Source organism: Nomascus leucogenys, chromosome 13 (assembly GCF_006542625.1).
Source record: "Nomascus leucogenys isolate Asia chromosome 13, Asia_NLE_v1, whole genome shotgun sequence".
Taxonomy (NCBI): Eukaryota; Metazoa; Chordata; class Mammalia; order Primates; family Hylobatidae; genus Nomascus; species Nomascus leucogenys.
Genome location: NC_044393.1, coordinates 14,807,476 through 14,873,341, shown reverse-complemented (window position 1 = coordinate 14,873,341; position 65,866 = coordinate 14,807,476). Strand labels below are relative to the sequence as shown.

At 46.5% G+C, this 65,866-nt stretch overlaps 3 protein-coding genes and 3 non-coding genes across 11 annotated transcripts in view; 5 read left to right on the top strand and 1 right to left on the bottom strand.

Annotated features, from left to right (window-relative positions):
- The window catches only part of DDX27 (DEAD-box helicase 27), a 26,394-nt gene extending 9,417 nt beyond the window's left edge, over window positions 1-16,977 (top strand). The window contains exons 8-21 of the mRNA XM_030826704.1: window positions 1,334-1,507; window positions 2,814-2,964; window positions 5,890-5,989; window positions 6,152-6,293; window positions 7,520-7,673; window positions 8,732-8,813; window positions 8,919-9,096; window positions 11,554-11,660; window positions 11,841-11,943; window positions 14,816-14,910; window positions 15,006-15,129; window positions 15,519-15,606; window positions 16,547-16,621; window positions 16,734-16,977. Coding sequence (XP_030682564.1) covers window positions 1,334-1,507; window positions 2,814-2,964; window positions 5,890-5,989; window positions 6,152-6,293; window positions 7,520-7,673; window positions 8,732-8,813; window positions 8,919-9,096; window positions 11,554-11,660; window positions 11,841-11,943; window positions 14,816-14,910; window positions 15,006-15,129; window positions 15,519-15,606; window positions 16,547-16,621; window positions 16,734-16,752 — 1,592 coding nt within the window. The 3' untranslated portion in view covers window positions 16,753-16,977. The remainder of the gene's footprint in view (window positions 1-1,333; window positions 1,508-2,813; window positions 2,965-5,889; window positions 5,990-6,151; window positions 6,294-7,519; window positions 7,674-8,731; window positions 8,814-8,918; window positions 9,097-11,553; window positions 11,661-11,840; window positions 11,944-14,815; window positions 14,911-15,005; window positions 15,130-15,518; window positions 15,607-16,546; window positions 16,622-16,733) is intronic.
- Window positions 16,978-18,779: 1,802 nt separating this feature from the next.
- ZNFX1 (zinc finger NFX1-type containing 1) lies at window positions 18,780-51,745 on the bottom strand. 3 transcript variants are annotated; one of them, XM_003252917.3, is made up of 14 exons: window positions 51,345-51,745; window positions 49,108-49,216; window positions 43,558-45,366; window positions 39,744-39,875; window positions 38,329-38,477; window positions 36,719-36,868; window positions 33,844-33,958; window positions 30,810-31,057; window positions 29,246-29,385; window positions 27,611-27,765; window positions 26,775-26,920; window positions 25,543-25,653; window positions 24,358-24,453; window positions 18,790-22,598 (listed from the first exon to the last, which is right to left on the bottom strand). In XM_003252917.3, the coding sequence occupies exons 2-14, from the start codon at window positions 49,166-49,168 to the stop codon at window positions 20,154-20,156; spliced, it is 5,757 nt and encodes a 1,918-aa protein (XP_003252965.2). In that variant the 5' UTR covers window positions 49,169-49,216; window positions 51,345-51,745; the 3' UTR covers window positions 18,790-20,153. The 3 variants fall into 3 exon arrangements, with proteins under 3 accessions (XP_030682562.1, XP_003252965.2, XP_030682563.1); XM_030826703.1 differs by having other exon boundaries at window positions 20,154-22,598; window positions 49,108-49,208; window positions 51,345-51,418; XM_030826702.1 differs by lacking the exons at window positions 49,108-49,216; window positions 51,345-51,745 and having other exon boundaries at window positions 18,780-22,598; window positions 43,558-45,812.
- On the top strand, window positions 51,490-63,208 carry LOC100602318. 4 transcript variants are annotated; one of them, XR_004033093.1, is made up of 5 exons: window positions 51,490-52,035; window positions 52,424-52,528; window positions 53,785-53,868; window positions 54,200-54,259; window positions 62,985-63,208. XR_004033093.1 is itself a non-coding variant. In XM_030826705.1 (4 exons), the coding sequence occupies exons 1-3, from the start codon at window positions 51,648-51,650 to the stop codon at window positions 53,825-53,827; spliced, it is 558 nt and encodes a 185-aa protein (XP_030682565.1). In that variant the 5' UTR covers window positions 51,635-51,647; the 3' UTR covers window positions 53,828-53,868; window positions 62,985-63,208. The 4 variants fall into 4 exon arrangements, 1 of the variants encoding a protein (XP_030682565.1); XR_004033092.1 differs by having other exon boundaries at window positions 51,635-52,057; XR_004033094.1 differs by lacking the exon at window positions 54,200-54,259.
- LOC115838138 lies at window positions 52,260-52,348 on the top strand. Its single transcript, XR_004033181.1, has one exon. It is a non-coding gene; the product is annotated as a small nucleolar SNORD12/SNORD106 (small nucleolar RNA).
- LOC115838139 lies at window positions 53,619-53,709 on the top strand. Its single transcript, XR_004033182.1, has one exon. It is a non-coding gene; the product is annotated as a small nucleolar SNORD12/SNORD106 (small nucleolar RNA).
- On the top strand, window positions 53,978-54,069 carry LOC115838140. The gene has a single exon (XR_004033183.1). It is a non-coding gene; the product is annotated as a small nucleolar SNORD12/SNORD106 (small nucleolar RNA).
- Window positions 63,209-65,866: the final 2,658 nt, after the last annotated feature.

Sequence of the window (65,866 nt, the reverse complement as noted above, 5' to 3'; positions counted from 1 at the left end):
GAGATGGAGTCTCACTCTGTCACCCAGGCTGGAGTGCAGTGGCGCAATCTCGGCTTACTGCAACCTCTGCCTCCTGTGTTCAAGTGATTCTCCTGCCTCAGCCTCCCCCGTAGCTGGGTTTACAGGTGCCCGCCACCACACCTGGCTGATTTTTCTATTTTTAGTAGAGACAGGGTTTCACCATGTTGGCCAGGCTGGTCTCGAATTCCTGACCTCAAGTGATACACCTGCCTCAGCCTCTCAGAGTGCTGGGATTACAGGTGTGAGCCACCATTCCTGGCCTACTGAAGGATTAATTTTGTAAGATAAACAGTGCATGAGAGGATGTCCGGTCTAGTAATGGGCCACAAATTTCAAAGGGTCCGATGAAGGTCATTTTCATTTAATCCTCTTGCAGTATCCCTGATCTCTGTGACCGTGGCCTCCTGGCCCTGCCATATCAGAGGAGTAAAGATTTTTTTTTTTTTTTTTTTTTTTTTTTGAGACAGAGTCTCGCTCTGTTGCCCAGGCTGGAGTGCAGTGGTGCAATCTCGGCTCACTGCAACCTCCGCCTCCCAGGTTCAAGTGCTTCTCCTGCCTCAGCCTCCTGAGTAGCTGGGATTACAGGTATGCGCCACCATGCCTGGCTAATTTTTGTATAGAGACGGGGTTTTACTATCTTGGCCAGGCTGGCCTTGAACTCCTGACCTCATGATCCACCTGCCTCAGCCTCCCAAAGTGCTGGGATTACAGGCATGAGCCACTGTGCCCGGCTGTTATTTTTTCTTTTTTTTTCGAGACAGAGTTTTGCCGTTGTCACCCAGGCTAGAGTGCAGTGGCGCAATCTCAGCTCACTGCAACCTCTGCCTTCTGGTTTCAAGTGAATCTCCTTCCTCAGCCTCCTGAGTAGCTGAGATTACACGCACCCACCACCAAGCCTGGCCAATTTTTATATATTTAGTAGAGACGGGATTTCACGATATTGGCCAGGCTGGTCTCGAACTCCTGACCTCAGGTGATTTGCCTGCCTTGGCCTCACAAAGTGCTGGGATTACAGGCTCCCACCACCATGCCCAGTTAAGTTTTTTTTGTATTTTTAGTAGAATTGGGGCTTCACTATGCTGGCCAGGCTGGTCTCGAACTCCTGACCTCAGGTGATCCGCCTGCCTCGGCATCCCAAAGTGCTGGGATTACATATGTGAGCCTGACCATGTGATTTGAAAGCAGAAAAAATATTCTATGAAAAATAAGTTCCTTTATTTCCCAGACGTAGTTTTTCTGTGCTCTGGTGAAAACCTAACCCTGGAGGGAACTGAACATCTTCTCCTTGCTTCCTTGCTGCCCCTCCCTCCAGGTAAAACTGCTGCCTTTGCCCTGCCTGTCTTGGAGCGTCTGATTTACAAACCCCGCCAGGCTCCAGTCACCCGCGTGCTGGTGCTGGTGCCCACCCGAGAGCTGGGCATCCAGGTGCACTCTGTCACCAGACAGCTGGCCCAGTTCTGCAACATCACCACCTGCCTGGCTGTGGGTGAGTTTCTGGCCAAGGGCTGCCAGCCCCTGAGAGACTGTGGTGGGGTGGAGGGTGGATGTGCCCTGCCATCTGTTGGTGTTGGTGACAGGTGCCAGGAGAGGCACTTTGTGTTGATTGAATCCACTTAAAAACTGGAAGACTTTTTTTTTTTTTTTTTTTGAGATGGAGGAGTCTCGCTCTGTTGCCCAGGCTGGAGTGCAGTGGCACAATCTTGGCTCACTGTAAGCTCCACCTGCCGGGTTCACGCCATTCTCTTGCCTCAGCCTCCCGAGTAGCTGGGACTACAGGTGCCTGCCACCACGCCCGGCTAATTTTTTTGTATTTTTTTAATAGAGACGGGGTTTCAACGTGTTAGCCAGGATGGTCTTGATCTCCTGACCTCATGATCCGCTCGCCTTGGCCTCCCAAAGTGCTGGAATTACAGGCGTGAGCCACCGCGCCCAGCCGACCTGTTTTCATAGTGCTTTAGGCGGGTGGGATTTGATTGAGACTTAACCAACCTTCACAAACGAAACCTGAAAACGATGAACTTTTTTTCTTCGTACTGAACAAATTTGGGATATAATTTCTGCTCTGTGAGAATAATGAATCAAATATTACTTTGGGCAGCGTTTTTCGATGATAGTGTTATCTAGCCTGCATTTTGCCCTCCTTGTGCAATTTGAAGTCAGAAGTGATCTTTGTCTCCCTGTAACAGAGACTTCATCACTTTCCGCAGCTGCTTCTCTTAGTCCTTGGATGTTTCAGGCATTCTCTCTTTTTTTTTTTTTTGAGAGGCAGTCTCACTCTGTTGCCCAGGCAGGAATGCAATGGCGTGATCTGGGCTCACTGCAACCTCCGCCTCCTGGGTTCAAATGATTCTTCCACTGCTTTCCGAGTAGCTGGGATTATAGGTGTGTACCACCATGCCCAGCTAATTTATGTATTTTTAATAGAGATGGGGTTTTGCCATGTTGGGTGGGCTGGTCTGGAATTCCTGACCTGAGGTGATCCACCTGCCTTGGCCTCCCAAAGTGCTGGGATTGATTACAGGCGTGAGCCACCTCGCCCAGCCCATGCATTCTCTTCTGAAGTGCTTTTGTGTCATCATCATTGTTGATTTTTGCACTTAGCACAGTTTTAATGACCTGATCTGTCTTTCCCAGTATGTTTCTGGGAAACCCATGTGCTTGGGCCTTTGTTAGTCTTACTCTCTCAGTGGTTTCCTCTGCATCTGGCCTGAGGCCTGGTGAGTGGCTGGTGCTCAGTCAACACCCATGAGCAGCTGACCTGGCTGCCTGGTGGGGCTCTCTTCTCTTTGCAGGTGGCTTGGATGTGAAGTCTCAGGAAGCAGCTCTTCGGGCAGCGCCTGACATCCTCATCGCCACCCCAGGCCGGCTCATCGATCACCTCCATAACTGCCCTTCCTTCCACCTGAGCAGCATCGAGGTGCTCATCCTGGACGAGGCTGACAGGTGCTCCACACAGCGTGGGGCCCAGGGCACTGTGGGGTTCCAAGGCCCACAACCTGGATGTGGACCTGCCACACTGCGTTATTCTTTGTGGCTCTGGGCCATGGCCTTTGGTGTGCGATACCAGATCAGCCACTTGTGCTGGGGCCTCTGCCCAGCCTTAGCCCATGTTTTCCTGTTTTTTTTTCTCTCTCTCTATTATGGTGGTTAAGTGATAAGGCTGGTCAAATGTTGGCCCTGCCACTTCCTAAGGGAGATTTGGAAACATTTAGATTCTCAAAACAAAATCTTTTCTCGTTTGTAAGTGGGAGATAAAGACACACGCACATCATAGTGTTGAGCTGAGGAGGGAGGAAATGCCAGCGCAGCTCCCACAGGGCCTCTGTAACTGCAGCGGGGACTCCCTCTCCCCCTACCTCGCCCCCCAGCTCTCTGTTCCTCTCTGTGCCATCTGCTCACCTCTTTGCTCTGGGACTGAACAGAAGGAACTCTTCCTGAACTCTGGACTGGGGCTGGAGGTGGGGCAGGGGAAGGAGCTCGCAAACAGCCCCGAAGCATGCTAAGGTTGCAGGCCCTTAATCCCTGACTCTTCACCAGATTGGGGAATGGCAGCTTCTGTTCCGAATTCTTAGCGTGTCCTTCTGTTTTCACATCCCACAGCCCGCCTATTGGCACAGCCTGTCCACACACTCCCACTTTGTGGCTTCTGCATTTGCCGTTTCCTCAGCCTGAAGCCATCTCCTGCCCCTTCAGGTTTCTGTTCCAGTTGTCACCTTGTTAGTGGGGCCTTTGCTGGCCACCCTGTGATGGTCCTGCCCTGAGTTGCCCCTCCCGTCCTGCCTGCATTGTCACTGAGGAGGAGTGCCGAGTCTCCCCTCTCTCCCTAGGATGCAGTATTCATGACGGGGCTACTGCTGTACCCCCATGCATAGGGGCGTGTCTAGTATATAGCAGGTGCTCAGTAAATACTTGTTGAATAACCGATTGGCTGACTCCCATTCTGAGGCCCATTCCAAAAGACCCATTCCTGAGGCCTAAAGGATGAAAAAGAGATCATTTTAAGCCAAGGGGATGTAATCTGGTTTAGGTTTTAAGGGGGAGGAAAACTATTCAAGTATGTATCTCAAAAGACCAAAAAAGGTGGAGGAAGTGTTTGAGATTTGGAAGATCAGGAGACAGTTCTGTGTGATACTTGGACCTAGACCGTAGCCTGCACTGGGGAGAGAAATGCTGTAAGGGGTTGGGCTTGCTGAAAACATGGAATCCAAGGAATCTCACAGATTACTATTATGTATAAAGAGAAAAAGGATCCTTTACAGTGGAGTGATCTGGCAGACACTATAGCCAAGTGACCAACCTCACATCCACAGTTCTGGAACAAACTGGCCAACAGTATCTCATGATGGAACATGAATGCAGGGCACAGCTGTGCCCAGCAGTGCTGTCCCCATGAGGATTTCTCTGAATCCAGTTACTGGGAAATAATTATTCGAATCCAGAGTGTGAGAAGGATGAGGGGCCTTTTCGTTCCTTTTTTTTTTGTCAGGGTCTCGCTTTGTCACCCAGGCTGGAGTGCCATGGTGCGAACACTAGCTCATTGCAGCCTCTACTTCCTAGACTTAGGTGATCCTCCTGTCTCAGTCCCCCAATGTCCTGTAGCTAGGACTACAGGCACATGCCACCATACCTGGCTTTTTTTATATTAAATAAATAGAGACGGGGTCTCGCTATGTTGTCAGGGCTGGTCTTGAACTCCTGGGCTTAAGAGACCCTCCTGCCTCGGCCTCCCAAAGTTTCGGGATTATAGGCATGAGCCACCTTGCCTGGCCCCAGCTCATTTTTGCATTTTTTGTGGAGATGAGGTTTTGCTATACTGCCCAGGCTGAGGGGGCTTTTCTAGATGCAGGAAGACTAGAGACGTGGCAGCCAGTTGCAAGGCAGGAACTTTGGTTCTTGCACTAAAACAAAAGGTAACTATAAAATAAAACTTGGCCTGGCATAGTGGCTCATGCCTATAACCCCAGCACTTTGGGAGGCCAAGGCAGGCGGATCACCTGAGGTTGGGAGTTCAAGACCAGCCTGACCAACATGGAGAAACCCCATCTCCACTAAAAATACAAAATTAGCCGGGCGCGGTGGCTTACGCCTGTAATCTCAGCACTTTGGGAGGCCAAGGCGGGCGGATTACGAGGTCAGGAGATCGAGACCATCCTGGCTAACATAGTGAAATGCCGTACAAAAAAATTAGCCGGGCGTGGTGGTGGGCGCCTGTGGTCCCAGCTACTCCAGAGGCTGAGGCAGGAGAATGGCGTGAACCCGGGAGGCAGAGCTTGCAGTGAGCGGAGATCGCGCCACTGCACTCCATCCTGGGCGACAGAGCAAGACTCCGTTTCAAAAAAAAAAAAAAATTACAAAATTAGGTGGGCGTGGTGGTGCATGCCTGTAATCCCAGCTATTCAGGAGGCTGAGGCAGGAGAATCCCTTGAACCCAGGAGGCAGAGTTTGCGCCATTGCACTCTAGCCTGGGCAACAAGAGTGAAACTCCGTTTCCAAAAAAAAAAAAACACACTTGGAACTTGGAGGCAGCTGAAGGAATTTGAACATGGCCTGTACTTTAGATATTCACCCACTCGAAAGTCTTGGGTGTGTTAATGAAGTTGTGTTTCTGTAAGAGAAGGTCCTAGTGCTTAGGAGTTGTGTGCTGAAATATTTGGGGTAAGGTGTCATGACATCTGTGACTGACTTGCCACAAAAAGACAAAGCAAATGTGGCAAAATGATAATTCTTGGTGAAAAGATAAAATAACAAAATAGATGAGTCCTAAATATAACCAATGACAACAAACAGCAGCTGGTATGCAATCCTGTGTCCCTCACTGTGACCGAAGAGCACTCTCTCCATTTTTGCCATGTCTTTCTCTGCTCCAAGGATGCTGGATGAGTACTTTGAGGAGCAGATGAAGGAGATCATCCGAATGTGTTCCCACCACCGCCAGACCATGCTCTTCTCGGCCACCATGACAGACGAGGTGGGCTGAGGAACTTCTCTGTGGAGGGTGGCAGGTGTACGCAGAGGGGGCCGTGCGGCGGACCCTGGCTGGGCTTGAGGGGGATTGTCTGGGGTGAGCACTGCTGCTTCCTTCCCCACCACCTCGCAGAGAGCTGAGCAAACCTGGCTTTGTGCTTGGCAGGTGAAAGATCTGGCTTCTGTCTCCTTGAAGAATCCTGTCCGGATATTTGTGAACAGCAACACAGATGTGGCTCCCTTCCTGCGGCAGGAGTTCATCCGGATCCGGCCTAATCGGGAAGGAGACCGGGAAGCCATCGTGGCAGGTGGCAGCCCAGGGCAAGCCTGGGTTGGGTGGGCTGGTCAGCTTCCTTGAGCTCGTGGTATCCATGCTGAAGTGCTTGGTTTTTCCCCTGCGCCTCTGCTGTCCAGTCTTCCCCAGCACAGAGGCTGCACTGCACTAACGATGATCCGCTGCCTCACTTCTCCATGGGTCCTTCCTCCCTTTGCTTTATTGCCTCACCAATCCTCTTTGTGTCCTGTTCAACTCCCAACCACTTGGCGTCAGCTGCGGTTGTACCCGTCAGTCCAGACCACTGTCCTCTGTCGCCTGGATCGTTGCGCAGCCTCTTGCTCGAGCTCCCCACTTCCACTCGGCCCTTTGTGATTCTCTGCATTGTAGAGCATTTACAATGATTACTTGCAGAAGACATTCGTACTTGTTACGTCCTTATTTGAACACCCTGCGGTGGCTTCCATTGGTCTTAGACTAAAATCCAAACATTTTATTCTTTTAGGATTCTTCGGGCCTGGCCTTTGCCTGCCCGGGGTCCCCAGCCATGGAGGCTTGCTCATGACTCCAGCTACATTTGCCTGCTTGCAGTTTTTTTTTTTTTTTCCTTTGAGGCAGAGTTTTGCTCTGTCGCCCAGGCTGGAATATAGTGGCACGATTTTGGCTCAATGCAGCCTTTGCCTCCTGGGTTCAAATGATTCTCATGCCTCAGCCTCCCGAGTAGCTGGGATTACAGGCACTTGCCACCGCTTCTGGCTAATTTTTGTATTTTTAGTAGAGATGGGGTTTCACCATGTTTGCCAGGCTGGTCTTGCACTCCTGGTTTCAAGTGATCTGTCCTCCTTGGTCTCCCAAAGTGCTGGGATTACGGGCATGAGCCACTACATCCGGCCACCTGCTTGCACTTCTCACTATAAGCTCGTTCCTGCCTGCGGGCCTTCATGTTTGCCATTTCCTCTGTCTAGAATCTTCCGATCTTCCCATGGATCATCTGCCTTGTCATTCAACCTAATGTCACCTCTTCAGAGAGGCCAGCCCTTAGCTGCTTCCCCCTCGTCCCTGCACTCTCTCTTACAACACTTTTCACCCCCCAGGAATTGGCTTCTCTGTATCCACCCTGGAATTTGAGTTCCACAGGACAGGGACAGTGCCTGTCTATCCAGTGCCAGGCACAGTGACCATACTTTGTGGATGAGGAGGGGGTACATGTTGAATAAGAGCCTAGAAACAGCTGCCAGCTCAGCCCTCTCTTCCTGCCAGCTTTGTTGACGAGGACCTTCACTGACCATGTGATGCTGTTCACGCAGACCAAGAAGCAGGCCCACCGCATGCACATCCTCCTGGGGCTCATGGGGCTGCAGGTGGGCGAGCTCCATGGCAACTTGTCACAGACGCAGCGGCTGGAGGCCCTCCGGTAACATTTGGGGTGGGGACTGAGGCTCCCACCATCCTTCTGGGGCAGAGCAGATAGAAGGAAGAAGAGGACCCTGAGCATTCTATTAGAGCATTAGCAGGGGACACATAGGATGATCTTGGCCTTGAACATTTTAACCTAACCACTGTGAGGTCATGTCTTAGATGCATTTAGAACTCTGACTTCATAGAGATGACCCTCATGTCCTTGGATGCTTGTCCCTAGCATGGGAGCTGTTGTGTGGGGTGACAGAGGAAGCCGGCTTAGAAAGGCAACACATGGTCTCTTCTTGGAAGCTTTCTGAGAGTGGTGAACATTCCTGGGTCCGATTGAACAAGATTTAGAGTCAAAGTTAGCAGCCATTACTTGAGCATCTACTTTGCCAGGCACTGTGCTGTGTGCTTTCCATGTGATTTCTTGTTTAATCCTCAGAGAATGGCATCAAGGTGGTTGGCAAGGAGGAACCCTTTAGAACTCTCCACCTAACCCTGTTCATCAGAGGGTGCTGAAAGGTGTTTGTTAAAGATAGGCTGATTTAAACTGAGACAATTGCCCATGCTGTTAGCAGACACAGAACTACGTTTGCTCTGTATGATGGGTTGTTGAAGGGTGGGTGTAAATATCCCATGTGCTCACATTTAGAATCTATCCCCATTTTTTTTTTTTTTTTTGAGATGGAGTCTCGCTCTGTCGCCCAGGCTGGAGTGCAGTGGCGCAATCTTGGCTTACTGCAAGCTCTGCCTCCCAGGTTCACGCCATTCTCCTGCCTCAGCCTCCCAAGTAGCTGGGACTACAGGCGCCCGCCACCATGCCTGGCTAATTTTTTGTATTTTTAGTAGAGACGGGGTTTCACCGTGTTAGCCAGGATGGTCTCGATTTCCTGACCTCGTATCCACCCACCTCGGCCTCCCAAAGTGCTGGGATTACAGGCGTGAGCCACCGTGCCCGGCCTCTATCCCCATTTTAATGCCCTATTCTGTCCTCTGCTGGCTCAGGCTCTTGTGGAGCATTATTAGGGGAGGGTGTCTGGATGAACAGCTGTTTGTGACTGTTTCTAGGCGTTTTAAGGATGAACAGATTGACATCCTCGTGGCCACTGATGTGGCAGCCCGTGGACTTGACATTGAGGGGGTCAAAACGGTGAGCAGAGCCTGTCTTCCTTGGACTTTTGGTGGAAGTCTTTTTGCCTCTTTGCACCCCCCTTCCTTTGCCAGGCCTGACTGATGTTCATTTTTGACCTTCTAGGTAATCAACTTCACAATGCCTAATACCATCAAACATTATGTCCACCGGGTGGGGCGAACAGCACGTGCTGGCAGGGCTGGGCGCTCAGTTTCTCTGGTGGGAGAAGATGAGCGGAAGATGCTGAAGGAGATTGTAAAAGCTGCCAAGGCCCCTGTGAAGGCCAGGATACTTCCCCAAGGTGAGCAGGCACCCCTGTGGCAGTGCAGAATGGCTCGGGTGGGCGGGGCAAGGACAGAGTGTAACAGCTGAGAGCAGGTACTTTGTAGTTCAGAGCCAGATTTGAATTCCAGCCCTGCTGCTTCCTTGCCGAGTGACCATGTGCAGGTTTCGCCTCACCTCTCTGAGCTTGCCTCCTGTGTGTAGAAGGGAATTATGACAGAATTGTAAACACAGTGCCCCATTTAGGTGGAAAATTGGGAAGAGAAGGTCGCTTGGGGCAAAATTCTCACTAAACTCCTCTTTCCCTTACTATTGGCAGTGGAGAAGAGAGATCAGTACTCATTCTTTTTGGGTCCTTTCATTGATTTTGTTCCTGTGATCTGTAGGGGTCCTATAAAGCACATCCTCTTTAAAGTCTTTTTTTTTTTAAAGTCTTTTTTTGTTTTGTTTTGTTCTTCAATTCCTAGGCTCAAGCAATCCACCCACCTTCTGCCTCCCAAAGTGCTGGGATTAACAGTAATAAGCCACCATGCCCAGCCTTAAAAATTTTTAAAGTTATAAAAATAATACCTATTTAGCCTGAGCATGGTAGCTCTTGCCTATAACCCAGCACTTTGGGAGGCCAAGGCAGGAGGATTGCTAGAGGCCAGGAGTTCAAGACCAACCTGAGCAATATAGTGAGACGCCTGTCTCTAAAAAAAAAAAATTAGCTGGGCGTGGTGGTATGTGCCTGTAGTCCCAGCTATTCAGGAGGCTGAGGCAGGAGATGGCTTAAATCCAGGAGGTTGAGGCTGCAGTGAGCTATGATTGCACCACTGCACTGTAGCCTGGGCAAAAGTGCAAGACCCTGTCTCTAAAAAATGAAATAAAAAGTACATATTTATTGTTGGAAATTAGTAAATAAAAAAAATGTAATTCTGTGTCAAAGAGCTCACCACTGGTAGCATTTAGGTGTATGTCCTTTCAAACCATTTTTCCTTTCTTAAATGTCCCTTTTATTTTTTTCATTTTCATTGTCTTCATTTAATCAGCGACTAGTTATTGAGTCCTGCTGGGGGCCTAGTGCTATTGATTCTGTTCTAGGTGCTGGGGATACAGCAGGGAACAAAGCAGAGCTGTGGTTCTGGGAGAAAGAGACAATAAATAAGCTAACAGTAGATGTGATTGAGAACAGCAGGAGGAGACTGCCTCATTAAGCTGTTAAGGAAAGGCCTCTGCACAGCTGGCATTGGAGCTGAGTCCTGGATGATCAGAATGAGGCAGCCATGAGAGGTCTGAGGGCAAAGTGCTGAGCTGAGAGAACAAGGGCAGAGGCTGTGAGGTAGGGACGAGCTTAGTGTGTGAGAACAAGAGAAAGGTCAGGAGGCTCAGGCGTGGTGAGCAGGGAACACAGAAGATCAGAGCGGTAGGCAGGGGCCACTCTGAGTCTGGGGGATATGAAGCAGAGAAGGCACACATTACAAACACCATTTCCTATGTCAGTAAATGCACAGCTAAATTATTTTCATCAGTTACATAGTATTAGTAGTCACCCTTATTTTATTTTATTTTATTTATTTATTTTTGAGATGGAGTCTCGCTCTGTCGCCAGGCCGGAGTGCAGTGGTGCGATCTCGGCCCATTGCAACCTCCGAGTCCTGGGTTCAAGTGACTCTCCTGCCTCAGCCTCCCAAGTAGCTGGGACTACAGGCATGTGCCACCACGCCCAGCTAATTTTTATATTTTTAGTACAGATGGGGTTTCACCATGTTGCCCAGGATGGTCTCGATCTCTTGACCTCTTGATCCACCCGCCTTGGCTTCCCAGAGTGCTGGGATTACAGGCTTGAGCCACCGCCTTATTTTATTTTTTTTAAGACAAGGTCTTGCTTTGTCGCCCAGGCTGGGGTACAGCGGTGCGATCATAGCTTACTGTTGCCTCGAACTCCTGGATTCAAGCAGTTCTTCTCCTCAGCCTCCTGAGTAGGTGGGACTACAGGTGTTTGCCACCATGATGGCTAATTTTTTTTTTTTTTTAGATGGAGTCTCACTCTTTTGCCCAGGCTGGAGTGTAGTGGTGTCATCTTGGCTTACTGCAACCTCTGCCTCGTGGGTTCAAGCGATTCTCCTGCCTCAGCCTTCTGAGTAGTAGCTGGGATTACAGGCGTGTGCCCCTACACCCAGCTGATTTTCGTATTTTTAATGGAGACGGGGTTTCACAGTGTTGGCCAAGCTGGTCTTGAACTCCCGACCTCAGATGATCCACCTGCCTTGGCCTCCCAAAGCGTGGGATTACAGGCGTGAGCCACTGGGCCCAGCGTTTTTTTTTTTTTTTTTTTTGTAGAGACAGAGTATGGCCATGTTGCCCAGGCTGGCCTCAAATTCCTGGGCTCAAGCAATCCTCCCACCTCCATCTCCCAGAGTGCTGGGTTACAGGTGTGAGCCACCATGCCTGGCCTTCCCTTATTTGTAAATCCTTTTTATTTTCTCCCATTGAGATGTCATCCTCAAATTCCGGGACAAGATTGAGAAAATGGAGAAAGATGTGTATGCAGTTCTGCAGCTAGAGGCAGAGGAAAAAGAGATGCAGCAGTCGGAAGCTCAGGTGAGGCTGCGAAGTGGGATCTTGTTCACAGGGCTGCTCAGTAAGCAAGCTGCTGCATGCCTGCTGGTGCTGCCCTTCTGAAATGTTTTTCTCATCAGAGCCCCAGGCATTTGCAGGCGGTGGCTTCCTGTGTTAGTAGATACGGGTTTCACGGCAGGCATCTTTTTGTTATCTCTACAGATCAATACAGCAAAGCGGCTCCTGGAGAAGGGGAAGGAGGCAGTGGTCCAAGAGCCCGAGAGGAGCTGGTTCCAAACCAAAGAAGAGAGGAAGAAGGAGAAAAGTAAGTCAGGGAGGTTCCACAGAAATCTAAATACAGAATTACCCCACAGGACTCAGCAGTTCCATTCCTAGTTCTATACTGTAAAGCAGCGGTCCCCAACCTTGCGGCACCAAGGACCAGTATCGTGGAAGACAGTGTTTCCACATTTGGGGTGTGGGGGGTGCATTAGATTCTCATAAGGAGTGCACACCCTAGATCCCTTGCATGCGAACTTCACAATAGGGTTCATGCTCCTGTGAGAATCTGATGCTGCTGCTGATCTGACAGGAGGCCAAGCGCAGGTGGCAATGCTTGGTTGCCCAACGCTCACCTCCGGCTGTGCAGCCTGGTTCCTAATAGGCCATGGACTGGAACCCGTATGCAGCCTGGGGGTTGGGGACCACTGTTGTAAAGGACTGTAAACGGACTCAAACAGATACTTAGATGCCAGTGTTCTTTGAATTACTGTTCATAATAGCAAAAGGGTGGAAACAAACTATGTTCATCAACAAGTGAATGGATAAAATTTGGGGTGTGTGTATATATACACACAATGGAATATTATTCAGCCATGAAGTTCTGATACATGTCATAAGGATGAACCTTGAAAATATTAAGCTGAATGAAATAGTCCAGACACAAAGTGACAAATACTGTCTGATTCCACTTACCTGAGATACCTAGCTGGGCAAATTCACAGAGGCAGAAATAGATTATAGATTACTTAGGGCTAGGGGAAGGGGGTAATAGGAAATTATTAGTGGTTGCAGAGCTTCTGTTTTCGATGATGTCAGTGAGTAGCCTCCCGGTAGGAGTTTTGGAAATAGTGGTGATGGTTGTATGATGTTGTGAATTTAAGTAATGCCACTGAATTGTATACTTAAGATTGGGTAAAATGACAACCTTTGTTTTTTGTTTTTTTTTTTTTTTTTTTTTTTGAGACAGAGTCTTGCTCTGTCACCCAGGCTGGAGTGCAGTGGCGCAATCTCGGCTCACTGCAAGCTCCGCCTCCCGGGTTCACACCATTCTCCTGCCTCAGCCTCTCCGAGTAGCTGGGACTACAGGCGCCCGCCACCATGCCCGGCTAATTTTTTGTATTTTTTAGTAGAGACGGGGTTTCACCGTGGTCTCGATCTCCTGACCTCGTGATCCGCCCGCCTCGGCCTCCCAAAGTGCTGGGATTACAAGCGTGAGCCACCACGCCCAGCTGACAACCTTTGTTTTATATGTGTATATATAACCACAGTAAAAATAATTTAAAAAAAGTCAGGAGATATTTAATACAGATATCCTCTCCATCTCCCTTTAAAAAAGACCCAAAACACTTATAAGTTCACATTGTTCTATGCCTTGCCTTTTCACTTAATTTTGAAGCTTAGAGATATGTTTTATATAGGCCCACATATGGCTGCCCTTTTCGTTTTTTGTTTTCAGATGGAGTCTTGCTCTGTCTCCCAGGCTGGAGTGCAGTGGCGCAATCTCGGCTCACTGCAAGCTCTGCCTCCTGGGTTCATCCCATTCTCCTGCCTCAGCCTCCCGAGTAGCTGGGACTACAGGTGTCTGCCACCACACCCGGCTAATTTTTTGTATTTTTAGTAGAGACGGGTTTCACCGTGTTACCCAGGATGGTCTCAATCTCCTGACCTCATGATCCGCCTGCCTTGGCCTCCCAAAGTGCTGAGATTACAGGTGTGAACCACCGCACCCGGCCTCCTTTTTGTTTTTTTTAATGGCTTCATGTTCTTCCATCATATGAGTAGATTGTTGAGGGACATTGAGGTTGTTTACAGTCATTTGCCATCCAGCCTGGGCAGCATGGCAAAACCCCATCTCTACTAAAAATCAAAAAATTAGCCAGATGTGGTGGCACATGCCTATAGTCTAACTACTTGAGAGGCTGAGGTAGGAGGATCACCTGAGCCTAGGGAGGTCAAGGTTGCAGTGAGCTAAGATTCTGCCACTGAACTGCAGCCTGGGCAGCAGAATGAGACCCCGTCTCAAAAGAAACCACCACCACCACCAACAGAAAACCTAAAAACTAATCATTTGTCATTACAAACAAGTGACATAGGGAATAACCTTGCACATATGCCCTTTTACAATTAAGCAAGTGTATATTTGGCTTGCAGGATTCATTCCTAAAAGTGGAATAGTGGGTCAGAGGATATTTGTATTTCTAGTTTTGTTAGAGGTTGCAAAATTACCCTCCTAGAGGGTATACCAGTAGTTTTAGAAATGCTGTCTATATTTGATGGGACAAAATAAGGGTGTATATAAGGTAAATTTCTGATAAAAATAGAGTTATAACTGTATTGGTGGGTAAAGTAGTGTAAGTGACCTAAATCTTCATCCTTCATAGCAGGAGGTTTGTAATGAGTATCTTAAATGGATTGAGAAATAGTCAAAAAAGCATGTTATTTAGTGAGATGGAGGAAATCAGTGGAAGAAGTGCTTGCGGCTTTTCTTTTTTTTTTTTTTTTTTTTTTTTTTTGAGGCAGAGTCTCGCTCTGTCGCCCAGGCTGGAGTGCAGTGGTGCGATCTCAGCTGACTGCAGCCTCCCCCTCCTAGGTTCAAGCAATTCTCTCACCTCAGCCTCCCGAGTAGCTGGGATTACAGGCGCACCACCATGCCCAGCTAATTTTTGTATTTTTAGTAGTCGGGGTTTCACCATGTTGGCCAGGCTGGTCCCAAACTCCTGACCTCAGGTGATCCACCCACCTCAGCATCCCAAAGTGCTGAGACTACAGGCACGAGCTACTGCACTCAGCCAAGAAGTGCTTGCCGCTTTTCATTTTAATCTGCTAACTTACCAGTTGAAAAGGTGCACTTCTTATCGTAAGCTTAAAAAAAGATAAAATCATCCCTGAAATCTTATGCTTTCTTCTCATCCCAGTTGCCAAAGCTCTGCAGGAATTTGACTTGGCCTTAAGAGGAAAGAAGAAAAGGAAGAAGTTTATGAAGGATGCCAAAAAAAAGGGGGAGATGACTGTGAGTGGCCTCCCTCTTGGAGTTTGGGCCCACTCGGTGGGGTGGGTCAGAGAGGCCTGGTGTATTCCACACTCACACCTCCCCACTCCCCCTAGGCAGAGGAAAGGTCCCAATTTGAAATCCTCAAGGCGCAGATGTTTGCTGAACGGCTGGCGAAGAGGAATCGCAGAGCCAAGCGGGCCCGAGCAATGCCCGAGGAGGAGCCAGTGAGAGGTCCTGGTAGGTGAATGGGGAGCCCAAAGGAGCTTGTAGGAAGGTTTTCCCTGAAGCCTATGCTTTGGGTCAGGGAGAAAATCTGAGGGATGATGACAATAGCCCACATTATTTGAGTAATTAGTATGTACCAATGTGTACAGCTATCCCTCCATTGGTCTAAGGGGCATAGTGACCTTGTGGTTGGTGAGAACTAGGATTTGAACGCCAGCTTTTCTGACTCCGGAGCCTAAGGCCTCACCAGCTGCTACTTGGAGGAGCTGGTGAGGACAGAATTAAGATAGTCTTTGGATGCCAGAGCATCCACTGAACTTGGAATCATTACCTTGAACTTAAGGGGATTTAGGAGCTTGGGCCAAAGACAACCATATGTAACCCATTCTCTCTGTGCACAGCCAAGAAGCAAAAGCAGGGGAAGAAATCTGTATTTGATGAAGAACTCACCAACACAAGCAAGAAGGCCCTGAAACAGTATCGAGCTGGGTAGGATTTTAAGTCATCATGGAGCCCTTGGTATTCTATTTTTTTTTTTTTTTTTTTGAGACGGAGTCTTGCTCTGTCACCCAGGGTGGAGTGCATCTCAGCTCACTGCAACCTCCACCTCCTGGGTTCAGGTGATTCTCCTGCCTCAGCCTCCCAAGAAGCTGGGACTACAGGTGCACTCCACCACGCCCAACTAATTTTTGTATTTTTAGTAGAGATGGGGTTTCACCGTTTGCCAGGATGGTCTTGATTTCTTGACCTTGTGATCCGCCTGCCTCGGCCTCCCAAAGTGCTGGGATTACAGGCGTGAGCCACTGTGCCCGGCAAGCCCTTGGTATTCTAATGGAAGCTATGAGTCTTCTCCCTCCTTCCCCATTCCCAGTTCTTGCATACCTATAGCTTTATACTATGTAAATTCAAGGGTACCTGTCTGTTCTCCACCCCCCACCCCTCTCAGGGCTACCTGAGGATCCCAAGGTGAGAACAGGAGAGGGGTGTTCAGTTAGCACTGTTCCTGCCTTGGAGGAGGTGAAATAGTACATTGTTGGGTTCGGAAATGGAGCTTTCCTTCAGGGGAGTGATAACTCTTTCATCTCAAGTTCCATCCTGCAGAACCCCAAACAGAATCCTGGCTTGCTCTTAGGAATATGTTGTCCCACACCACTTTCCCCAGCCCAAGGTTGGGGTAGGGGCAGACTAAGCTTCCCAAGTAGTCATATATACCTAAAAAGGGCCTCTTCCAACGTTGTTTTAAAGTTGGGCCCTGACTTCCAGAAACACGTTATCAGGTGGAAACACATAAAGGCTTAGAACTTAGGGCCTGAAAATGATGCATCCCAGAGATGCTACTGCTTCATGTAGGAGCTGGGTAGAGTGGGGGTGAGACAACACCCATTTGTTGAACAGTTTGCTAATTTCAGCATCTCATCTTCTCTCACAGCCCCTCCTTTGAAGAAAGGAAACAGTTGGGCTTGCCCCACCAGAGACGAGGAGGAAACTTTAAATCTAAATCCAGGTGATACTGGCTGTTTTGGAGGGGCATAGGTTTTGGGATTAGAGATAAAAACCTTTCATGGAAAAGGAGCTTCTCCATCCTCATTCTGGTCTTAACTCTGATTTTCTTACAGATACAAGAGGAGGAAGTAGCTGTTGTGGCCTGAAGAAATTCATGGGGGCAGCCCTTAAATCCCTTCCCTGTGGGAAGTCATCCTGGCTGGTCTGTCGTTTCTCCATTTGTTTAAAAAAAAAGTTTGGTGTGGTGGTATGGTATGTAGCTATTTTCCTAAGCATGTCTGTCAACCTCCCTTCTTGCTGATTAGCTTTCATATGACTATATTAAATGAAAGTATTTTTGAGAGGAAGAGAAACCAATCCAAGTGTATATCTTATTACTATCTCTTCCTCAATGGCAAAATGTGCCCACAGTCTACTAGCTTGGTATCACCACATACAGTTGGAATGCATAATCTTTATGCTTGTAGAGGAACTGGGTATGGAGTGAGGAAATTCTTGGTAGAAGTTTTCTTCTAGCCTGGGGAACATAACAAGACCCTGTCTCTTAAAAAAAAAACCAAAAAAGTTCTCTTCTGTTGATATTCTAGAACTAAGAGCTAAATGATAGCTGAAGAAGATAGCTAAATGATAACTCTTAGTTCTAAAATATCAACAGGAGAGAACTTTAGCATGAATGCCAACCATGCACCAGATGTTGTGTGTGCTGAAGAGAATCCAGTCAACTCACTGCACTCTTGTGAGGCAGGCAGAGATATCCTCATTTTCCAATAAACAGAGGCTTGGAAAGACTAACTTTCCAGAGTTGCACAGCTGGGAATTCAGGTTTTCAACCAACATCTACTTGAACCCACACCTTACCTCTTGTTGCTGTACTGTGGAAATGCTGCTAGAGAAATGGAAGCCCAAAAAGGACAGAAGGAGCCTTGATACCATAAATTAGTTACTTGCTGCAAAAACCAGTCTCTTGTCCCCCAGGCTGCAGTGCAATGACACAATCTTGGCTCACTGCAACCTCCACCTCCTGGGTTCAAGCGAGTCTCCTGCCTCAGCCTCCCGAATACCTGTGATTACAGGCGCCCACTACCATGCCTGGCTAATTTTTGTATTTTTAGGAGAGACAGGGTTTCACCATGTTGGCCAGGCTGGTCTTGAACTCCTGACCTCAGGTGATCCACCCACCTCAGCCTCCCAAAGTGCTGGGATTACAGGCATTACCTGGCCAAAAACCAGTTTTGATCCTGTAAGAACGTCGGTTCTCATCCTTTTCTGACTCAGAATGAGATGAAAGCTGTGGGGCCCCACCTGGGAAAACTGTATAGTTTGTTATAATTTCAGGGAGTATTTACCACCCTAACCCCAGCTTAAAAATTATAAGTTATCCAGTAACACATACCCTAGATACTAAAGAGTGTGTTCAAAGCTATTCATTCAGGCTGCACCTAAGTCACCAACAGAGGGTCCAGTTCAGAAAATGATGGCACAACTGTGTGATGGAGTACAGTTCAGACTACGTTCTTACTGGATTTTACATAAAGTAGGTTATTAGGCTAACAAAGCCAAGTGCAGAACTGTGTACTTTTTCCTTTTCCTTTTTTTGAAGCAGGGTCTCACTCTTGCCCAGGCTGGAGTGCAGTGGCTTCACTGCTCACTGCAACCTCGACCTCCCCAGGCTCAGGTGATCCTCCTACCTCAGCCTTTGGAGTAGCTAGGACTACAGGTGCAAGCAAACACACCTGGCTTATTTTTGTATTTTTTTTTCTGTGGAGATGGTTTCTCCCTGTTGCCCAGGCTGGTCTTGAACTCCTGGTCTCAGGCCATCTGCCCAATGTGGCCTCCCAAAGTGCTGGGATTACAGATGTGAGCCACCATGCCTGGCCTAAGGGATATGTATTGCATGTGCATAAGTTCTCTCTGGGAGGACTCAGGAAGTGAACAGAGTTTGCCTCTGGAGAAAGAAACTTCAAGTATACCCTTTTGTACAGGCTGAAACAATGTTCTTTTTACCGTGGGCAAAAATGATTCATTCACCAGCTAAATAAAAATCCTGTATCACAAAAACAAAATCACAGCCTCATTATAGACAGTGCCTTCCCTGTCCCCATCTTCACTGTCTTTGGCTGTCTGAGTTGCTTCTGAAAATTGAGGATACGCGTGGACCGTTGATTTTCTCAATCATCGTTTTTAATTGGCTTTATAAGCTAAAGTGCATAGTAAAGACAAAAAAAGGAAATGCATACATAGGAAAGGGACACTTAGAAAGGACCTGAGATACCTAAATGTCTGTTCTAAGGAACACTGGAAGGAGGGAATGCAGATGCAGGCAGCAGGCCTGGGTCTGGCTTCTGGCCTGGGTTTGAAGCCTGCAGAAGTTGCTGGCATGCTAGCCCTACCCAGGCAAAAGCTCCAAGAGGGAGTGTTGGGATGAAGGATCACACTTGGGATAGGTGCTGCTGGTACCAAATGTGATTTTAGCTCCATTCAGGGCCCAGGGGTAACCAGCAGTGCCACCAAACCTGTCAGCAGGTAAAGAAACTTCTACCATCCCAAAGTGCAGGTTACAGGAAAGGGGTCACTCCTTAATGACGACCTGGGCCTGCTGCATAAGGCCCATCTTATGCAGCATATGGGCTTTCCCATCTTCCCCACTCTCAGTGACTATGTAACTGTGTCAGGGTGAGTTGGTGCAGTCTTTGTCTTATCACATGCCTCCATCTCCTGGAGGCAGGGTGCCCAAGGAGGGCAGGAGGGCTTCTTGTGCTCCTTTAAGGGATAAGCAGTTCATAAACAACTATGGGCCTCTGTTTATTATGAGAGTTAGTCTGCAAATTAGGGCCTGGCAATTAGAATCGGTCTCCATCAATGAGCTCATACTCTGTTCCTGGGGAACAATGTAGAATAAACATTTGACCAAGTAAAGACCCAGAGATACCACTAGGTGGCCCTAGGTGGAAGCCCCAAACATGTTCCAGGGAGTCTATCCACTAATTTGCAGGAGAGAAGGGGTGAGATTTGTTAACTTTGCTCTCAGTTCTGGAGATAAAGTGCTTACTCTAGCGCAGGGGTAAATCTAGAAACAAATGTGGGTGAGCCCTAAAAGTGGATCCTTAAATAGGTGCTAAGACTAAAAAGAATGATTTTTTTTTTTTTTTTTGAGATAGGAGTCTTGCTCCTGTCACCCAGACTGGAGTGCAATGGCATGATCTCAGCTCACTGTAACCTCCGCCTCCCGGGTTTAAGCGATTCTTCTGCCTCAGCCTCCCAAGTAGCTGGGATTACAGGCGCCCGCCACAACGCCCAGCTAATTTTTGTATTTTTAGTAGAGATGGGGTTTCACTATGTTGGTCAGGCTGGTCTCGAACTCCTGACCTCGTGATCCGCCTGCCTCGGCCTCCCAAAGTACTGGGATTACAGGCGTAAGCCACTGTGCCCAGCCCAAAAAGGATGATAATAAAAAACAAACTTCAGTTCCTTCATTAGGGAGCTGGCCCCAGTCATTCAGTGGCGAGGGCAAAAGGCAGTGGTGTACCATCTTCCTACATCATCCCCTGGATCTCCTCAAAGTTCATCAGGTTGTTGGCTGTGTCAGACCAGGCAGCATGCTGGGCTCCATCCATTTCAGAAGCAAGCTGGTTGCTTCTTTCCAGAGTATGATTTGTGCCACCAATCACTTCCTTACAGTCAGGACATGTGCCCCTCTCCATGGCTCCCCCACAATCGCCAATCACATAGATATGGCCATTGCGGCACTTGAACCAGTGACCACGAGGATAACCTATGGCACTGACAATCTGCACTCGCTCTTCCTCTGAGATGCCCAGGCCAGAGCAGGGAAGGGTGGCTTTCAGAGCTTCCATCTTTTCCTGCACAAGTTGTTCATCCTCTTGGGTGAACTTACATGTTTTCTCGAGGATATTCTGGACACTATAGACCTCTACTGCTATGCTATCTTTCACCTTCTTCTCTGCTATCTTGTAGCGGGTCAAAAGGTTCACCAGGTATGTGAGCCTCTGGATTTCACTTCGGAGGTCACTTAGTTCCTGGCTAGTGAAGCTCAAGCGCTTCTTGGCCAGCCACTCATGGACCTGGTCTAGTCGAGTCCTCACTCTTTTCTGTTCTAAGACATGCATCTTTTTTAGGGAATCCCACAGGCTGGCCAGGTGGTCATAGAAGCTGATGTAATTCTCAACCAGACCCAGGTCCTTCACTGACAGATTTTTCTGGGCCAGCTTCTCCTTTAACATCAGGAAGTCTTCAGGAAGCAGGTGGTAGAGGAGGCTCTTCCTCTCCAGCAGGGCCTTAAGCCGTTCCTGGCTGGTTGCTATTTCCCCTGCTGAGCCCTGGATCTTTTCCTTGATGATTTCAATCTCTTCTAGCCGCTGTTTTATGCTAGTCCCATACCTCAGGTTTTTGCGGATGGGCACCTGGCAGATAGGGCAGACTTTCAACCTGATGGCGACTTCATCATCCTTCTGTTCATTCATGTAGCGGTCTAGGGCTTGCACCTCAAAGATGTGGCTGCAGTCTTCCAGCTGCACAAAGCGGGCATCAGGCTCATCCTCAAAGCCAAAGAATATTTGGGTGACCTCATCCATGTGGCAGATCCGGCATTTCTTGGGGCATGGCTCCCCGCAGAGACCAATGCAGGGGTGGCCACAAACTAGCAGCTTAGTACAAGGCACATAGCATGGGGGTCGGTTGCAGGGCTCAGAGCAGAGTTTGGTGCACTGGTAGTGCTGGCAGCGCCAGACACAGGGTTCCACGCAGGGACTACACAGCTCCCCACATTTCTTCTTGCACTGGCTGTGGACACAGCGGTTCTGACAGGTCCGCTGGCAGGGTGGGCACTCGCCAATGCACGGTTCCTGGCACTTGTGTGAGCAGATAAGCAGGCGCTTGCAGGGCTGCTGACAGCGTTCATGGAAACGCCCTTCGAAGCAGCTGTGGCAGGAGCCTGGGCAAGGATGCCCGCAGTCCAAGATAGTGCCACACTTTGTGGTACACTTGACTAGCAGACCACCATACAGGAGGCCTTCCACATGACCACATTTTACCTGTTGACTGTGCCCACACTTGAGTTTTACGGTGACCATTTCTGAACACAACTGCACACAGTCCTCACCACATGGGTGGCTGCATCTGTGTCCACATCTCAGAGACTTGGAGCAAGGCTCCTGGCAGCAGAAATCTGACTCAGGCACGGAACAAGGGACCATTTGTTCATGGCCGCACCGAGGAATGGTTTTGGGCACCTTCACCTGACAAGGCTGACACTCCTGGAAGCAAACAAGGGGACACCGGTGCCCTTCCTGACAGATGACCTTCTGGCATGGCTTCATGCACTGGAACTCCTTGTGTGAAGAGTCATAAGGGTGGCAGGCACGGGTGCAGACATGCCCACAGCCCAGGCGGAACTCACAGGGCAGGCTGCAGCCTCCTTCGGGTACTTTTTGGAAGTCAGAAGCTTTGGATACTAAGGTGTGGGTTTCAGGATGGTTCTGGCAGCAGAGCCGGAGCATGGGGCCTATTTGATTGTTCTCTCGAAGTGTATGAATGATCTTGCTCCACAGGGGCACCTTGGCCAGCATCTGCATGTTTCCGATGCAGTACATTCCCTTCTTGGCTCGGGACAAGGCCACACAGATGCGGTTGGATATCTGCAGAAAACCCACCTTGCCTTCTTGGTTGCTCCGCACTAGCGAGAGGAGGATGATGTCATTCTCTTCCCCTTGGTATTTGTCCACAACATGGACCCTGACGCCAGCAAATGTCTTGGCAGGCATCAGTTTGCGCAGGCAGAAGAGCTGCCCAGTATAGGTAGTGAGGATGGTGATCTGGGAAGGCAGGTATTCCTGGCACAGGAAGTACTTGCATAGCTCTACCACAAAGTGAGCCTCGTGCTGGTTCTGATGGCTTTTGCCCTCTTGGATTTCCTGTTCAGGAAAGTTGTGTTCTACAAAGAAAAGGTTGGAAGACACCCCCTGACAGGGAAAAGAAGTGACACGTTAAAAGGTTCACTCATGGCACTTGTTTTTTTCTTCCTCTCTTCAATGCACTGGCCACTTACTCTGCTCCAGAGAGAGACCTTGGAAAGTTTTTGTCCCCTCAACATCACTATCTTTAGTTCTTTAGTTAGTCACTGTATGCTTCGTTTTGGGGCCACAGCAAGTTATGAAAATAAAAGATTATGTCTCTTTCAGTTTTCAAGATACTTGTTTGATATTAATATTTAAAACAGCTGGCCAGGTACAGTGTCTCACGCCTGTAGACCAGCCTGGCCCACATGGTGAAACCCCGTCTCTACTAAAAATACAAAAATTAGCTGGGCGTGGTAGTGGGTGCCTATAATTCCAGCTATTCAGGAGGCTGAGATGGGAGAATAGTTTGAACCCAGGATTGCAGTGAGCCGAGATCGTGCCACTGCGCTCCAGCCTGGGTGACAGAGTGAGACTCCATCTCAAAAAAAAAAAAAATAAATAAAACAGCCATCCACAATCCAACCATTATAGCTGAGAGAACAAGCAGTGCTGTGAGGATGAGGATGATGATGACAGAGCAGCTAACTTACTGAGCACTCCACTGTGCTGACTGCTTTATATACATTACCTCCTTCCGTACAGTAATGGGATATTGCAGGAGCCATTATTCTTATTGTCCAGAAGAACCCGATACTCAGAATTTATTTATTTATTTTTAAAAAAGAGACAGTCTTGCTATGTTCCCCAGCCTGGTTTTGAACTTTTGGCCTCAGCTGACAATTTTTTTTTTTTTTTTTTTGAGACGGAGTTTCACTCTTGTTGCATAGGCTGAAGTACAGTGGCACGGTCTTGGCTCACTGCAACCTCCACCTCCCAGGTTCAAGCGATCCTCTTGCCTCAGCCTCCCAAGTAGCTGGGATTACAGGCGCCCACCACCATGCCCAATTAATTTTTGTAATTTTAGTAGAGACGGGGTTTCACCATGTTGGCCAGGCTAGTCTCGGACTCCTGACCTCAGGTGATCCACCCATCTTGGCCTCCCAAAGTGCTGGGATTATAGGCATGAACCATCACACCCAGCCAGGCACACGCCACCACACCTAGCTAATTTTTGTATTTTTAGTAGAGACAGGGTTTCACCATGTTGGCCAGGATGGTCTCGATCTCTTGACCTTGTGATTCGCCTGCCTCGGCCTCACAAAGTTCTGGGATTACAGGCGTGAGCCACCACGCCTGGCCAGAATTCTTATATAACTTGCTTAAGGTTACATGGCTACTAACAGACAGAGTTGGAATTAAAAAACCGTGGTCTGTATTTCAATTTCCTCCCAGTAACCAGCTTTTAAAAAGCTGGCTCTACTCCCTTCTGAAAAGCTTTTTTTTTTTTTGAGAGGGAGTTTCTCTCCGCTGCCCAGCCTGGAGTGCAGTGGCGTGGCACGATCTCAGCTCACTGCAACCTCCATCCACCTCCTGGGTTCAAGCAATTCTCCTGCCTCAGCCTTTTGAGTAGCTGGGATTACAGGTGCTTGCCACCATGCTCAGCTAATTTTTGTATTTACTAGAGACAGGGTTTCACCATGTTAGTTAGGCTGGTCTCGAACTCTGACCTCAAGTGATCTGCCCACCTCAGCTTCCAAAAATGCTGGGATTACAGGTGTGAGCCACCGCGCCCGGCCGCTGAAAAGCCTTTTCATCTTGAGGAAATTATAGCCTTTTTAGGTTGCTGACACCACCCAAGAAAGATCGGGTAAGACAGACTCACCTTAATCTTCTCATACTTAAGAACGGATGGATGATTCTCCAGATCCTGGTAAATGTGGGGGGTCAAAAGGCGGGCAATTTCAGGGCACATACGGTGCTGAAAAAACACATGCATGTCATTAGAAACATGGGCAGAGCACACACAGACAAAATTCTTTAAAGATAAGGTTGCTGTTAGAAAATTTAGGGAGGGCCAGTTGTGATGGCCCATATCTGTAATCCCATCACTTTGGGAGGCCAAGGCAGGAGGATCACTTCAGCTCAGGAATTCGAGACCAGCCTGGCAACACAGTGAGCCCTCGTCTCTATTTTTCTTTCTTTTTTTTTTTTTGAGACATGTCACCAAGGCTGGGGTGCAGTGGCACAATCTCAGCTCATTGCAACCTCTGCCTCCCAGGTTCTAGTGATTCTCCTGCCTCAGCCTTCCAAAAGTAGCTGGGACTACAGGCATGAGGCACCACGCCTGGCTAATTTTTTGTATTTTTAGCAGAGACAGTGTTTCGCCATGTTGGCGAGGCTGGTCACAAACTCCTGAACTCAGATGATCTGCCCGCCTTGGCCTCCCAAAGTGCTAGGATTACAGGTGTGACCACCACACCCGGCCTCTATTTTTCTTTTCTTTTTTTCTGAGACGGAATCTAGCTCTATTGCCAGGCTGGAGTACAGTGGCATGATCTCGGCTCACTGCATCCTCTGCCTCCCAGGTTCAAGCGATTCTCCTGCCTCAGCCTCTTGAGTAGCTGGGATTACAGGCGCCCACCACCACGCCCGGCTAATTTTTGTATTTTTAGTAGAGATGGGGTTTCACCATGTTGGCCAGACTGCTCTTGAACTCCTGACCTCAGGTGATCTGCCCGCCTTGGCCTCCCAAAGTGCTGGGATTACAGCGTAAGCCACGTCACCTGGCCTCTATTTTTCTTTAAAAAAAGAAAGGAAAGAAAATCTAGAGAGAGAGAGATTATCATTTGAAAAAATAATGAGAAGGCATAACATAAACAGCTCCTTTATCCAACAAAAACTCAACATGGTGATCTTGTGGTGTTTTAAAACAGAAAATGTAAGGCTGACAGAGTCATTTCAGTATTAAATTATTTTTATTTATATAAGACCTCTTTTGCTGGCAACTGGCAGCTTTCCAGGAGCTTTCTCCTGGTCATTTGGTAATAACAGAGGCCCAGCTTCTCACCTGGTAATTCAGACGGACAAAGGGAAGGTTTACTTTCACTAGCCGTTCAAAAAGGGACACCTCAAGGTTGAAGTTCTTGGCCAGATCATACACGTTGGCACTGGGGCGCAGCTGAGAAGAGAAACATGGCAGAGGATTATCTACTGATAAAGTCATTTAACCATCCATACTTCCATCCATCCAACCAACCATCAAATGTTTTTCAAGTGCTGACTATGTGCCAGGCACTATTCTACGTACAGTTTAAGGATTAATAATGACAAGGGTTAAGGATTAGTAGAACTAAAGGTGATATGACAGAGTGCCCCAAGGTGGGTTTTTTCTAGCTAGGCCTCTGAACAGTGACATCTGAGTAGACACTAGCATGGCAGAGGTTGCCAGTTCTTCAGTCATTTGAAAAGCAAGATCCATAATGGGGAGCAGAAAGGACACAGTGGGACACCATGAGCAAATGGGATGAAGTCAGAGAAATAAGCTGAAACCTGATCACATGACTGTGGGCCACTTTAAGAAGCTTGATATTGGCCGGGCGCGGTGGTTCACGCTTGTAATCCCAGCACTTTGGGAGGCCGAGGCGGGCGGATCACGAGGTCAGGAGCTCGAGACCACGGTGAAACCCCGTCTCTACTAAAAATACAAAAAATTAGCCAGGCGTGGTGGCGGGCGCCTGTAGTCCCAGCTACTTGGAGAGGCTGAGGCAGGAGAATGGCGTGAACCCGGGAGGCGGAGCTTGCAGTGAGCCGAGATTGCACCACTGCACTCCAGCCTGGGCGACAGAGCGAGACTCCGTCTCAAAAAAAAAAAAAAGAAGCTTGATATTTATGCAAGTGCAATGGGAAACCACTGGAGGGTTTTCAGCTGGAAAGTGACGTTATCTATCTACCTTTTTTTTTAAAATTCACTTTGGCTCCTTTACGTAGAGTGCATTAGAGGGTAGCAAAAATGGAAACAGGGACACCGAGGAGCATGCTATTATAATACAGTCCATACAAGAGGCCACGGTGGACTAGGTAAATAGCAGAGGGAATGGATGAAATAAATGATGTTGCCACTAAAATATACCTCGAATCTAATAGCACCTGCTCTTAGACTGAATGTGGGAGGTGAAGGCAAGAGGAATCACCAAAAGCTACTAATAAGCTTGAGGACTGTTGAAGCAGAGGCCAGGGTCTTCCTTTATGATCTCACCCCCACAGAGGGCCAGCTCATCTTCTGGGGGGCTCCTGTTTTACCTGCTGGTGGTCCCCAATCAGAATGAGGTGCTGGCAAGCTTTGCTCAATGTGGCAATGGTATGGGCCTCAAGGACTTCCGCAGCTTCTTCCACTATGACAATCCTTGGCTCCACCTTCTGTAGGATCTGGCGGTATTTGGCAGCACCTCAAGTGAGGAAAGTAAAGAAAGGCTCCTCTGAGCTGAGGCACAGGATCCACAGGGCCACTGGGCCTCTGGGAATCCACTTCTGTATCTTCCCTGAACCTGGATCAGCGACAACTAGTCGTTACAGTGTTCTGGGTGGTCTCCAGAACATTAAAGCCGTGTTGGTCACTGTTGGATTTTCAAACCCAGCAGGAGAAAGTGAGTGAATTTCTTTTCTTTCTTTCTTTTTTTTTTTTCTTTGAGACAAAGTTTTACTCTGTCACCCAGGCTGGAGTGCAGTGGTGCGATCTCGGCTCACTGCAACCTCTGCCTCCCATGTTCAAGTGATTCTTGTGCCCCAGCCTCCCAAGTAGCTAGGATTATAGGCGCCCACCACTACACCTGGCTAATTTTTGTATTTTTAGTACAGACGAGATTTCACCATGTTGGCCAGGCTGACTGCAAACTTATGACCTCAGGTGATCCACCTGCCTTGGCCTCCCAAAGTGCTGGGATTACAGGCATGAGTCACTGCGCCTGGCGAAAGTGAGTGAATTTCATCAAGAGTTCTCAAAATATAGGTGCTTTCAGTAGCTTTTCATGGTATTTTCCTCTAACCTACCAAAGAAGCTCCTCTTTACCTGTCCTTAGATAATGTGGCACCAGAAGTGAACTTAGATGCAACAGGTAAATTTCTCCACAGTTTCTTACCTGTGGTTGTCATTCCTACAACCTGGGCATCTTTAAGAATGTGCAGGTCTTCCTGGAGTCTCAGCTCGGCCATTCTTTCTGCTGATGTGCGGTACTGGCGTTCATAGCTGAGGATCTTCCGGCGGGTGTCAGCCTGGTACAACTGTAGCCAGAGCCTGGAGAATGGGAAGAACCAAGGAAAGAAGGCCACATGCTCTTTGAGAAGGTGGAAGAACCCCATTCAGTGTGCCCAGTGTATGAAGTGAATCTTGGACCCCTGGAGCATAGTGACAGAGAGATACATTCGGGGACCTAAGAATCCAAAATGCCCAACAAAAAGATGTGCAGAGTGGTCAGGAGCTAAGGAAAGGGGTGAGATAAAGAACAAAGGTTAACTATGGGAAGAAAATAAGAGACTTTAAAAACTTTGGGAAGAATTTCTCATAAATTCTCCCAGCTGCAGCATCCCTGCCTAATTTCCCTCCCCTCCTCTAATTCTCCATAGAGTATTTATTTATTTATTTATTTATTTTTTGAGACGGAGTCTTGCTCTGTCGCCCGGGCTGGAGTGCAGTGGCGCGATCTCGGCTCACTGCAAGCTCCGCCTCCCGGGTTCGCGCCATTCTCCTGCCTCAGCCTCTCCGAGTAGCTGGGACTACAGGCGCCCGCCACCATGCCCGGCTAGTTTTTTGTATTGTTAGTAGAGACGGGGTTTCACCGTGGTCTCGATCTCCTGACCTCGTGATCCGCCCGCCTCGGCCTCCCAAAGTGCTGGGATTACAAGCATGAGCCACCGCGCCCGGCCTAGAGTATTTATTTTATTAGTAAAACTGATGATGTCACTAATTGCTGTAAAACTTTCCAACGGCTTTCTACTACTCTTTTTTTTTTTTTTTTTCAGACGGAGTCTCGCTCTGTCACCCAGGCTGGAGTGCAGTGGCGTGATCTCGGCTCACTACAACCTCCACCTCCCAGGTTCAAGCGATTCTCCTGCCTCAGCCTCCCGAGTAGCTGGGATTATAGGTGCTGGCCACCATGCCCAGATAATTTTTTGTGTTTTTAGTAGAGACGGGGTTTCACTGTGTTAGCCAGGATGGTCTTGATCTCCTGACCTTGTGATCCGCCTGTCTGGGCCTCCCAAAGTGCTGGGATTAAAGGCGTGAGCCACCGCGCCCGGCCTCTACTACTCTTTTTTTTTTTCCTGTAGAGATGAGGTCTCACTATGTTGCCCAGGCTGGTCTTGAACCCTGGGCCTCAAGTGATCTTCTAGCCTCAGCCTCCCAAAGTGCTGGGATTACAGGTGTGAGTCATTGTGCCTGTTACCTCTCTGTTCTTTTCTTTCTGAGTTTTTATACCCACTTGTAACTTTTTATTTGTGGAATTATGTGATTAATTTGTTACCCTGGATAGACTCCATAGGCTCCATGAAGGTCATAATTAATGTGTCACCCTGGATAGACTCCATAAGCTCCATGAAAGTAGAGCAAAGTGTCTATTCTATCCCATGGCTGTATCCCTATCACTCAGCTCAGTGGTGGTGCTCAATCAATAATTAGTTAACATCACTGAAGGTCTTGGAGGTGAAGAATGTTCCAGGAACAGAAAAGGAACTCCCTGGGGAAATTACATGGGTTGGCTGGATGTGGAACACAGTACCTATAAAGCTGCCAGCGAGAACTGAGGTCCAGCTGCCAAACATCCTCGATCTCATTGGCCTCGGCTGCAGTCATGGTGTTCAGTTTGCGAAGCTCATCCTTCACTCTTTTTTTCATTTTCTTTTTCTGGTTGCGCTGGGTCTGCAGACATCAATACTAGGCAGGGTACTGTCTGAGCAGAGTCAGGCTTGGTTTTAAGCCCAAGGCAGGGGCCACAGCACATAAGAAAAAGGGCTGGCATCCCTGATTAATGTCAAGTGTCTTACATTCTCCCAACAGCTCTTCCACTGTAGAGTGGCTAAACAAGGACTCTGGAGCCAGTTTGCCTGGCTTCAAAGCCCTACTCTACCTCTTACTGTGGGACCTAAGGTAAATGACCTAACCTCTGTGTCCCTCAGTATCACCTTCTATAAAATGGGAATAATAATGGTATCTCTTTATAGGATTGTTGGCTTGTCAGGAGTAAATACATGGAAAACATTTATAGTAGTACTAGCACTAGTTATCATTAAACATCTTTGACCATAGCCTGTTTCTTGTTCCTAAAATGTATGCCATGAAAGTCATGGGGGTGGTACTTTCTTGTTGAATGCTGTACAACCAGTGCCTAGCAACTGGTGCTTCACACAGGAGTTGGCACAGTGCCTGCTAAAACGGTCCTACTGCCATCGTATCAACACAGTACCTTTAACAAGTGGTGGAAAGCACTGTTTATGAGAAAGTGCTCTCTTCTCTCGCAAGTCAGACAGATGTCACTAAATAAACATCTTCCCGCTGCTTCAAAACGAAACAAATCAACCTTTCCTGATGCCTCCTGGGAGAGATGCTGATTCCATGCTTCTAAGAATTGAGATCATGACTCTGCTCACCACATATAGTGATACTGAACTGAACTAGGAGATCAGGTGCAAAGCCAGCACTCAGGTGAAAACTGCATCCAAAGTTGCCCTTGAAAGTTCTGAAATCATTGGTAAGGTTTACAAATTCTATTTTGAGTATCTAATCCTTGATCATCATAGTTATGCATGGTAAACAGTGAGGATTACTAGGCTCCACCAAAAGGAGCAGAGGGAAGGCTACATGAAGACACCTGGGCATTCATACAATTCTAGCTTTAAGAGAAGTGTCAAATTCCAGGGTGAATGAAGGAGGAATATTCCATCCAGCCTGGAATTCTCGCTTCATTGCTTACTTTAATCCTCTAAAATCTTAGTACATGTTCACAAACTCATTTGAAATAGAGAAGACAACACTCCTGAAGGCATTAAGTACTGAGACCGTGTTTGACCTGACTCATATGTGCTACATTCTTCCACAAGTTCTACAGAAGCACTTGGCTACCTGCTTCCTGTCAGATAAGTTGGCATTTCTTGCCAGAGGCCCTCTGAAGAACTGTCGTATTTATATCCTTGGGAATTACTACACCCATCTCATACCAGGGGTAGGCTGTAATACGGGTACTTAGCTAATTGTAATGGTGAAGTGAATATACTGTATCAGAAGTGGGGGAAAACAAGTGGTCAGAACACTCTCAGGCCTGTTTCAACCCAAGGAAGTGAGTTTACCTGCCACTCTCCTGTGGCTTGCTCCTGTCCAGCTGCTGTCCCAGGGCCACAATGGTCTAGCCTCATGGCCAGAAGCATTTTAGCCAACTCCTGGTCTGCCCCACTCTCTTCCTTCTTCCGCCGCTGGGGCCTCACCACCTCTTCTTCCTCAATTACCCGGTCTGCTTGAATCAGGTCAGCTTCCTCTGCGATCTCTATCAGCGAACTCTCCTCCTCCCCTTCTTCCTCCTCATTCCCTTCTGCCTGGGCTAAGAGAGAGAAACAGGCAGGACAGAGATGAAAACTCTTTTTTTTTTTTTTGAGACGGAGTCTCGCTCTGTTGCCCGGGGTGGAGTGTGGTGGTGCGATCTTGGCTCACTGCAACCTCTGCCTCCTGGGTTCAAGTGATTCTCCAGCCTCAGCCTCCTGAGTAGCTGGGATTACAGGCACCCCCCACCACACCTGGCTAATTTTGTATTTTTAGTAGAGATGGGGTTTCACCATGTTGGTCAGGCTGGTCTCGAACTCCTAACCTTGTGATCTGCCTGCCTCGGCTTCCCAAAGTGCTGGGATTACAGGCATGAGCCACCGTGCCTGGCCAGAGATGGAAACTCTTGAAGCTAAGGGACAGAAGACGGCACCTACAAGAGCTCAGATGCATGAAGACATTATCAAGGGTTTATGTGATTTTTTTTTGAGACGGAGTTTTGTTCTTGTTGCCCAGGCTGGAGTGCAATGGTGCAATCTCGGCTCACCACAACCTCTACCTCCCGGGTTCAAGTGATTCTCCTGCCTCAGCCTCCCAAGTAGTTGGGATTACAGGCATGCACCACCATGCCCAACTAATTTTGTATTTTTAGTACAGACAGGGTTTCTCCATGTTGGTCAGGCTGGTCTCGAACTCCCCACCTCAGGTGATCTGCCCGCCTCAGCCTCCCAAAGTGCTGGGATTACAGGCGTGAGCCACCACACCCGGCCCTATGTGATTATTTTTGAGAAGAGAAACTAGAAGGAATGAGAGGAGAGTTAGGAAAGGCTTAGGTCTCCTTATATACTTTTTGTTACACGTTTTACATTTTAAAAAATCATATGAATGTATGCCTTAGAACGGTTTTGGCTGTGCGTGGGGCTTATGCCTGTATCCCAGCACTCTTGGAGACGTCAGGTGGGTGGATCACCTGACGTCAGGAGTTCTAGACCAGCCTGGCCAACATGGTGAAACCCCGTCTTTACTAAAAATACAAAAATTAGCCAAGTGTGGTGGCACATGCCTGTATTTCTAGCTACTTGGGGGGCTGAGGCAGGAGAATCGCTTGGACCCAGGAGGTGGAAGTTGCAGTGAGCTGAGATTGTGCCATTGTGCTTCAGCCTGGGCAACAGAGCAAGACTCCATCTCAAAAATAAATAAATAAGGCTGGGCGTGGTGGCTCATGCCTGTAATCCCAGCACTCTGGGAGGCTGAGGCGGGCAGATCACCTGAGGTCAGGAGCTCGAGACCAGCCTGGCCAACATGGGGAAACCCCATCTTTACTAAAAATACAAAATAAGCTGGGCGTGGTGAGTGTGCCTGTAATCCCAACTACTTGGGAGGCTGAGGCAGGAGAATTGCTCAAACCTAGGAGGCCGAGGTTGCGGTGAGCCGAAATCACGCCATTGCACTGCGGCCTGGGGGACAGAGTGAGACTGCGAGACTTGGTCTCAAAAAAAAAAAAAAAAAAAAAAAAAAAATAAATAAATAAATAAATAAAATAAATACAAAATAAATAAATAAAGGTTTTACTTATACCAAATACATATACAATGGAGGGCATACAATGTAAATATGTAATATAAAGGATAATAAAAATATATAAAATGAATACCCAGTACCTTCCACCCAATTTAAGTAGAAAACTGCCAAATTTTTTGAAGATCTTTGTTAGCCTTCCTAACCTGAATTTTACTCATTTCCTTTTTAAAAGATAATAATGTTACCACATTTATACTGTATCCAAGTAACACATTGTCTAGTATATATGTTTCCATAACTTGCCTTTTTTTTTTTTTTTTTTTTTAGACCATGTCTGTCACTTAGGCTGTAGTGCAGCATTGCAGTCATGGCTCACTGCAGCCTCAACCTCCTGAGCTCAAGCCATCCTCTTGCCTCAGCCACCTAAGTAGCTGGGACTACAGGCACGCACCACCACACCCAGCTAATTTTTTTTTTTTTTTTTTTGGTAAAGACAGGGTCTCATTATGTTGCCCAGGCTGGTCTCCAACTTCTGGACTCAAACGATCCTCCTGCCTTACACTCACAAAGTGCTGGGATTACAGGCATGGGCCACCATGCCCGGCTAACTTGCCTTTTTCATTCAGCATGTTTTTGAGATTCGTGTGTGTTACTGTATATGCTGTGATTCATTCCTTTTCACTGTTGTACAGTATTTCATTATCTGAGTTGACTTAATTGATCCATCCATTGAAGAAATGCTGATGAACATTTGAGTTTTCTGATTTTCTGCTATGATAAAGTGGTTACGTAAATTTAAATATCCCCAGCAGCAGTGCATCAGAGTTTCCATTGCTTCAAATTCTCACCAACGTGGGGTTATATCAAACTTTAATTGTTGCCAAACTGGTGCGTAAGTAATAGTTATCTCATTGTGGTTTTAATTCCTCTAGTTTTTAATGAGCACTTTTCATATATCTATTGAACGATAAGATTTCCTATTTTGTGATGTGCCTGTTAAAAGTCTTTTATCTCATTAGCTGGGCGTGGTGGCACATGCCTGTAATCCCAGCTACTTGGGAGGCTAAGGCAGGAGAGGAGAATCGCTTGAACCTGGGAGGCGGAGGTTGCAGTGAGCCACTGCACTCCAGCCTGGGCAACAAGAGTGAAACTCCATCTCAAAAAAAAAAAGTATTTTATCTCTTTTCCTTATATTAAGCTATTTGTCTTTCTCTGATTGACTCATACCTCTTTATTTATTCTGGGAATTATTTTTAAGTCTCACTGTTCTGGTATTTACTATATTCTACCTTAAGATTTGATTCTAGGAAGACATGCACTTCTTACCTGTATTCTCAGGTCCTGCTGGAGAAACACTTCGGGTGAAAGAACCGACACCAAGACCTAGCCACTCCAGCATCATGGAATGCTTCCAGTGCTGGAAGCAAATCCATTCACTATCCTAAGGAAGGAAGAATGATCATTTGTGAGGATTCTATAACAACCAATGTGAAGGCAGGGTCTCCTCAAAGAATCAAGAGCAGATGGGGGCATGGTAGCTCATGCCTGTAATCCCAGCAATTTGGAAGGCCAAGGCAGGAAGAATGCCTGAGCCCAGAAATTCAAGACCAGCCTGGGCAATACGGTGAGACCCCATGTCTTTACCAAAAAAAAAAAAAAAAAAAAAAAGACTGGGAGTGGTGGCTTGCACCTGTAATCCCAACACTTTGGGAGGCTGAGGCAGGCGGATCACCTGAGGTCACGAGTTCGAGACCAGCCTGGCCAATATGGTGAAACCCTGTCTCTATTAAAAATACAAAAATTAGCCAGGCATAGTGGTGCATGCCTGTAGTCCCAGCTACTCAGGAGGTTGAGGCAGGAGAACTGCTTGAACCCAGGAGGCAGGGGTTGCAGTGAGTGGAGATTGTGCCACTACACTGCGGCCTGGATGACAAAGCAAGACTCTGTCTCAAAAAAGCTGGGTGTGATGGCACGCGTATATAATCCCAGTTACTCAGGAGGCTGAGGTGGGAAGACTGCTTGAGCCCAGGAGGCCGAGGCCTCAGTGAGCTATGATTATGCCACTGCCCTCCAGCCTGGGCTCAAGACCCTATCTCAAAAGAAAAAAGAATCAAAAGTAATTCCCTTAAAGTTTATAGGCTGTACTATTCACAACAGCAAAGACATCTAATCAACCTAAATGCACATCAATGAAGGACTGGATAAAGAAAACGTGGTACATATACACCATAGAATACTATGCAGCCATAAAAAAGAATGAGATCACGTCCTTTGCGAGGACATGAATGGAGTTTGAGGGCATTATCTTTAGCAAACTAACACAAGAACAGAAAACCAAATACTGCATGTTCTCACTTATAAGTTAAATGATGAGAACACATGGTCACACAGAGGGGATCAACACACTGGGGCCTATCGAAGGGTGGACGGTAGGAGGAGGGAGAGGAGCAGGAAAAATAACTGATGAGTACTAGGCTTAATATCTAGGTGATGTACAGCAAACCGCCATGACACAAGTTTACCTACATAACAAACCTGCACATGTACCCCTGAACTTAAAATAAAAGTTAAAAAAAAATTTAAAAAGAAACATTATATTGTCAAAAAAAAAAAAGTTCAGAAGCTGCAAACTGGCATCTCCTTGGGCAACTGGAACATTTAACATGACTTGTATAGAATTTTAAAAATCAAAGGGCTGGGCATGGTGGCTCATGCCTATAATCCCAGCACTTTGGAAGGCCGAGGTGGGAGGGTCACCTGAGGTCAGGAGTTCAAGACCAGCCTGGCCAACGTGGTGAAACCCTGTCTCTACAAAAATTAGCCAGGCATGGCCGGGCGCGGTGGCTCAAGCCTGTAATCCCAGCACTTTGGGAGGCCGAGGTGGGCAGATCACGAGGTCAGGAGATCGAGACCATCCTGGCTAACGGTGAAACCCTGTCTCTACTGAAAATACAAAAAATTAGCCGGGCGTGTTGGCGGGTGCCTGTAGTCCCAGCTACTTGGGAGGCTGAGGCAGGAGAATGGCGTGAACCCGGGAGGCGGAGCTTGCAGAGCCGAGATCGCGCCACTGCACTCCAGCCTGGGGGACAGAGCAGGACTCCGTCTCAAAAAAAAAAAAAAAAAAAAAAAAAAAAAAATTAGCCAGGCATGATGGCAGGTGCCTGTAATCCTAGCTATTCAAGAGGCCAAGGCAGGAGAATCACTTAAACCTGGAAGGCGGAGGTTGTAGTGAGCCAAGATCGTGCCATTGCACTCCAGCCTGGGATGAGAGAGTGAGAACTCTGTCTCAAAAAAAAGAAAAAAAAAAAGGAATTTAAAAAATTTTCCAGCCTATTTTGACAAAATCAGGAGCTATGGCAGCAATGAGTCTTTATTACTGAATGGCAACAAATGGCTGGAGCTGGGTTGCTACCACATCTGTTCCAGTTTGCCACAGTCCTCTCCGCTTCTTAATATTTCAAATCTAGATTGCTTCACTTACTTGTAAGACCTGAATGACCTCTGTAAGCTTTTGGTTTGTAATCCTGTAAATCAGCAATCTAATGATAATAAAGCTACCATTTCACTGGGTTCCTAGCCCGCTACTTTACAGAGACTGTCTCAGTTATTTCTTACAGTATCTTTTGAAGGCAGGCATTATTATTATCCATGTTTGATCACTGAGGATCACACGAACCCAAGTCACATAGTCAGTCTGCATGACTACATCTATCAACTCCTAAGTTCTCTGTGCTAGTTTGCCTCTGGTTATGATTTTGTTCATTTCATTTAACAAACACTTATAGTAGTTACTAAATTAATAAGTTCACAAATACTACCTTGCTCATTTAAATAACAATCCTGTAAGAACAAAGATCTGTAAGAAATTGCCTTTTTTGCAAATCAATATTATAGATATTGGCAATTTCATATGGTTCAACTTAATGCTTATTATTATCCCCATTTTATAAAAGAGGAAACAGCCACAGAAAATTAAGTAACTTGTCCAGAGCCAAGCCCAGACTAAAACCCAGCAGGCTGGTTCCAGAGTTTTGTTCCTGACCAGCATATTCAGCTGCCTCTCATCACAAAAGGGAACTTTGCACAGTGTGGCAGCATCAGATTATCAAACAGCTGAAGTTTTGGACTGATGCTTCTCCTGGAGGCTACCTCAAAGTACTGAGGCCAGAGACATATTTGTGTCCCCCAGGATAACCCCTACCTGCACTGGTCCATTCATCAGACTTTCCCAGTGCTGGGGTGAGATGTACTTCTGCAGGTACTGTTCCCGTAGGACACCACGCATGGTGCACTCCAGGGTCTTGGCTCCTTCATGAAGCTCTTGCTCTGAGTCCTTCATCTGTGTCATGATCTGCCAAGAACAGAGGGACAGAAATGATGAGGAAATATCATCATTCCCCAAACTCAGTCCTCACCTTGAGGGAAAACAAAGCTAAGACTGGAACAGTAAGGAGGGAGAATAAATAAATAGACTAGTCAACAAACCAATTTCCCAAGGCACATTATTGTGGTTTTGAAACCAAAGAACTAGTATCAGCTGGGTGTGGTGGCTCATGCCTGTAATACCAGCACTTTGGGAGGCCAAGGCAGGTAGATCATTTGAGGTCTGGAGTTCAAGACCAGCCTGGCCAACATGGCGAAACACTGTCTCTACTAAAAATGCAAAAATTAGCCAGGCATGGTGGTGAGCACCTGTAATCCCAGTTACTTGGGAGGCTGAGGCACAAGAATTGCTTGAACCTGGGAGGCAGAGGTTGTAGTGAGCCGAGATGGTGCCACTGCACTCCAGCCTAGGTGACAGTGAGACTCTGTCTCTAAAAAAAAAAAAAAAAAAAAAAAAAAAATTCAAAATGTCAAAAAGACTCCTACCGATCAGTAAGAAAAGAAAACAAGTAATGCAGGTTGAATATCCCTTATCCAAAATGCTTGGGACTAGAAGTGTTTCAGATTTTGGAATATTTGCGTTTATACTTACTGGTTGAGCATCCCAAATCTGGAAATCCAAAATGTGAAATAATGTTGGGCAGGGCGCAGTGGCTCACACCTGTAATCCCAGTACTTTGGGAGGCCGAGGCGGGTGGACCATGAGGTCAAGAGATCGAGACCAGCCTGGCCAACATGGTGAAATCTTGTCTCTACTAAAAATACAAAAATTAGCCAGGTGTGATGGTGGGCACCTGTAATCCCAGCTACTCAGGAGGCTGAGGCAAGAGAATCACTTGAACCCAGGAGGTGGAGGTTGCAGTGAGCCGAGATTGTGCCACTGCACTCCAGCCTGGGCGACTGAGCGAGACCCTGTCTCAAAAAAAAAAAAAAAAAAAAAGAAATAAGGTTGGCACTCAGAAAGTTTTGGATTTTGGATTTTCTGATTTGAGATGCTCAACCTACGCAAGAGAAAAACAAACAGGCCAAGAATACTGTGGCAGAGACTTCAAGCCTCACAATATCTGTTCTCTCTCTTTTCCTTAGTAATAAGAACTCAGATTTTGGATTGGGCACATTGCTGCCCAGCTAAAAGATGCCATTTCCCTGGTCAGTTGGCTCTACATAGAGGTGCTGTGGGTGGTATGGGGGAAGGAGCCTTAAGGTAGGGTGGGGATGGGCAGTGTTTCCTTGTCTTTTCTCCATCTTGAACTGTGAAGGCAAAGGTCATACCAAGGGATTAGCAGAATAGAATGCTGAAAGGAACCTGGGTCCTCCAGAGCTTTGAGGAGCCTCCACATCTACCCCGGGCTGCCTACCCAGAAAGCCACTGCTATCTTGTTTAGGTCCCTCTTGAACTACCTCAGATATTTCAGAGCTGGGACTTACACTCATGTAGGCCCTTCGGAGGTGCATGGGGAGGTTGCGGCGGAATTCCCGCTTGTTCCTCAGCTCCCTTAGGGTGAACTGCTTCAGGATTTCACTGTTGCTCCTTCCACCCACCCGCACAATGCTGGTCTTCTGACAATTGTAGATGCCTGTGGAGCAAAGTGGAGCACGGTAGGGTTGAGAGGAGCTTATGCTAGGTTCTCTCAGGTGAGAGCTGTGTGTATTTGGGATAGTCTGGTCCCTTAAGAGAATAAACTTCTGCTTAAAGGAAATTTACCCCATTAATGAGTGAGAAGGTCCCCGAGAGGATGTGACCTGCAGAGCAGTAAAGTGTAGCATTTAAAGAGTACAGGTTCTGGAATCAGACAACTAGGGATCCCACTCTTAGCTCTACCACTTATTGCTGTGTAACCTGGGGCAAGTGACTTGAGTCTCAGTTTCTCTGTCTGTGATTTAGAGATGGCAATATCTCCCATATAGGGCTACAGTCTGGATAAATGAAAGAAAATCTTTAAAGCTCCTAGCTAGGGCCCAGCACAAAGCAAGCACCTAGGAGATGTTACATATTTTTCACTCTGCAGATTTACTGATTGCTCATATGTTTTAGGCATGTGCCAAGTTCTGAAGATATAGCAGTAGAAACATAGGCCCAGTTTCTGATTTGTTATCATTTCTTTGTCTCTGGCAGGAGGTTACTCATTAAATAATACGACAGCAATAAATGTAGTGAGTACTCGTAGCAGGGGACATTACCTAGTCTGGGTGGGGTAGGGATCTATTTTTAAGAATCTAATATTTAAACTCAGACTCTTTATATCCAAGAATAAAGATTTATCTAGGTGAAAGGGAGGTATAGAAGAATGAAAAATAAAGGAAATGCATATATTTATTCATCCATAATGTTATTTAGTATTTTTTGAGTGCCTAATATGTGCCAGGATATGTGAATACAGCAAGAAAAGGACCAATCCTCATCTAGGGTAGAGATACATAAAATAGATTACAAAAAAATAAAAAATGCCAAAGAGACTTCACTTTGTTTGGGGCTATAGAAAATGTCCACCTGAGAAGAGAGATTTAAAGTGGGACTAGAAGAATGAGTAGGGCCAGCCAGGTTGAATAAGCTCAAGATGGAGAGGGAAAAAACTATTCCAGGCCGGAGGACGGCATGGGCCAATGGAGGACGTAGAGGCTTTCAAGGAACTGAAGATAACCAGTGTTGCTGGAGTTAGGGATAACAAGGTTAAGAAGTAGGAGCTGTGGTTCACAGTCCAGCTGGGACAGATCACAAACGGCCATGTAAGTAATGACAAGGACTGTCGACTTTGTTCGAAGAGCAATAGAAAGCTACTGAAGTTGCTGATGGTTCAATCATCAACGTCTTGATAGAGAACAAATTTGCCTATAAATATTACCTTCCAGAAACTGGTCCAAAGCATGATTAGTATAACACACAACCAAGATGGGGAACTTCTGGAGGCTAATTTGCCAAACAGACTCGTTGGTTAGGAGGGCCTGAACAATTTTTAGACCCACATAGGTTTTGCCTAGAAAATAAGGAAAAAGGAATTTAACAATTTAGACATTTTCTAAATAAAGTAATACTTAGAGCAAAATCTTTTTTTAATTTAATATAATACATTAAGATAGTTTAAAATCTAAGAAGCATACATGGTATATTGTGAAAAGTCCCTCTTACACTCTGTCACCCAGTTCTCTGGGTGGAAGCAACCAATGTTACCAGTTTCTTTTGTAACTTTACAGAGATAGTATATCCATGCATATACAAACAAATACTAATGTATATTCTTTTTCTAGACTTCCCCTTTTCTTCTTAAAATATGAATAGTAACAGACTATTTTCACCATTCTACATCTTGGTTTTTTTTCACTTAATGTATCTTGAAGGTTGTTCTCTATCAATACATAGGAGAATCCCGTCCCCCGACCCCCCCCCTCCCCGTTTTCTTTTTACAGCTATAAGGCATTTTGTAGCCAGTTTTCTATGGATGACATATGTATTGTTTCCAATCTTGTGGCAAATTAGAAATACTTTTTATATACATGGTAGATTTGCTTTTGTGATGGGAAGCGAAAACTTGTAGAAATCAACATTGGAATAAGAGTTATAGGCTCATTAGTAAATGGCCATTCATTAATTAATTAGGCTAAAAACTGCTAAATTCTTTTTTTTTTTTTTTTGAGATGGAGTTTCGCTCTTGTTGCCCAGGCTGGAGTGCAATGGTGTGATCTTGGCTCACCGCAACCTCTGCCTCCTGGGTTTGAGCGATTCTCCTGTCTCAGCCTCCCAAGTAGCTGGGACTACAGGCGCACACCACCATGCCCAGCTAATTTTTGTATTTTTAGTAGAGATGGGGTTTCACCATGTTGGGCAGGATGGTCTTGATTTCTTGACCCTTGTGATCTGCTCACCTTGGCCTCCCAAAGTGCTAGGATTACAGGCGTGAGCCACCATACCTGGCCTGCTAAATTCTTACATTGTGTCAGGCTGGTAAGGTAGACACTGTCCTCAAAAATCTCAAAGTTGAGGGAGGGAGTGATATAAGATAATCAAAGATCTCACTATAGCAGGATAAGTAACCATTTCTTCCTTCTTTTTTAAGGCCCTATGTTGCCCAGACTGGAGTGCAGGGGCTATGTGTACTGCAGCCTGAACACCTGTCTTCAAGGGATCCTCCCATCCCAGCCTCTCAAGTACTTGGTACTACAGGTACTCGTCAAGACGCCCAGCTCTGTTACATAAAGTTTTTTTGTTTTTTTTAAATCATGAGTTGCCATTACTTTATTAGTGTTTTTTAAAGATTTCTTCCTGTTTGGGGTTTTGTTTTTTTTTGGTACTTCCTTTTGGAGAGTAATTTAGCAGTAGCTATTTTAACTGTTAATGTAAATTCCCACTTCTAATAATAGTTATGACCCCAGAGTAGAATTAGAGAGTGGCACATGGGAAGAAGGGTATAGGAAGGTATAGTTCCACGAGAAGTACAATGTGGCAGATAGGAGCCAGGATTCTACAGCTAGACTGCCTGAATTCAATTCCTAAACTTGTCACTTAACATCTGTGTGAACTTCAGTACATACTTCCCACCTCTTAAGAGGTTATTTAACCCTTCTTTGCCTTAGCTTTTCATCTGTATAATGGTTTTTTTTTTTTTTTTTGAGATGGAGTCTTGCTCTGTTGCCCAGGCTGGAGTGCAGTGGTGCAATCTCGGCTCACTGCAAGCTCCGCCTCCTGGGTTCACGCCATTCTCCTGCCTCAGCCTCCCGAGTAGCTGGGACTACAGGCGCCTGCCACCACGCCCGGCTAATTTTTTATATTTTTTTTAGCAGAGACAGGGTTTCATCGTGTTAGCCAGGATGGTCTCGATCTCCTGACCTTGTGATCCACCCGCCTCAGCCTCCCCAAGTGCTGGGATTACAGGCGTGAGCCACCATGTCCGGCCAACTGTATAATGGTTGTAGTAATGGTTTCTATTTCACAAGGTTGTGAGGATGCAATTAGTTAACATATGTAAAGGAAGTAAAATGTTGCTTCACACATAGTGCTATTATATATTTGATACTATTTAATTTAAGATAATATAAAATTGAACCAATTATATAAAGCAGAAATCACACATCTCACTACATTTGACCTCTAGCAATCTATAGAGGTCTAATCTGACCTCTATTACTAGGCATGACAATAGGTTCCTATTGGAAAATCCCTATGAGCAGCTACTTTATAAACAACTTTTATGCCCATTTCGGGAGGAATGATATTAACTAAACATTCTATTGCAACAAAACCAAAAACTGACAAGTGGTACCTAATTAAACTAAAGAGCTTCTGCACAGCAAAAGAAACTATCAACAGAATAAACAGACAACCTACAGAATGAGAGAAAATATTTGCAAACTCTGCATCCATCTAAGGTCTAATATCTGGAATTAACCCCATTAAAAAATGAGCAAAGGACATGAACAGACACTTCTCAAAAGAAGACATACACATGGCCAACAAGTATAAGAAAAAAATGCTCAACATCAACATCACTAATCATTAGAGAAATACAAATCAAAACCACAATGAGATTCCATCTCACATTAGTCAGAATGGCTATTAATAAATAGTCAAAAAAAAGTAAAAAAATAACAGATGCTGGTGAGGTTGCAGAGAAAAGGGAAAGTTTATACACTGCTGGTGGGAATGTACATTAGTTCAGCCACTGTGGAAAGTAGTTTGGAGATTTCTCAAACAGCTTAAAACAGAAATGCCATTTGACCTAGCAGTCCCATTATTGGGTATATAACGGGAAGGAGTATAAATCATTCTCCCACAAAGACACATGCATATGCATGTTCATCACAGCCCTATTCACAATAGCAAAGATATGGACTCAACCTAGATGCCCAACAATGGTGGACTGAATAAAGAAAATGTGGCATATATACACCATGGAATACTATGCAGCTATGAAAAAGAAGAAAATCATGTCCTTTGCAGCAAAGTGGACGGAGTTGGAGGCCACTATCCTAAGCAAATTAATGCAGGAACAGAAAACTAATACCACATGTTCTCACTCATAAGTAGGAGCTAAACATTGAGTACACATGGACACAAAGAAGGGAACAGACACCAGGGTCTACTTCAGGATAGGGTGGGAGGAGGGTGAGGATCTAAAAACTACCTATCAAGGGCTGAGTGCAGTGGCTCACACCTGTAATCCCAGCACTTTGGGAGGCCAAGGCGGGTGGATCACCTGAGGTTGGGAGTTTGAGATCAGCCTGGCTAACATGGTGAAACCCTGTCTCTACTAAAAATACAAAATTAGCTGGGCGTGGTGGCGCATGCCTGTAATCCCAGCTACTGGGGAGGCTGAGGCAGGAGAATTGCTTGAACCTGGGAGGCAGAGGTTGCAGAGCCGGAATCGTGCCACTGCACTCCAGCCTGGGTGACAGAGTAAGACTCTGTCTCCAAAAACAACAACAACAACAAACTACCTATCAGGTACTATGCTCATTACCTGGATGACAAAATAATCTGTACACCAAACCTCTGCAACATGCAATTTACGCATGTAACGAACCTGCACGTGTACCCCTAAACCTAAAATAAAAGTTGGAAAATAAAATAAGTAAATAAGATGTTCTAGAAACCTAGAGTCAAGGCTCCGTCCCTTGCTTGACTTACAAAGCAGATCTTATGTACTCTGAAAAATTTTGTCTTACCTGTTCCAGGAGGTCCTTGAATAATAGCCAGTTCCCTTGTGAGAGCAAACTGCAAGGCTTCCATCTGGGAGTCATCCAGCTTCAGGGCTTCTTTTGAGGGCCACTGGCCAGGATCTAAGACATTAATTCTGGGATGTCTCAAGCTCTCGACATTTCTTAGAAATTCCCCAGTGGCTGAGGGATTCTCTATTAAGGGGGTAAAGTCATATCTGCCCCCCATTAGCAAGTACCTTGGCTCCTTCACATGAGAGTCACACTCCACGATATTCCTCTGGAAGGGGACATCTTCTTCCTGGACCTCCTGGAGTCCTTCCAGGACGTGCCTGTAGGCCTCAAAGTATGCAGTTGTCTCCACCATGAGGAAAGAGTCAGAGGGCTGCACCTCTGCTAGCAGCTGTTGGCTTTGCTCATTGAAGCAGAGCTGGACAATTCCTCGGCAGAGATCTTCCTGCTCCCTGTTAGATACGGTGGCAAAAAGAAATGTCTCGAAGTTGTCCTTGGACATGCATACCAAAGACCCATAGAGCAATCGTTTGGAATTCTGCCAGCGAACAAACTTCAGTGGTTTTGTGTCAAACTGCACCTTGTAGACTATGCCTGATGATGAACACATGGGGGTGATAATCCTGGTGTCAAAGTAGATTCGGATGTCATCAAACTTTCTCTTTCTCAGGCCTTGGTCTTCAAAGCTTTGGAGAAGTTCCAAAATGCCTTCCCGTAAAGGTCTGACGAAATCTTCTCGCAGGAGCCGGAAGTGGGTATCCAGATAGATAGCAGTGCTGTCATATTTTCCAGAAATGATATTGGGGCGAAGGAAGGGCCTCTCATCCAAGTGCACTTCATTGTAGGTAGGGTAAATGGGCATGGTTCGGTAGCTCTCAACATGGTCTTCCGCCTCAGGCTGCACTAGAGTGTAGGTATCCACTCTCAAAGTGCCCTCTCGCCTCTTTTCCTGCAGATGTTCAATGATAGTCTGTACCTTTTCCAGGTTCTTCTCAGTCTCCTCTTCTATGTCAACACCAGAGGCTCTCAAAGCATTAAGAGAGGTTGGCAGGAGGGAAACCAGCATGGAAGTTTCCTGCACAGAGCTGGCAGGGAAGACACTTACAAGGTCCTGGAGGAGGGAGATGATGTTGCTTATGTGCTCTGGATACTGGTTTCGGATGTCAGGGATGGGTTCAGTGATCATCCCTACCACATAAGCAGGCAGGCAGACTTTGAGAAATTTGGAGTTTTTCAATATGCCCAGTACATGGAGAACACTCTGGCGATCCATTTTGGAGCTACAAGCCTTCCGAAGAACCTGGCAGATGAGCTCAAGGAAGTTAGATTTCATGGAAGAATGAGAAAGGAGCTCTTTAAGCCCTGAACTTGTGGCAAGTGTGATGACCACCTCAGAAGGGTCTTTCTGCAGAAGACTTTCTAAGAACTTGTAGCCCAGTTTCTTCGCCTGCTGTGGCTGTTCTGTAGGCTTCTGGTGGGGAGTCCGCCACTGTTGGAAGTTGTCATTGGACCATGGTGGTCTGCGGTTCCTACACTCCTGGTTGCCATTTCTCCACCTGGTGTCATTCTCCTGATCATGTCTTTGGTCTCTAGCTTCGTCGCTGGCATGCCCCTCCTGGTTCCTCCTTCCTTGATGTGGGTTCCTGCCCATGGCCCTAAATCTCTCTTCCCTCTGCCAGTAAGCAGCAGGATGGTTGTTGGCACTAGGATGCCGTCCAGGATGGCTGGCTCCTCCTCGGAGAGCATTAGCTGGTGGGTTACTGGCCTGATTTCTAGCTCTTGCTGGTAACTCTCCATCCACAGGGCCTAAACACAATGAAATATTGAGTAACCACAAGAACCAAGTTCTGTTGGAAACCCAACAGAACGACAATGAACGTGCTTTCATTTTCCAAAATAACTAAAGAGCTCAGGTTTTATATGATGAGAAAAACAGTTTCTACCAAGTCATATGAGAAATGAAAGATAATTACTGTTGCTGTAGAGGTTAGGAAAATATTATTTTTCCAAAGGATGCAAAAGGGAAAAGGAATAAACATTTGTTGAGTACCTGATGTGTGTTAGAGAATAAATACATACAGTACGTCTCATTGCTTCTAATCTCATGCCAGTACCAAATAACAGTCAGAACATGAGTTTAAAGTCCAAACTGACTTGGTTCAAATCTTGGCCTGGCCACTTCCTTACTATATAACCTTGGCCAAGTTGTATAATTTCTCTAAGTCTCAGTTTCTGCGTGTTTTTTTTTTTTTTTTTTTGAGATGGAGTCTTGCTCTGTCTCCCAGGCTAGAGTGCAGTGGCGCGATCTCGGCGCACTACAACCTCCGCCTCCCAGGTTCAAGCGATTCTCCTGCCTCGCCTCCTGAGCAGCTGGGATTACAGAGGCCCGCCACTGCGCCCGGCTAATTTTTATATTTTTAGTAGAGATGGGGTTTCACCATCTTGGCCAGGCTGGTCTTGAACTCCTGACATTGTGAGCCACCCGCCTCGGCCTCCCAAAGTGCTGGAAGTGCTGGGATTACAGGCGTAAGCCACCGTGCCTGGCGGGGTTTTTATAAAGATTAAATGTTTATGAAGTGCTTAGTATAGTACTGGACACATTAAAAACTCTCAATAAATTTGTTAATTATTACTAGTAGCAATAATTGGGAATATCCTATTGATTCTAAGGGGGCCACTGGTTCTACCACCAAACAATTATCACAGCCAACAGAGAGACATCAAGTGAAATAATATTACAAAGGGAAGTACTACCTGAATGCTGTCCAGCATCAGCAAATGCAGTTTGAGTGGGAAAGAGAAAGGTAGGGTTTCCTTTACTAAGATGTTTTTGAGCTAACAGACTGTGAAAGAAACTGAAAATGAAACTCAAGTTTTCCTCCTTTCTGTAGCATGAACTTCATTCACCTTCACAGTACTTACCAATTACCAACCCTTATACAGGAAGCCTAACATACCCAAAGTCCAGTTTTTTTCACTTTCCTTTTTGCTAAAACTGATTCTGGGGCTGACCTAACTTAGCAGAATGACATGAAGATTTTAAAAACAAATAAAATATGACTGTATACAATGATTTGATAAAAGTTATAAAAGCTTCAAATGCATGTTATATTTGAGATGATTATACCATTTCCTGACATCAGATACTAAATCCATTTATGCACACTTTTCCTTGTGTTGCATTTTGTAGATAATTTTAAAAAAAAATTTTTTTTTTCTTTGAGAGGGAGTCTGGCTGTCGCCCAGGCTGGAGTCCAGTGGCGTGATCTCGGCTCACTGCAACCTCCGCCTCCCGGGTTCAAGCAATTCTCCTGCCTCAGCCTCCTGAGTAGCTGGGACTATAGGCACCTGCTGCCACGCCTGGCTAATTTTTTTGTATTTTAGTAGAGACGGGGTTTCACCGTGTTAGCCTGGATGGTCTCAATCTCCTGACCTCGTGATCCGCCTGCCTCGGCCTCCCAAAGTGCTGGATTACAGGTGTGAGCCACCGTGTCTGGCCGAGACTTTAATGTGACAACATAAAGGAATATTTGGTAAAATATAAATGATCTACAAGTGAACTCTAAATTTTTATAATTGTTACTTACATATTTACTTTTCAAACTACCCCCAAAATCAGAAGAAAGTACTACTTTTAATATTTTTATCTGATTAGAAGACTCTATGTCTTGGAAGAATGGAAAATCGTATCATTTCTTATTCTTTCAACATTCATGGCCGGGTGTGGTGGCTCATGCCTGTAATCCCAGCACTTTGGGAGGCTAAAGCAGGCAGATCGCTTGAGCTCAGGAATTTCAGACCAGCCTGGGCAACATGGAGAAACCCTGTCTCTACTAAAAATACAAAAATGAGCCACACGTGATGGTGCGTGCCTGTGGTCCCAGCTACTTGGGAGGCTGAGGTGGGATGATTGCTTGAGCCCTGGAGGTCGGGGCTGCAGTAAGCCAAGATCATGCCATGGCACTCCAGTCTGGGCAACAGAGCAAGACCCTGTCTCAAAACAAAAAACAAACCATTCACATAGCTCATAAGAGCCCATAGTTATTCCTCATTTGTTACACAGCTAAAACTCTTTGGAAGACACATTGCAAACTTATGGAAAAACAGGAATCCATCTGGTTGTTCAAGTTTTAGAAAGTGCTGAGCAAGCAGAATAATTCCTTTAGTAGAGTGATGCTCTTGGAACTAATTTAGCTTTGGTGACTAGGATTCATGATCTGCACTATCCAATACAAAGCCATTAGCCACATGTGGCTGCTATGTTTGTGAAATGTAACCCACTTTGAATTAAGACGTGTAAAACACACACGAGATTTTGAAGGCTAGTACCAAAGACTGTTAAGCATTACATTAAAAATTTTTATGTTGATAATATCTTAAAATGAGCATTTGAGGGAAATAAATATATGTGAATTATTAAAGTATAAACTGTAGTCAATTATTATAATCAAATAACATTTTGGTTATACTGGGTTAAATAAGACATTATTAAATTACTAAATTTTATTAAATTGTCATCAAATTGAAAAAATAAATTTCAAGGCCAGGCGTGGTGACTCATGCCTATAATGCTAGCACTTTGGGAGGCCAAGGCGGGTGGATCACCTGAGGTTAGGAGTTTGAGACCATCCTGGTCCAACATGGTGAAACCCTGCCTCTACTAAAAATACAAAAATTAGCCGGGCATGGTGGCAGGTGCCTGTAATCCCAGCTACTCGGGAGGCTGAGGCAGAAGAATCGCTTGAACCTGGGAGGTGGAGGTTGCAGTGAGCCGAGATCATGCCATGGCACTCCAGCCTGGGCAACAGAGTGAGACTCTGTCTCAAAATAAATAAATAAATAAATAAATAAATAAATAAATAAATAAATAAATTTCATCTGTTACTTCTTACGTTTTAAAATGATATTTCTAGAAAATAAAAAATTATGCTCTTGGCTTACATTGTTTCTATTGGATGCTGCTCTACACCAAACATTATTTCCCTTTCTGAAACTCTATCACTGTTTTTATTAAAGTGAACTGCACTCATTCATCAGCTCTCTTAGGAAAGTGGAGGGTTGGCTGTTTTTCAGAGTAATTCATGCTGTAATTAAGAAATAAGTCATTCTTTTTTTTTTGAGACAAGGTCTCTTTCTGTCACCCAGGCTGGAGTGCAGGGGCCAGATCACAGTCCAGAGCAACCTCTGCCCTCTGCACCCACCCCTTCCTGAGGTTCAAGGGATCCTCCCACTTCAGCCTCCCAAGTAGCCTAAGTAGCTGGGACTACAGGCACGCAGCACCATGTCCGGCTAATTTATATATTTTTTGTAGAGAAAGGCTATTGCCATGTTGCCCAGGCTGGTCTCAGTCTCCTGGGCACAAACAATCCTCCCACCTCGGGCTCCCAAAGTGCTAGGATTATAGGCTTGAGCCACTGCATCCAGCCATAGTCATTCTTACTTGAGAGATGCAGACAATCTTAGGTAGGCCTGCTCATTCATACACAGCCCTATTTCCTTCTCTTATTACTAGAAATTCCTTCTCATTAGGTAGGAAACTTTGCTTACCTCTGTGGTTGGTATGGGAATTCCTGGGCCTGGCATCCAGATGAGGTCTTCTCTCCTCCATGTCTGAGTCACCTGAATTCCTTCACGTTACTTTATGTTATCTGGAAAACTGCACGTGTTGAGTTATCAGTGTCCTCGAAACATAGCATCTAGCAGCAAAAACCCAAACACCATCAAGCCAGTCCTTCTGTCTTTGTTAACATTTTAATGATTTGTTAACTAAGGGTTAAATACAGATTTTAACCTAGAGCACAAGTGCTCGACTCTGCAAATGCCCAATTATGATATAAAATATTAAATTCACAATTTAGCTGATTTCAAGAGATAGAATTCCCCTTTCTTTTACCCTTGCACTTTCTTGGGGTAGAGGGAATGTCATCAATTCCCATTCAAAACTGCTGTTTGGTTTATGCCTTTAGCCAAGTTACTCAATCAGTTGCTAGGTTTCATTTTCCTTTCCTAAGAAGCAGACAATATTGTTGCCAGGGCAAAAAGGAGTACATTTTTGTTAATCCAAAACCAGGTACTCACCACCTTATCTGGCATTTACATATCTGCCACTTATATAGTACCCAATAGCTTGCAGTACCCTACAGTTTATAAATAATTAGTGAGCAGTTATGCCCTTAGCCTACTCTTTGGAATGGAGCCAAATGATTAAGCTCTCCACTCTACTGACTCAAGAGAAAGAAATTACATGTTTCAATAACCAGGAGGTTTGGCAACTATGAGGTGCTGTTTCCTCAGGACCAGCTAGAAATCTGATATTCTTTCTTCCTCCTCATTCTTCTACTCTGATGATTTTTGACACTGGTCCTGTAAGAGGAAGAGGAAGCCCCTTTAAGGGAGCTTCTCAACCAACTCATACACATTGTGTGGGCTCGGGCTAAGGAAAGAGTGGGTGACTCAGAGTCCTCAGCAAAGGGATTTTTGAGACTGTCTTCACTGAGTTTTAAAATATTCATACTTGGAAACTGTGACTACATTTGGCATTATATGAGGGGCAGCTTTTTTCCTCATCTGAAAAAGAAGTCTCTTTTCTTCCCCCTGGGAATATCTCTGGTGAGTCCCCTCCCTCATCTTATCAAACCCAGCCCTCCTGGCGCAGGCTCAGTATTTAGAGTTTGTTTGTTTATTTTCAATTCTCCGAGGGGAAAATTCCTTCTTCCCCTTGTTGAAAAATGCTAAAATAGAAACTCTAGAAAATTTAAAAGAAACGGAAGAAAAGAAAAAAAAGAAATGTTGAAAAGGCAAGGAAAGGAAGGGAGGAGCAGACATGAACAGGAAATGCTGGGATCGAAAACAGACTGAAGTGATTTTTTTGGGGTGGGGGAATCAAGGCCTAAAGGGCACGAAGAAGAAAATCAGTGATGATCAAGCTGGCCTGGAGTCAGAATGAGAGGGGCTGGTCATCACCAGGGTGGGACGCAGGAGGCTGAGGCCGGAGGCAGAGCTGGGTTTGGGGGAAGTCTCCAGGGTCCTGGGGAATCCCTGACCCAGGGGGCTCACTGTCCCTGACGGAAATGTTATGGGGTCAGGGAGCGCCAAGGCTGTGAGATGGCGGGGTTATGGGGGCCTCCCGGAGAGGGTGGCAGCGAGCAGCTGGGGGTGCTTGCTGAGGACGGAGGCGGGGGGGGGCAGGGAGAAGGCTGAAGGGGGTGCCGAGGTGCTTTGTAGAAGAGGGGGATTGATAACGTGACAGGAGGTGAGGCCGGAGGAATGGGAGGGGTGCGAGTGGCAGAAGGGAAGGCACAGACAGGGGTACAGGCAGAGGAGATCGAAGTGCTGAGGGCAGAAGCAGTGATGGTCTCGGGGGTGCTGGGGAGAGCGACGGGCCAGCTGAGGGGATGGGGACACTAAAGAGAGTACAGGGGAGCCGAAGGGGCGACGGGGCGCTGAGATGGGCCAGGGGCTGAGTGGGTGACGGGGCGCTGAGTGGGTGATGGAGGTCTGGGGTCTGAGGGGGCGACGGGGCGCTGAGAGGCGCTCTGAGTGGGTGCTGAAGCCGCTGGGGGCTAAGGAGGTGACAAGGCTCTGAGTAGGTGATGGGGGTCTGGGGGTTGAGGGGGCGACGGGGCGCTGAGGGGCCAGGGGCTCTGAGCGGGTGACGGGTTCGCTGGGGGCTTGAGAGGGTGACAGGTCTTCCGGGCAGAGGCAGTGGCGGGGCGGCGCGTGCGCCGGGGTTCGCGGCGGGGCAAGGAAGAGGCAGGGGCAGGGGCAGTTGCGGGGCCACTCACCCGGCTCCGGCGCGTCCTTTCACTGCCGCCGGCGAGTGCTGGGGCTTCGGCCCAGGCAGGTCGGTGGCCCCGCCCGGCGCCGCGCACTTTCGGTTTCCGTTCCCCGCAGACCCTGGGCGGAGCCGGGCGGGCGGCCCAGAGGAGAAGGAGGAGGCGGGGGCGCAGGGTGGAGAGCGCGAGGGCCTGGCCCAGGCACGGCCGGCGCCTCCGCCCTCGAGGAGGCCGTCACCTCAGCTCCCCCCGGCGGCGAAGCCCGCGGGCTCAGGCGGCCGCGGCTGAGGGGAGCGGACCGCGGGGGGCGGGATGACTGCGCCCAAGGCCTTTGCGGGCCTCAGCCGGCCCCAGAGGAAGGGGGACCCGTCGAGCGGTTTGGTGCATGTGAAGCGCGACATGGCGGGGAAGCGGACAAGCCCGGGTGGCCCCGCGTGTACAGGGAAAGGGGCGGGGCTAGACGCGGCCTTCACAACTACTAGAGCGCCTCGGGCTGTGCGGCTCGAGACTACATTTCCCAGGGGGCGCCGCGCGGAGCGGGCGGGAAAGAGAGCGTTTCGGGTCCAGTGCGCAGGTGCGAAAGCCATCTTTGATTATATAAGGGAGGTTCAGGAAGCCGTTCGTTCTTTCGCGTCTGCGGCGCTGAGGCTGTGGTGTTTCTGCTGTTTGCAGCCAGGCTTCATCCGCTATTGTCCTGCTCGTGAGTTCCCATTTTGTGTGTGGTGAGTGGAAACTCCCATGTTCTTCGTTGGAGACCTCTAGTCCTCCCTTCCCTTCTTTGTGCCGTCGTCTCTGCGGCCAGCCCTAATCTCCCTCTCGTGGCTGCTCCGGCTCTGACCCCAAATAGGCCTTAAGGGCGTGGGAGAAATGAGTTTCTAGAGCTGGAAAAGCCAGTGCCTTCTGCACGGGCCTGTGAAGCCCTTGGCTGGTGTAAATGATGACTTCACTTTTTTCCCCATCAGATCGACAATGCTGACGTCTTATATTTTGCCAGTTAGTTCTGATACATCGGCCTGAAAAGGCCCGGCCTTGTTCATTTCTGACCGTGGGAAGATGGCGGTTGACGCCCTTTATTTGTTGGTTCACAGGTTAGAGCAGCCAGCGGGTACAGAATGGATTTTGAAGGAGGGAGTCACCGCTGGACCTCCAAGGAAGCCACGTGCAGACATCTACAACCTTCGATCTCCTGACGAGTAAGCATTTTGTCTCCTATGGGCCTACTGTAGAAAACACGTGCTCTGAGAAGCTTTAGTTTCCTAGGAAAACGTGGAATTTAACAAAGCACTTTATATCGAGCATTTATTAGGTATTTTAAAAAGTGCTCTGACGGCCGGGCGCTGTGGCTCACGCCTGTAACCCCAGCACTTGGGGAGGCCGAGGCAGGTGGGACACCTGAGGTCAAGATTTCGAGACCAGCCTGGCCAACATGGTGAAACCCTGACTCTATTAAAAATACAGAAATTAGCTGGGCGTGGTGGTATGCGCCTGTAATGCCCAGCAAGGCTGAGGCAGGAGAATTGCCTGAACCCGGGCGGCGGAGATTGTAGTGAGCCGAGATTGCGCCACTGCGCTACAACTGGGGCAGCAGAGCCAGACTCCGTCTCAAAAAAAAAAAAAAAGAAAGAAAAACATGTTCTGAATGTTTTATTCTCACAGTTTACCTATTGGACCTAGGTTTCTGGTGAAGAAACAGGTTTAAGAGAAATGCCTAAAGTGGAAGAACCTTGTTAGTGAAGAGGCGTTTAATATTTTAATGCCACTTAAACATATTTTTGGATTCCATTCTTCCTGTGTGTTTGGGTGCTTAAATTTCCAAGTGGAGGATGATTTATTGACATATTTTGGAAAGCCAAATGTGTTTTTTTGTTGAACTAGCCACAGAAACCAGTGCCTGACTACATAACTAATATTTTTGCTAGAGTCCAGGAGTGAGGCATTTATAAAGTCTGGGCTTCATGGGAACACATGTGAAGCTTATTATTCCCGATTGTTCCTTTGTCAGGTAACTTGTGGTAACTTGTGTTAAAATGCAACCTCTTGGTGCTTGTTCTCTTCCCAACTCAGTAAATGCCAATTACTTCCTCAACTCTTCCAGCCACACTGGCTTCTATCATGGGCCTATACTCAAGTAGAGTGTAAGCACCGAAGACAGGGGTGTTTGGTTTGGCTACTAAATTATATTGCCAGCTACAGGATACAACACAGAAGTGCTCAAACACTGAATGCAAATTTGCAAATATGAAGCATACCAACCAAATCTTACACCTCACTCGAGAACTTCCTGCTGGCATATATGATGACTTAGCTTTTTTCCCCGACAGATCGACTATGTTGATCTAACTTTTCTAAGCCAGTTTCTGTCTGATATGCCAGCTTGAGCAGCTCCTTTGTCCCAGCTCCCCTGGGCATCTAGCTGATGGGAGCTCATTTTTCTGTTTTTTCATTTCAGGTTTATTGTTGGCCAAAACCAGGCTTTGATTGAACCAGGATGAATGCAGGTGTTGGAAGTAGAATATATACACATATAAAATTGGTAAGTGGTGCCAACACGTCTTCCTTAGCTGAGTAGACACAGGCTCTGGAGGGGTAGTAGCTGCTTTTCAGTGTGGGTTTGTCACCCTACTAACTGCGACTCAAATGTGGCCTTTGCAGCTGATGATACAGCTTCTTTCCCCATCAGATCGACCTTGTTGATCTCTACACTATATTGGCCAGTTTTGTCTGATGCATTGGCCCCAGTAATAACTCCTATCTTTGTTTTCTGCTTATCTTTATCAGAGACTATTGCTTGTTCATGGGAACTGGGCTTACTCTATTTTTTCCAGCATTCAGATGGCTTATTTTGACTTGTTAACTTTCTATAGGTTGGGAGCCACGTGTACCAGTGTGTTGATCATGGCTTGATTCAGTCTGCCTTGTAACAGGTGAGGTTTCTGCTTTCTAGGTGTCAAACCCCACAGCAAAATTTGTCCAACTGGGCCTAACCTCAGGACCCATATCCAAGTTGTGTATAAAACTGGGAGAATAAGTCATTAGGACTGACATTGGCCTGTTGGTATTAATAGGTCTTTGTTGGAAATAAGAGCTTGGAGTCGCAAAGAAAAAGAGCACTCAAACAAAAGATTGCTCAGCAAGGCAAATTTACTTCTGCTGGAGGGTGCTGCTGCTGGCATTCCTGGCAAGAGCACACCTAACAAAAGAGAGAAGGGGTTTTTATTCCTAACGCAAGTAGTCCCTACTTCTGTGTCCTATCCCCATTGGCTGGAGTCCATGGCACAATCTAAACTAGTCCCGATTGGCTATTTTAAACAGGAGGGGTGTGGGTTACAGCTGTGAGAAGGGAGGAAACTTGTTTACAGAGTGGGTTGCTAGGAGTGAGGGGGACTTTTCCAAATAAGGAACAGGTTACAGGTTGGGATTGGCTGGAGAAGTTTATAGAATGGGTAACTAGGATCAGGAAGGGTTGAGAAAGTTGACCTTAAGAACAAAGAACAAGGAAGTTAAAACTTTGAAGAGAAATCCATTATATCTAACAATTTCCCCCTTTGGATTTTTACAATTCTTTCTCTTCAGACTTTTTTAGCATGTCTTGACTTTGTTTCTCTTGGTCCTCTAAAATTAGCTTAACTGAATAATGCCAGGGAGGATTGAGGACGATTTTGGTGAGAGCCGTTAAAATAAGCTTTTGTATTAATCCTCAGATACAGGGTATGATACAGCATCCTACAAGAATGAGCAAACCTATTCTGATGGCAAGAGAGGTGATGATTGAGGGCATAAGTCCTTTCCATTTGCCGAACCATTTTTCCATTAAAATCGTGAAGGGGTCGTTTATTCCAGAATTTCTAGCTAGCTCATTGGATAAAGCAGTAAGTCCTTGGGCCTTTGTTATGGTTCCATCGGGAGCAGTATTATTAGGGATAAAAGTACAACACTGGGTTCCAATCATGACACGAACTATACACCTTTCTCTTTTAGTATCATGTCTGATGCTACTGCATTTTCCCAGGCCATTTGACTGGTGGGCCCTAATTGTTAAACTATTCCCTTAATAGCATCCTTAGTATAGTTAATGAATCGTTGCTGGGTTACATTTTTTTTTTTTTTTTTGAGATGGAGTATCACTCTGTCACCCAGGCTGGAGTGCGATGGTTCACTGCAACCTCCACCTCCTGGGTTCAACCTACTCTCCTTCCTCAGCCTCTTGAGTAGCTAGCTGGGCTACAGGCATGTGTCATCACGCCCGGCCCAATCTACATTTTTATTTGGAGTTGACCACCAGAAAAACATGGATTCAAACTTGCAGCTATTTGATTTCGGGACTTAAATCTATCTGGCACTCTCGTGGGACTCCAATGGCATCTATATAAACATGAGAGTCACGAGGGGCATCCATTGTTTCATGATGTTTTGTTTTTATGTTTTCTGGATGAAATGCCAGGGTGAAAGGGAGATAGCCAATTGGATTAGAGCACAAGTGCCACTCCAAGTCACTTGGCAGAGTATTCAGTAATGGTCCACCACAATACCACCATACATCTGCTTGGGGATGAATAAGGGACGACTGATTGGTAAGCTCCTGGAAGGGCTTAAGCTCACTGCATCTCGTTAGGTCTCCAAGCAAATTCAAGTTCTCCCCCTGTGAGAGACACGAGGTGAAATTGGCATTGGAAGACGGATGCCGAGTGGCCCTCGGGGGCTGACCCGCACGGTGTCAGACTTCAGGGAACAGCAGCGAGAGAGTTTGGCATAGCTTACTGCCCCAGGTTGTGGAGTCTTGGAAGAGAGCTACCATACAACTCATGCCTGATGTGGCTGGAGGACCATCTGAGTGGAAAGGGAACAATCTGGGGCTCTGGCTTACCACGTGCATAAGCATAACAATCGCTTTGTTTAGAGAGCGGACCGAATGTTTAATCCATTCCAGCCAGGCATTTGCATCTCGGTACCCTGTTTCAATTGGTAGAGTTTGCTTTAGATCTTTAACCCCTACAATGGTCACTTTGGTTTTGTCATTGGGTGTTTGTTTAGAAGGGGATGAAGGGGGTGGGGGAGCAATGAAGCGCATTTCGAAAGATCCTATGGGGTCTGTCCCTAATGTTGTGGCTCCCATCCCGTAGAAGCTACTTAAAGTGGGATTAGGATTGATGGAGGTAGAGGTAAGAATAGAAATTTGCACTGGGTTACATTGGTGATATTGGCAATTAGAGGGGGCCTCCCCTTTGAAACGAAGGTAGGGTTGTAAAGATGCAGCTTTTTGGGGAAGTCTACCCTTGAGGATCGGTATTCCATAGGACATCATTCCAGGATGGGCAGAACCTCTCCTCAAACCCTTCCCATTCCCAAACTGTAAAGAATGTAACGGATTTAGTTTCGATTAGGCAAGGATTCTGTGAGGATTTAGAATTTATCTTGGAAGGGCAGAGATATTTTTCTGAGGAGGCCAGCTGCCTCTGGTTTTGGAGATCCCCACAGGGTATGACAAGACAGGCATCAAATGTGATTGAGGTGAGCTTGATCTAGTTACATTAATGATAAGGTAGCTGACGGTAGAGAGAGGAAAGACAAGGCAGTATAATAGGGTTCAAGTTTTCATAGCTTTAGGTTGGTAGAAATTGGCCCTGGAACAATAGCCCATGACTCTGAAGATGGTGATGCTCTTTTGACTAGGGTATGATGGGTCCACCCCTTTTCGGTGGTTTGGGCTGCTGTTTCAGTTGTTAGGAGTACTAGGTATGGTCCTTCCCAAGCTGGCTCAAGTTTTCCCGCCCAGCTTTTGATGAGGATGTGATCTCCAGGCTGGCATTGATGTACCAGGAACTGTAAGGGTGGCATCTGTGCTAAAAGACCTTTAGTTCTGAGGGAAGAGAAAGTGGAAGATAGACCAAGTATATAATTTGATCCTTTGTTTCAAAGGTAGGAATGTCAGTAGTAGAGTGTAAATAAGGCAGTCCACATAACATCTCATAGAGAGATAGGCCAGTATCTTTCTGAGGGGCAGTCCTGACTTAATTAGGTGAATCTGTAAACGCTTGGGGTAGGACTCTCCATTGGTACTGCTGCTTTCATCCAGAATGAGGGTTTTCCCACTCAAAAGCAAATACCTCTCGTCTTCAGCCAAGGGACATGCCCAGAAGGCATCTTTTAAATTTGTTACTCTGAACCATTGATTGTCATGGAATTCTGCTGAGGATGGTATAAGGCTTGGGGACAACAGGGTGGTTAGTCTGGACTATTTGGTTGATAGCCTGGAGATCTTGTACTAGTTGATAAGACCTGTCTGATTTCTTTACAGCTAATACCGGGGTGTTATAGGGGGACATACAGGGTTCAGGGAATCAGTCCTGAATGAGAACTTCAACTACAGGCTTTAAGCCTATTCTGTCCTCTAGGGGAATGGGATATTGCCTTTTACTATTTCCCCTGGGGTCTTTAACTTTGTATGGATTGGAGTGACTTGAAGTCTTCCCTGATTTTTTTTTTTTTCTGAATTGGAGTCTGTCACCCAAGCTGGAGTGCAATGGTGTGATCTTAAGCCACTGCAACCTCTGCCTCCTGGTTTCAAACAATTCTCCAGCCTCAGCCTCCTGAGTAGCTGGGATTACAGGCGCCTGCCACTGCACCTAGCTAATTTTTGTATTTTTAGTAGAGATGGGGTTTCACCATATTGGCCAGGCTGGTCTCAAGCTCCTGACCTTGTGATCCACCCACTTTGGCCTCCCAAAGTGCTGGTATTTCAAGCGTGAGCCAGCACGCCCAGCCTCCCTGATTTCTTTTTCCTGCCCATACATCAGGATGAATGTATTTTTCTTCTGCGGTGGTAAGTAGATTTAATGAGGTGAGGACTCTCTGGGCCAACATGTAAGCCTATACCTAGTTTTAGCATTAAGTCTCTTCCTAATAAGTTTGTTCCTGCCTCGGATTAACAGGAATTTAACATGGGCTGATCAATTTTTGTATTAGATCTCTGTCTTTTAAGATTTTTGCTTTAAATCTTTTTTTTTTTTTTTGAGACGGAGTGTTGCTCTGTCGCCCAGGCTGGAGTGCAGTGGTGCGATCTTGGCTCACTGCAAGCTCCGCCTCCTGGGTTCATGCCATTCTGCCTCAGCCTCTCTGAGTAGCTGGGACTACAGGCGTCCGCCACCACACCTGACTAACTTTTTGTATTTTTAGTAGAGACGGGGTTTCATCATGGCTCGATCTCCTGACCTCGTGATCCGCCCGCCTCGGCTTCCCAAAGTGCTGGGATTACAAGCGTGAGCCACTGCGCCCGGCTGCTTTAAATCTTTTATCTCTGAGATAGAAAGTTCTTCTGAAGATGGGAGGGAACAGGAGCGAGCTGCTGCTGAATCTGTAAGAAGGTTTTAAGTTCACATTTGGGTCCCACCTCTAAATTTATCAAGGGCTCTTGGTGGGACTCAAGGTAAAAGAGACAGAGCCCCTGACCTCCCTATTTTCCTTGAAGGCCATAAGTGGAATGATATTTTTTCTCTTTTTCCCATTCGGGGCATTCTCTTTTGAAGTGACCTACTCTTCCATGTTCGAAACATTTGTTTTCCCCTCTTCCCTGTCCTGCACTGTGACTTCCAGGTTTTATTCCATTACTCCTTGTATACAGTTTGGCCTAGAGGGTTTATAAGTTTTACTTCCTTGTGTCTCCTATTGCAGAGTTCCCTGTTGTAAGGCAGACAGCATGATTTTTGCCGTTTGTTTCTGCTGCTCTTCGTCCCTACTTACATGCTTCTCTAAGAAGTTAGTCTCTGGGACGGTCTTTCCAATTTTCTATCTTTTGTAGTTTTTTTTAGAGGTGTTTGGCCAAGTCTTAGTAACAAAATGAAGCTTTAGCATCCCTTGCCCCAGTGGGTCTTCCATTTCTAAACCTGCATATTTTCTCATCTGTTCTTTAAGCCTATTTAGGAATTCCATGGGTCCTTCATCCATCCCTTGTATGTTGAATGCTTGGGAAATATTCTCAGTTTGGGATACTGATGGAACATTTTGACTGGTTGGGTGTTAATGTTCCCAGACTACTATAGCAGCCCTATGGATTGTGAATGTTCCCAGACTACCATAGCAGCCCTATGGATCGTGGTTCTTCTCCCAAGAAGGATCATGGTTCTTCTCCCAAGAATGCCTAAAATGGACATAAGCTTGGCCCATACAACTGGGGTCCTAAAAAATGATTTGATCTGCTACCCCATAAGGGTCATCTAACAAGGGCTTGAGTTTTTTTTTTTTTAGATTTTGGACTTCTGAGCTGGTTAAGGGGGCATTTACGAAGCTGATGCCTCCTTTCCCACAGGGAACTTCTTTCAAGGGAAAGAGAGTTGGGGGCGATTCTTTGGAGGTGGAAAGGGGAAAGGGAAGTTCTGAGTATCCTTTTTACATTGTTCTATTTCATGCTGTAGGGCTCAAGTGTGTGGCTAGGGGGAACATGGGGTTTTCATTCAGGATTATATGGGGGAGGGACTGATGAGTGGGGGGATCCTGTGCACCAGCTTGGTACAGGGGGTTTGGCAGAGGCAGGTGGTCTAGTGGGTCCCATATGTTAGTAGGCTGTTTGGGGGTAGAGACCTTACTCCTTTCAGAGGAGTTGGCTTCTGGCTTGCTTCCTGTAGTTATGTTTAGTCCTTTCACTGTCCTTCTTTTAGCATGAGAACCTAGGGGACTATCAGAGGGGATGTTACTGTCATTAATTTGATCCTTTCTATTTCCTGTCTTTCTTGAGGTATTTCCCATAGTGAAGGTTTGGTGCGAGGCCCCAAATTAGAGATTTCTTGCCTTTCCTCTCATAGGCTCGACCTCCCTTACCGGAGATTTCTTGCCATCCCTTTCTCTAGAGGGTCAGCCCCTGGCTACTGGAGATTTCTTGCACTCTTCTCCTTTCGCTTCATCCTTCTACGGCTGCTTCCCAGGAAGGAATATTTCAGGTCCTCGTTAGCATTGGTGTGTCAGTATAAGCCCCATGACAAGAATCCACCATAAGCTGTATGAAGTGACCATGGAACCACAGATCCGGAATCATCGCTTGCTTCGCACTGAGTTGTGCATCTCTTTGACACACTTTGAACCTCCAAAATGCCCTCACCACCAAGGAAATACTTTGTTGCCCCTGCGACTTATCTTAGTTTGGTCTGTGCAGTTACCTGGTCACCGCAGTATGTGAGGATCTTTTCCGTCTTTGTTGCTCAGAGTCTGAGTTTGTCACTCCAGGTGGGACCCATCTCCTGTTTGTGAGGCCACTGCAAAGAGGCGGTGGGATGCCTCTCCTCAAGAGAGGTGACTGTGGGCCCCTCCCGAAGGAGAATGGTAATCCCAGACGAGCTCACAAATTGTTGGCAATAAGAGCTCAGAGTTGCAAAGAAAATGATCTCCAAAAGATTTCTCAGCAAGGCAGATTTACTTCTGCAGAATGGTGCTGCTTGCACTCCTGGTCACAGTGAGAGCACCCCGAACAAAAGAGGGGAAGGGGTTTTTATCCCTAACACAGCTAGTTCCTGCTTCTGTGTCCTATCCCCATTGGCTAGAGTCCAATCTAAACTAGTCCTGATTGGCTATTTTAAACAGAAGGGGTGTGGGTTACAGCGGTGGGAAGAGCAGTTTACAGAGCCGGTGCTATGAGGGGGACTTTTCCAAATAAGGAACAGATGTGGGTTACAGGTTGGGACTGGTGGGAGAAATGTTTACAGAATGGGTAATTAGGAGTGGGAAGGTATGAGGGAGTTGACCTTAAGAACAAAGAACAAGGAAGTTAAACTTTGAAGAGAAACCCATCATACCTAACAGTCTTGTAAGAAAGGATGACACAGTGATTGAACATTGGGTGGAGCTAATTTTCCTTGGCCAATTCACTTAATAAGATAAGGAGCTCCAAGTTATATTTAAGTTGGGAGTCAATTGATTTTACTTAGTTCTTGTGAGGTTCAGGTGTAAGATTCATCATACTACCATGAGCCATCCTCAGCTCCTTGTTAGATGGGCCTGTTAACATGGCAGCTTTGTCAGTGAGCAAACCCAGGAGACAGACATAGCAGAGATGGATGTTTGAAGTCTATACCTTCCACCTCCTTTAAAGAGAAAGTAACACCACTCCTTTTCTGTGTCCCGTGGGGACACTACCTCCACGTCTGGTCACATGGCTGGACTTTACAGCAGATAAGCATACTGTGGCCTGAGACCATGATTGTATGCTTTCCTTCCGCTGACCTTTGTAATCTCTCAATAAGTTGCGCTAACACAGGGAAGCTTTTTTTTTTTTTTTTTTTTAAACCAAATACCTGTGTTGCATCATCCTCCAATTTGCCTACTGTCCTTAATCAATGGAAGGGGAATAAGCAAACTGAGTTTTCTTACACCTTTTGAGTATAGTGTTTTTGCTTGCCATCTTAGATGTGGCTCCTGATAATTCTCCAACTTTTTTTTTTTTTTTTTTTTTTGAGTCGGAGTCTGGCTCTTTCACCCAGGCTGGAGTGCAGTGGCACAATCTCGGCTCACTGCAAGCTCCGCCTCCCGGGTTCACGCCATTCTCCTGCCTCAGCCTCCTGAGTAGCTGGGACTACAGGCGCCCACCACTATGGCCAGCTAAATTTTTGTATTTTTAGTAGAGATAGGGTTTCACTGTGTCAACCAGGATGGTCTCAATCTCCTGACCTCGTGATCCGCCTGCCTTGGCCTCCCAAAGTGCTGGGATTACAGGCATGAGCCACCATGCCCGGCCGATCCAACTTTTATATAAAAAAACCAAAACCTCAAAAATTGTAGTTCATGTCAGTCAGTGATGACTCATCTTAGAAGTATTTTGTTCATGGATGTATGAATGTCCATAGTTCCTAAAGTCCAACATTCATGTAATAAGACATCTTGCATATAACAATGACCCGTACGTCTAAGACGTTAAATAGATCCTGAGTCTGGTATAACTTCATTCAAGTATCCTTATTTGCCCCTAAAATGTCTTTAATACACATTACTTGGGTTGTCTCTTGAATGAACATACAGGTATCCCAATTTGTTTTTTTAAGAGAATGGGGTCTTGCTCTGTCACCCAGGCTGGAGTGCAGTGGTGCAATCATGGCTTACTGCATCCATGGTCCTCCTGCCTCAGCCTCCCAAGTAGATGGGACTAAAAGCACACACTGCCATCCCTGGCTAATGTTTAATGTTTTAATATTTTGTAGAGTTGCAGCCTTGCTACATGACCCAGGCTGGAGTGTAGTAGCTATTCACAGGCATGATTGCTTGAAACTCATGGCCTCAAGGGAAACTCCCACCTCATTATCCTCAGTAGCTGCAACTACAGCCATACACCCCACTGCTCAGCTTCTCATCCTTTAAAAGATTTTTACTGGTAGTGTCCTCATTCTGGGTTTCTGTCTTCTGTGTTTACTGTGACATGAAGTCATTTTTAGGTGAAGGTTAAACATTTTGCCAACACAGGTACAATATGGGATTCAATAAAAGTACAGAATTAAAATTGTCTTATTAGAGATCGGGAAGTTTCCCAGCTCCCTTTATTGGTACTTGGCTGTGCCAATAAAGGGGATGGACTTGGAGTGACCAGGTCTTAGTCACATATGTATTTTCATACCCTTAACAAGAAGCACTATAGACCAGAATGGAGCACTGATTGTAATCCACCTTCTTTCTTAGAAACTGGCGATGGAATATGAGAGGAGCCCTCTGGAAAGAAAAGGACAGACCCTGTGCTTCCATGAAGGTGAAGATCTGTCTGGCTAAACCAGTTCCACAAGGTTACTGTATACATAGCCTGAGTTTAAAAGGCTGTGCCCACTTGAAGAATGTCATTGTTAGACTTTTGGTGAAATTTCTAACTGCCTACCTGGATAAAGAGAATAAAATCTTTTAAATCAAAATGCTGTTTTGTTTGGCCATTGGAGATAACCATTGAACAGAGATAACAAGTAGTAGTTAGGTATTTGCAGTTTCATTTGGTTTTAGTTTTTTGAGGGGAGAATCACCGTAGTGGGCAGTTGGTTTCTGTGGGCAAAGCATGGCTTTCCACAGGTATTGTGCCTCGTGACTGGCTTCTGCATTGGAAACCTAAGAATAAGCAAGCACACTTGGGCCAGAATTCAAAGCAGAGGGTCAATACAGAGGTATCTCACTTGTATGCTTACACCTGCACAAGATTGTGTATGTTAAATCATGGGTATTAGGCCCTAATGGTTGCATGAGATGAGGAAGGATGATTTGGGCTATGGTATTTGTGTTTGTAAACTTCACAGAAAATTGCAAAAATAGGCTGCATCATTTATCAATATGTGATGAATATTTTTTTATTTAAAATACACTGAATAATTTTTTTAAGTATCCTAAAATCTCACCTCAAAGATGGGACCTCCAGATTTCTTTTTCTTTTTTTTTATTTTCTGAGGCGGAGTCTCGCTCTGTCACCCAGGCTGGAATGCAGTGGCGTGATCTCAACTCACTGCAAGCTCTGCCTCCTGGGATCACATTCTCCTGCTTCAGCGTCTCGAGTAGCTGGGACTACAGGTGCCCGCCACCACGCCTGGCTAATTTTTTGTATTTTTAGTAGAGACGGGTTTTCACCGTTTTAGCCAGGATGGTCTTGATCTCCTGACCTTGTGATCCGCCCGCCTCGGCCTCCCAAAGTGCTGGGATTACAGGCATGAGCCACCACGCCCGGCCTGGGACCTCTAGATTTCTAAAATGGCTCCTGGTATTGACTCAGAATCCCCTCCCCTTGACTAGGCTGGATCTAGTGTAACTTCTGAGACTTGCTAGCTCTTTTTCTCATTCTCCTTGGCTTTCTCACTTTTTTTTTTTTTTTTTTTTAAGATCAGCTCACTGCAACCTCCGTCTCCTGGGTTTAAGCGAATTCTGCTGCCTCACCCTCCCGAGTAGCTTGGATTACCATGCCTGGCTAATTTTTGTATATTTAGTAGAGGGCGTTCATGTTGGCCAGGCTAGTCTTGAACTCCTAACCTCAAGTGATCCACCTGCCTAGGCCTTCCAGAGTGCTGGGATTACAGGCATGACCCACTGTGCCTGGCCTGGCACTTGTATTTGTAACCCTTGGCTTAATTGCAACATGTTACTTAAATGCAGTCTAGTGGATACAGGAAGGAGATAATTTCTGGCTCTTAAAAGCTCAGATGCTTTTGCTGGACTTCTGTGTTGAAGAGATACCACCGAGGTCAGAAATAGCCCCAAATACCTGCCAGCCAGGGGCCAGAGAAGCTTCCTGGAGAACTCCCAGCCACACCCATAGTCTCAGCTTTGCTGTTGCTTCTCTGAGCTCCAAGGCAGTTGTAGGCCTCTAATGATCAAACCATTTGCAACCCGTCTCTAGCTTTAGCTCCCACCAGTCCCACCAAACATTTGATGCTTCAGTCTCGTTTTACCTCTTTGTCTCCTTGACCGAGGAGTCCTTTCCTTCTATGTGCTTCAGTTTCCTCATCTGTGAAAAGAGGTTTATTGGCTGCTTGCCATGTGCTGATATTGTGCTATTATCTCATTTAATCTATACCCCAACTCTGTTATTCCCCTATTTTATAGATAGCAAAACAGGCTCAGGGAGGTTTAGTGAGTTCATATACCTTGAAGGTGGTTCTTGAAAGCTCGGATGTGAACCAGTACTACCCTAGGCCCCTAATTTCCAAGGGCCTTTGCTTAAGACCCTCACCAACTGCATGGGTAAAAGCACAAGCATGGCCAGGCGCGGTGGCTCGTGCCTGCAATCCCAGCACTTTGGGAGGCTGAGGTGGGCAGGTCAAGAGATGAGACCATTCTGGCCAATGTGGTGAAAACCCGTCTCTACTAAAAATACAAAAATTAGCTGGGCGTGGTGGCATGTGCCTGTAGTCCCAGCTACTTGGCAGGCTGAGGCAGGAGAATCACTTGAACCCTGGAGGTGGAGGTTACAGCGAGCCGAGATTGCACCACTGCACTCCAGCCTGACAACGGAGTGAGACTCCATCTCAAAATAAAAAAACAAAAACAAAGAAAAACCCACACAAGCATTTCTGGGAAGCTGTGGGAAAAAATAAGAGATTCACAATGTCTTCCAGAATTTTAGCTGAGAGGTGGTGGTATTATCTTTCCTGTACCTCACTACTCATTTTCTGGGAACAGAGCAGTTTTACAAATGGTTTAGAGCTTGGGCTTATTCCCAGCTCCTGGCAGACAGCAGTAACTTCCCCAGATCTCCTATCTATAAAGTGGGCATAACGTCTTTCCTCCTGGAGTTACTGTGAGGATCAAGTGAGACAATGTGTCCTCTAAATGCTTGGCCACAGGGTTAGGTCAGTAATAGTCATCTTCATCCGAGTGAAAAGGAATAAACTAGTGATTGTGCAACAACTTGGATGAACCCCAGAGACGTGATGCTGACAGGGAAACCAGCCTCAAATGGTTACATGCTGTGTGATTCCATTTATTTGACATTCTGGAAAAGATAAAGGTATGATGAAGGGAAGAGATGATGGTGTTGCTAGAAGTTAGGATGGGTGGCGGATGTGGATGTAAAGGGATCACACAAGGAAGTGTTT

Bases quoted from the DNA above. Each gene is read 5' to 3' on its own strand.
- ZNFX1 (XM_030826702.1), bottom strand. From the start codon at position 45,448: ATGAAAGCACGTTCATTGTCGTTCTGTTGGGTTTCCAACAGAACTTGG. The intron at 33,959-36,718 runs GTAGGGGTTATC...TTCCTTCCTTAG, and splicing joins TGATGAATGGACCAGTGCAG to GATAGTGAATGGATTTGCTT. The intron at 25,654-26,774 runs GTAAAACAGGAG...TTCTCTTCTCAG, and splicing joins TGATTGGGGACCACCAGCAG to CTGCGCCCCAGTGCCAACGT.
- LOC100602318 (XM_030826705.1), top strand. From the start codon at position 51,648: ATGACTGCGCCCAAGGCCTTTGCGGGCCTCAGCCGGCCCCAGAGGAAG. The intron at 52,058-52,423 runs GTGAGTGGAAAC...GTTGGTTCACAG, and splicing joins GAGTTCCCATTTTGTGTGTG to GTTAGAGCAGCCAGCGGGTA. The intron at 52,529-53,784 runs GTAAGCATTTTG...TTTTCATTTCAG, and splicing joins AACCTTCGATCTCCTGACGA to GTTTATTGTTGGCCAAAACC.